We start from the raw sequence: 72,089 nt of genomic DNA on the forward strand, positions 1-72,089 counted from the left end.
CTATGTGCTACTCTAGTGATGTTATTAAAGTAGTTCTATTCCTCCTGCACGTGTGTAAAGGTGACTAGTGTGTGCACCGTGTGGTTCTTGTCGTAGGCTATGATCATGATCTCTTGTAGATTGTGGAGTTAATTATCATTATGATGGTATTGATGTGATCTATCTGGTTATGTTGATCTATCTTACACTATAAGGTTACTTAAATATGAACAAATTGTGGAGCTTGTTAACTCCGGCATTGAGGGTTCGTGTAATCCTACGCAATGCGTTCATCATCCAACAAGAGTGTAGAGTATGCATTTATCTATTCTGTTATGTGATCAATGTTGAGAGTGTCCACTAGTGAAAGTATAATCCCTAGGCCTTGTTCCTAAATACTGCTGAGTTACTACTGCTTGTTTCTTGTTTCTTTGCGTTACTACTGCTGCAATACTACCACCATCAACTACACGCCAGCAAGCTATTTTCTGGCACCGTTGCTACTGCTCATATATATTCATACCACCTGTATTTCACTATCTCTTCGCCAAACTAGTGCACCTATTAGGTGTGTTGGGGACACAAGAGACTTCTTGCTTTGTGGTTGCAGGGTTGCATAAGAGGGATATCTTTGACCTCTTCCTCCCTGAGTTCGATAAACCTTGGGTGATCCACTTAAGGGAAAACTTGCTGCTGTTCTACAAACCTCTGCTCTTGGAGGCCCAACTGTTATCACCATATTTTGGACAAATCCAGAGGTGGGCCGTAAGAGAGATGGGCTTAGAGGACTACACGTGGAAGATCTTGGAAGCGGCCTTGCACGGAGAATTTGGGCTAGTTTGCCCGTGTATCTTTAATTATAGTAGGTTATATCTTAGATCAAGATTTAGAATTTGTATCGCACACGGTGGGATATTCCCACGTTAGAAAGTCCGCTGGACTATAAATATGTATCTAGGGTTTATGGAATAAACAACAACACAACGTTCACCCCAAAACAAACCAATCTCGGCGCATCGCCAACTCCTTCGTCTCGAGGGTTTCAATCAGGTAAGCGACATGCTGCCTAGATCGCATCTTGCGATCTAGGCAGCACAAGCCCCACGTTGTTCATGCGTTGCCCGTACTGAAGCGTCTTTGATGGCGGGCAACGTAGTTATCATAGATGTGTTAGGGTTAGCATAGCTCTTCGTATAAACATGCTTACGTAGTGCAACCCTCGCATGTCTAGCCGCCCTCACGCCTATCTCAGGCGTGGGGGCGGCACCCTGCTTGTTCATCATCTAGTAGATCTGATCCGTTACGATTGCTCCTTGCTCTGCAAGGATTAGTTTAATATCTGCAATAGTTAGGCCTTACGAAGGGGGGGAGGATCCAGCGGCACGTAGGGTGGCGTTCGCAAGTCCTAAACAGGATGTTCCGATGATCAACGTCACGTTGGTTGTGTGGCCTTGTTTAGGATCGGCTTACGAGCACCGTGCGTGGCCGCGAGGCCCAACCTGGAGTAGGATGATCCGATTATGCGGTGAAAACCCTAAATCGTCGTAGATCTCATTAGCTTTATCTTGATCAAGCAGGATCACCAAGTATTCGTGCACCCCGTACGGATCATGGGTGGATCGGCTCTTTGAGCCGATTCACAGGATAACCTGAGAGCCGATCGAGGCTCTGATTTAATGTTTACGTGTATGCCATGCAGGAACTAAGCGAGGCATCCCCATCACCTTCCGACCAGGTATAGGTCAGGTGGCACGCCCTTGCACTTCGCATCGCCGCGTGTGACCAGAAGAGCATTGCGGGCCGTCGCTCGGAGGGTCTCGGCCCAGCCGCAGCTCTAGGCTCTTCCCGGCTCTACCGTGTTGACAGGCCGCTGCCCGCCGGTGGGTTTTGGCGATCAACACATTCTGGCACGCCCGGTGGGACGATCATCTACATCAACCACATCGCCATCTACATCTAAGATGGCGGCGGACGGCACGCCAGTCACCTACGAGGAGCTGCCTGCTGAGCTCAAGAAGAAACATGACGAGATCAAGGCCACCCTCGAAGCCGACCTCATCGGCTCTTTTCAGAGAACCCGTACCCATGGCATCAGATGGAAGGGGTTCTCACCACAAGGTGCACTCGATGGGATAGATCTCTCGCCCCCGTCGGAGGAACGCACCGGGGCCCTACGGCAGGAGATCAACTACTTGGTGGCTCACTCGCTACACCGCCACTCGAAAACTTGGTCAACGTGTTGGAGCGTCTCGCTGCGCGTGATCCAGGAGATCATGAGCCACCAGTACTCGCCGTCAGGACCAGCTCTCGGGACGCACCAAGGAGAGTTGCCACTCCAGTCCCGTCCACCGCTGCCATATGCGTTGGCAGCACCAGCTGAAGTGCCGGCTACACTGGCATTCGTCGTCTACAAGATCGGTGGTGACCCTAGTGGCTACCAGTTCTTGGCTGAGGCGCCCAAGGAGATCCCTCAAGGATACGCGTGCACGTATGTGCCAGATTGTGGCAACTGGCCACTCTCAAACCAGGCCACAACGTCAGGGACTCCGGCGCAAACAGGAGGAACGTCAGCAACAGAGCTTGAGAAGCAGACGTGGCTAACTAAGTACGCCACCCCGACGAAACTCCCGAGCCCAGCTCCTGCGGTTGGCTCGTAGCTGGAAAAGCAAACATGGCTGGCTAAGTACGCCACCCCGGCGAATCTTCGAGAATGCATCTCCACTGCAGCCAAAGACGGTGGATCAGATCGGTACCATACTTGAGAGACCAGTTCGGCATTATGCCGAAAAGGAGGGCAATCGGCTATTCCAAGCCGTACCCGACGAGTACGAGATGATCCCGCTGCCACCTAAATATCGGCTCCCGACTTCTCCAAATTCAGTGGATCGGATGGCTCCAGCTCCATCGAGCACATCGGCCGATATTTGGCGCAACTAGGACCGGCTTCAGTGTCGGATCAGCTACGCGTGAGGCTCTTTTCACAGTCCCTCACAGGATCGGCTTTTGGATGGTATACCTCTTTGCCGGCAAACTCCATCCAGTCTTGGAAGCAATTGGAAGAACAGTTCCATACGCAATACCATTCAGAAGCTTCCGAGTCTAGCATTGCCGATCTAGCACAACTACGTCAGAAGCGCGGAGAAACGGTGACAGAGTACATCCAGCGCTTCAGAATCTTAGGAACCGATGTTATTCGGTTCGTATAACTGAAAAGGAAGCGATCGAATTGGCGTAGCTGGCCTTGCAACACAGCTCAAGGACATGGCCTCCCAAGCAGATTATCCCTCGCTGGCGCACATGGTTCAGAAACTATCAGCATATGAACAGCGCCACCCAGACCTGTACCAAGACAAGTTCAAGCGTGCAGTAGTCATGGTCGATACAGAGGAAGGTGAAGTGCCTGCGGGAGACCAAGAAATAGCAGTGGCTGAGTGGACTCGGGGAGGAACCCCCGTATCCTGCAAATGGGTAAAGCCACCAGGGCCGCCCAGGGGATTTGATTTTGACGTGACCAAGACTGAACAAATCTTCGACCTCCTGCTTAAGGAGAAACAGTTGACGATTCCTGAAGGTCTCAAGTTCCCTACGGCGCAAGAGCTAAACGGAAAGCCGTACTGCAAATTCCACAACTCGCTTTCCCATGCCACCAACGACTGCAGGGTGTGGCGTCAGCACATCCAAGCGGCGATAGAGAAGGGGCGTTTAATTTTCAACCAATACGCCATGAAGGTAGACACCCAGCCCTTCCCCGCCGTTAACATGGTAGAAGTCATCTACCCCGAGGGCTGCCAGCCAGGTCCCACGTTCAGCATCAACATGGTAGGGCCTGGGAACCACTCTGGCAAAGATGGAGATGAGGGCAGCTGCTCTCATAGCAAGGACACAGAAGAGGCCGCTCCACGCGATCGGCTCCATCATGATGGCAAGCGCTACGTCACAGAGGGAGAAGTGAAGAACATAAGATATCAGCGACCTCTCTCTGATCACCTCCTCAACAAATATGTGAGTCAGTATGACCAACGCCGACGGTCCAACTGTGATGATGAAGGAGATCGTCTGGCTAGAGAAGCCAGAAGACATCGTCGGCAGGATCGCGATGAGGAGGAGCACGAGCGCCGTGCCACGGACAGGCCAAGGGAGCAAGATGACAACGCCAGACACTGGGACTGCCCTTTCTTCAGACACTGCTGGGATTCAGGAATGAGCCGATTGCCCACAATCGGCAATTGCCCAGAATGCAACAAGAAGAAGAAGGAGGCAGCCAACGTGTCTGTGTTTGAGCGCTTAGGGCCTCTCCCACCACCAAGCAAACGCACTGAGTCACCTCGTTGGGCAGATCTTGAGGATTCAGAAGACGAGGGACTAGAAGAAGAAGAAGACAGGTACCACCGTCCAAGGTGGTGCCCTGACGGACTCAGCCGTTCACAGAAACGCAGGGTTCAGCGGTTGCGCGGCCTGGAGGAAGCCGAAAGGTTATACTTACATACGCTAAGGAAGGCACGGCCTGATCTGGCTGCGAAGGTTCAGCGAGCCCTGGATGAAGAGGGTCGTCCACGGAGAATGGAGTGGCGTCCCAAGCAAAAGAAAGCCGATGATGAAACATCGGCTGGCACAAACATGGTGTTTGTCTTGCCGACAGAGTTTAGTGCTCCACGATTATACGATGCACTCAAGGTGGACGACAGTAGGCGCATCAAGTCAGAGGTTGGGTTGGTTTTATCCAGCCTAACCGAGTAGCAAGATTAAACCAATGAGCGAAACGTGCGAGGCTGATCCTTGTGATCGGCCCCAAAAATTTTATGGAGGAACATTACAAAACCTTCATCGAACAAGCAATGTGGAGGCCGATTCCAGCAACCGGCCAAAATTATCTTCTGCACATATTCTGTTTATGGTCAGCAACGATCTACTGGGCAGCGGCCACGTCGGCAGATGATAGTCAGCATGAATCTTTGCGAAGTCGACGTGCAAGTGCAGTGCCCTGACTTACCAAGAAAGCCGATATCTGCAATCATTTGGCAGATTCGGCTCGGGGGGCATGTAGTCAGATGAACGTGTGCAGATAAACATGTGCAGACTTGCGTGCAGTGGAACATTGGGGGCCGATTAAGGAGAAAAATCGGCCAAATAAAAAAAAATTTCGCACGAAGCAAAGCCGATGCGCGGCCATCGACTCTAGTACAGTTGCACGGGACCAAGACCTACTGGCTATGTGTTCAAGGGTTTACAGTGACGTCGATGTTCAGTAGAAGAAAGCTGATCAACGACTTATGCATCCTCGCCGGTATTCTTGCCTTGATGAAGGCTCGGGGGGCAGCTCGCCCTAGAGGTTCTTTAGAGAGCCGATTTTGATGGAATCGGCTGGCATTACGATTCGGAGGCTGATGGTGACACATGTGGTTAGCTCACGACTGTCCTCGCCTTGATGAAGACTCGGGGGGCAACGGACTACATCGATTGATCCTGCGTTGTGATCCTCTCTGGAAGCAGTTCTGTTCGCGAAAGAAGATTGCTGAAGCTATGGAGAGGAATCAGGAAGGGAGGCCGTCGGCTTGTACAGGTTTTGAACTGTCCTGTCGCTGCACAGGGATTGGATTCTCAAAATAGCCGATGAATAGTCATCGGCTAAGGGATTGGGATTGCGAAAAAATATGGTCAGATACCAAATCGCAGCCTGAAATTGAGAAGTTCTTGGCCTTCGAGCTAATCGACATAAGAATCCAGCTTCATGGGCGGCCAAAAGAAGGAAAAAAATCGATACATTGCTATCGGTCTTGACATGGCAGGAGGAAGGAATGAAATTGGGGCAGTTGAAAGATGAATCAAAAGAACAATTTCATTAAGTCAGAGGAGCGGCTTTACAAGAAAGAGCCGATAGCTCTCAAAAGAGGGATCTAGTGCCTAGCGCACTGCTACTGCTAGTCCTATTTCTACTAATCCTCGCTGTCCTCGTCGTCACCGCCGTCGATGTCGTCGGCGCTGCTCCCGGGGAACTCCTCGTCGCTGCTACCCCAGCCTGTGGCCGGAGCCTCTTCCTCCTCGTCATCATCATCGTCCTCGCTGTCCGCCCAGGAGCGGAAGCGCTTGGTTGGCGGGTACCCGGCGGAAGAGGAAGATTCATCTTCTTCCTCCTCTTCTTCTTCTTCGTCGTCATCCTCGCTGTCCGCCCACATGCGGGAGCGCTTCTTCGGCGGGAGCTTGATGGAGGGGAAGGCCTTGGCCTTCGCTGCTTCTCCTTCTTTCTTCTCATCATCGGAGGGGAGGGGGTTCACTTCGGAAGAAGGTTTGTCCTCATTCTTCTTCGGCGAGAATGGGGGGAAAAGGTTTGAGAAGGAGGAGGAAGAGGAAGACATTGCTGAGGGAGAAGAGGGTTTTTTTGGGTGCCGATGGCTGGAACAGAGGAAGGAGATGAAGAAAGCTAATCGATCGGCACAGTTAAATAATGAGGAGCCTGGTGGAAATTTACTGTCATTATAGTTTCCAAGGAGATGACGCCAGAGCTATCGAATTTTGCAGAGAAGCTGAGAAGACAGGGCATAATGATAACGGATACTGCAACAGCTCTGCTCTGCCACGACATGACCCTTCGAAAGGAAAGCTTAATGATTTTGGAAAAATTATTTCCAAAACCAGGGGGGCATGTGTTATCACCATATTTTGGACAAATCCAGAGGTGGGCCGTAAGAGAGATGGGCTTAGAGGACTACACGTGGAAGATCTTGGAAGCGGCCTTGCACGGAGAATTTGGGCTAGTTTGCCCGTGTATCTTTAATTATAGTAGGTTATATCTTAGATCAAGATTTAGAATTTGTATCGCACACGGTGGGATATTCCCACGTTAGAAAGTCCGCTGGACTATAAATATGTATCTAGGGTTTATGGAATAAACAACAACACAACGTTCACCCCAAAACAAACCAATCTCGGCGCATCGCCAACTCCTTCGTCTCGAGGGTTTCAATCAGGTAAGCGACATGCTGCCTAGATCGCATCTTGCGATCTAGGCAGCACAAGCCCCACGTTGTTCATGCGTTGCCCGTACTGAAGCGTCTTTGATGGCGGGCAACGTAGTTATCATAGATGTGTTAGGGTTAGCATAGCTCTTCGTATAAACATGCTTACGTAGTGCAACCCTCGCATGTCTAGCCGCCCTCACGCCTATCTCAGGCGTGGGGGCGGCACCCTGCTTGTTCATCATCTAGTAGATCTGATCCGTTACGATTGCTCCTTGCTCTGCAAGGATTAGTTTAATATCTGCAATAGTTAGGCCTTACGAAGGGGGGGAGGATCCAGCGGCACGTAGGGTGGCGTTCGCAAGTCCTAAACAGGATGTTCCGATGATCAACGTCACGTTGGTTGTGTGGCCTTGTTTAGGATCGGCTTACGAGCACCGTGCGTGGCCGCGAGGCCCAACCTGGAGTAGGATGATCCGATTATGCGGTGAAAACCCTAAATCGTCGTAGATCTCATTAGCTTTATCTTGATCAAGCAGGATCACCAAGTATTCGTGCACCCCGTACGGATCATGGGTGGATCGGCTCTTTGAGCCGATTCACAGGATAACCTGAGAGCCGATCGAGGCTCTGATTTAATGTTTACGTGTATGCCATGCAGGAACTAAGCGAGGCATCCCCATCACCTTCCTGACCAGGTATAGGTCAGGTGGCACGCCCTTGCACTTCGCATCGCCGCGTGTGACCAGAAGAGCATTGCGGGCCGTCGCTCGGAGGGGTCTCAGCCAGCCGCAGCTCTAGGCTCTTCCCGGCTCTACCGTGTTGACAGGCCGCTGCCCGCCGGTGGGTTTTGGCGATCAACACCAACACTGTCTACAGGAAAAGGAGGGGGAAGTAGACATCAAGCACTTTTCTGGCGCCGTTGCCGGGGAGGAAAGGTAAAAGGTACTCACACTCCGGACCTCGGCTACCAAGCTATTTTCCGCCATTGTAAGTACTCGAAGCTATTTCCTTTAGATCCTGCAATTGCAACTTTTTGTTTCTTGTTTACACTAGTTAGGCATAATGGAAAACAACAAAAAAATTGGTGAGCTTTTTTAGTCTTTTTCCTGATTTAGAATTGTTTGATTCGAAAATTAAAAAACCCATGGAACCTTATTTGCATGCTAGTAGCGATGTTATTAGTATGAATGCAATTACTGCTAATGCTATGAAGAAGTCTAAGCTTGGGGAAGCTAGTTTTTGTGGTCTTTTTAGCTTCCCATCTTTAGGGGAGAAAATTTGTTCTGATAATGCTTTATCTCCCATATGCGATACCGCTAATGATGCTCCTGATATTTTGAATCCACCTGCTGAAAGTATTCCGTATAAAATACCTATGAAAATTATTGAACGTGTTATGGACAATCACTATAAAGGGGATGGAACTGTCCATCCTAGAGATCATTTACTGTTTTTGCACGAATTATGTGGGTTATTCAAGTGTGCAGGTATCTCTATGGATGAAGTGAGGAAGAAGCTATTCTCTGTTTCGCTGTCTGGTAAAGCGGCGCATTGGTATAAATTATTGGAGAATAGACATTCTCTTGGTTGGGAGGAAATTGCATCTCTCTTTTATTCTAAATTTTATCCTCCGCATGAAGTGCATATTGATAGGAATTATATTTATAACTTTTATCCTCGTGATGGAGAGAGTGTTTCTCAAGCGTGGGGGAGATTGAAATCTCTAATGCTCAAATGTCCCATTCATGAGCTCCCCCGTAATGTTATTGTTAACAATTTTTATGCGAGACTTTCAGGACAACACAAGGACTATCTGGACGCGTGTTCGGAGGGATCTTTCACAAGCAAGGAGGTTGAAGCTAGGTGGGATCTTCTTGATCGGATTGAGGACAACGCCTGAAGGATGGGAGAACGACAAAGGTAAAGAGTCAGGTATAAATTATGATTATGAATGCATTGAAGCTTTTATGGATACCGATAAATTTCGAAATATGAGTGCTACTTATGGTCTTGACTCTCAAGTTGTTGCAAATCTTTATAAATCCTTTGCTTCTCATTTTGAACTGCCTAAGAAGAATTTTGATAAGTATCATGAACCTTTTAAAGAGGCTTGCATGAAGAATGAAAGTGTTGTTAATTATTGCCATAAGCATGCTCAAACTCCTAAGAGTGCTATTTCCTATAAGCATGTTAATTTTTGTGGAATACATAGACCATGTGGAATTAATCAAATCAAAGATGAATATTGTATCCATCATGCTAATGAAAAAACTAGAAAGTGGTTTAGGGCTCTAGATGATCTTGGTAAAAAGTTTGTGCCCTCTATCCTTTTATTTGTGAAGTTTGCCATGAAGTGGGTCATTTTAATTTTCAATGCTCCTCCAATGATAATTTGAACCCAATGAGTGCTGCAAATTTGTATTGTGATGATGAAATTTCTCCTAATCAGCATGATGAACTTACTTTATTTTTGGGGTGTGAAGAACTATCGAGAAAAATCTCTTTGTTACATATGAGTGATCTTGATATTGATGATGTCCTGCATGGGTGTTTTTCTTATTGCATTGATAATAGCCATACAAATACTTACATACAAAATATTTTAGAAGATGACACCTTGCCAAAATATGATAGGACCGCTGTGTGTTTTCAACTAATTAATCAAAAGGAGGGATCCTCCCAAGTTTCTTCTATTGTTTCGAAAGTAAATCAGGTTATGCGGACAAGCCACCCTTCAAGCCTCTTCCTCCTGAAGAAGGGAACGAGGAGAAGGAAGAGAAGAAGAAGAAGAAGGGAAAGAAGAAGAAGAAGAAGAAGAAGAAGAAGGAGAATAAAAAGAAAGAGGTAACGGCGTATCCCCGCGTGAATGAGATAACGCTAGGTAACCGTAAGTATGTTGCTCCTAATGATTATTGTGATAATGAATCTGAATATGATGATCTTCCTATGCCCTTTACATACATTAGCAATCATGATTTGAATGAGCACACTACTTTTGATATTGCAAATCTCTGGGAAATTAATTCTGAAAATGATGACAATGTGCCTCCGATCTTTGATGATTATTATAAAGAATGCTATGATATAGGTTCTAACTATCCTTATGAAACTTGTCATAGTCATGATTGGGTTACCAAAAACAATTCTCTTAATATGCAACTTGTTTACCATGTTCAAATTCTTGATAATAATCTTGCTCCAATTACTATTAATGAGAATAACTCCTCTTATGCCAAATTTAATGATACTTCTATGCATATGAACCATGATAAGAATGTTTTAAGTGATGGGTATATTGTGGATTTCATCAATGATGCTACTGAAAGTTACTATGAGAGAGGGAAATATGGTCGTATGCATCTTAATAATATTAAGTTTCCCCTCTTTATGTTGAGAATCTTGAAGTTACTCGTGTTTTATCCTCTTATGCTTGTCACTTTGTTCTTCATAAATTCATTTGTGTACAAGATTCCTCTTCATAGGAAGCATGTTAGACTTAAATTTGTTTTGAATTTGCCTCTTGAAGCTCTCTTTTGCCTCAAATACTATTTCCCGTGAATGGTTTATTAAAACTGCTGAGCCCATCTTAATGGCTATAAAGAAAGAACTTCTTGGGAGATAACCCATGTGTTATTTTGCTACAGTAATTTGTTTTATATTTGTGTCTTGGAAGTTGTTTACTACTGTAACAACCTCTCCTTATCTTAGTTTTGTGTTTTGTTGTGCCAAGTAAAGCCGTTGATAGAAAAGTAAGTACTAGATTTGGATTACTGCGCAGTTCCAGATTTCTTTGCTGGCACGAATCTGGGTCCACCTCCCTGTAGGTAGCTCAGAAAATTAAGCCAATTTACGTGCATGATCCTCAGATATGTACGCAACTTTCATTCAATTTGAGCATTTTCATTTGAGCAAGTCTGGTGCCATTTTAAAATTCGTCAATACGAACTGTTCTGTTTTGACAGATTCTGCCTTTTATTTCGCATTGCCTCTTTTGCTATGTTGGATGAATTTCTTTGATCCATTAATGTCCAGTAGCATTATGCAATGTACAGAAGTGTTAAGAATGATTGTGTCACCTCTGAATATGTTAATTTTTATTGTGCACTAACCCTCTAATGAGTTGTTTCGAGTTTGGTGTGGAGGAAGTTTTCAAGGATCAAGAGAGGAGTATGATGCAACATGATCAAGGAGAGTGAAAGCTCTAAGCTTGGGGATGCCCCGGTGGTTCACCCCTGCATATATCAAGAAGACTCAAGCGTCTAAGCTTGGGGATGCCCAAGGCATCCCCTTCTTTATCGACAACATTATCAGGTTCCTCCCGAAACTATATTTTTATTCCATCACATCTTATGTGCTTTGCTTGGAGCGTCGGTTTGTTTTTGTTTTTGTTTGTGTTTGAATAAATTGGATTACATCATGCTTGTGTGGGAGAGAGACACGCTCCGCTGGTTCGTATGAACACATGTGTTCTTAGCTCATAATATTCATGGCGAAATTTCTTCTTCGTTAAATTGTTATATGGTTGGAATTGGAAAATGCTACATGTAGTAATTGGTATGATGCCTTGAATAACTTGATACTTGGCAATTGTTGTGCTCTTGTTTAAGCTCTTGCATCATATACCTTGCACCCATTAGTGAAGAAATACATAGAGCTTGTTAAAATTTGGTTTGCATGAGTGGTTTCTCTAGAGTCTAGATATTTTCTAGTAAGATGTTTGAACAACAAGGAAGACGATGTATAGTTTTATAATGCTTGTAATATGTGTTTTATGTGAGTTTTGCTGTACTAGTTCGTGCTTGTGTTTGCTTCAAACAACCTTGCTAGCCTAAACCTTGTATCGAGAGGGAATACTTCTCATGCATCCAAATCTTTGAGCCAAACAACACTATGCCATTTGTGTCCACCATACCTACCTACTACATGGTATTTTCCGCCATTCCAAAGTAAATTGCTTGAGTGCTACCTTTAAAATTCCATCATTTACCTTTGCAATATATAGCTCATGGGACAAATAGCTTAAAAACTATTGTGGTATTGAATATGTAATTATGCACTTTATCTCTTATTAAGTTGCTTGTTGTGCGATAACCATGTTCACTGGGGATGCCATCAACTACTCCTTGTTGAATTTCATGTGAGTTGCTATGCATGTTCGTCTTGTCTGAAGTAAGAGAGATCTACCACCTTATGGTTAAGCATGCATATTGTTAGAGAAGAACATTGGGCCGCTAACTAAAGCCATGATCCATGGTGGAAGTTTCAGTTTTGGACATATATCCTCAATCTCAAATGAGAAATTTATTAATTGTTGTTACATGCTTATGCATAAAAGAGGAGTCCATTATCTGTTGTCTATGTTGTCCCGGTATGGATGTCTAAGTTGAGAATAATCAATAGCGAGAAATCCAATGCGAGCTTTCTCCTTAGACCTTTGTACAAAGCGGCATAGAGGTACCCCTTTGTGACACTTGGTTAAAACATGTGCATTGTGATGATCTGGTAGTCCAAGCTAATTAGGACAAGGTGCGGGCACTATTAGTATACTATGCATGAGGCTTGCAACTTGTAAGATATAATTTACATGATACATATGCTTTATTACTACCGTTGACAAAATTGTTTCATGTTTTCAAAATAAAAGCTCTAGCACAAGTATAGCAATCGATGCTTTCCTCTATGGAGGACCATTCTTTTACTTTTATTGTTGAGTCAGTTCACCTATTTCTCTCCACCTCAAGAAGCAAACATTTGTGTGAACTGTGCATTGATTCTTATATACTTGCTTATTGCACTTGTTATATTGCTTTGCATTGACAACTATCCATGAGATATACATTTTACAAGTTGAAAGCAACCGCTGAAACTTAATCTTCCATTGTGTTGCTTCAATACCTTTACTAAGAATTTATTGCTTTATGAGTAACTCTTATGCAAGACTTATTGATTCTTGTCTTGAAAGTACTATTCATGAAAAGTCTTTGCTATATGATTCAATTGTTTACTCATTGCATTTACATTGTTTCGAATCGCTGCATTCATCTCATATGCTTTACAATGGTATGATTAAGATTATGTTGGTAGCATGTCACCTCAGAAATTATCTTTTATCGTTTACCTACTCGAGGACGAGTAGGAACTAAGCTTGGGGATGCTGATACGTCTCCAACGTATCTATAATTTCCGATGTTCCATGCTTGTTTTATGACAATACCAACATGTTTTGTTCACACTTTATATCATTTTTATGCGTTTTCCGGAACTAACCTATTGACGAGATGCCGAGAGGCCGCTTCTGTTTTCTGCTGTTTTTGGTTTCAGAAATCCTAGTAACGAAATATTCTCGGAATCGGACGAAATCAACGCCCAAGTTCCTATTTTCATCGGAAGCATCCAGAACACCCGGGAAGGACCAGAGGGGAGCCCTGGGGGCCCCACACCACACCCCAGCGCGGTCAGGGGGGGGCGCGCCCCCCTATAGTGTGGGCCCCCCAGAGACCCTCCGACTCCGTTTCTTCGCCTATTTAAGCCGTCGTGACCTAAAACTTTGATACCAATTGACGAAACTCCAGAAAGACTCCAGGGGCGCCGCCACCGTCGCGAAACTCCAATTCGGGGGACAGAACTCTGTTCCGGCACCCTGCCGGGACGGGGAAGTGCCCCCGGAAGGCTTCTCCATCGACACCGCTACCATCTCCACCGCCATCTTCATCACCGCTGCTACTCCCATGAGGAGGGAGTAGTTCTCCATCGAGGCTCGGGGCTGTACCGGTAGCTATGTGGTTAATCTCTCTCCATGTACTTCAATACAATGATCTCATGAGCTGCTTTACATGATTGAGATTCATATGAGTTTTGTATCACAATTCATCTATGTGCTACTCTAGTGATGTTATTAAAGTAGTTCTATTCCTCCTGCACGTGTGTAAAGGTGACTAGTGTGTGCACCGTGTGGTTCTTGTCGTAGGCTATGATCATGATCTCTTGTAGATTGTGGAGTTAATTATCATTATGATGGTATTGATGTGATCTATCTGGTTATGTTGATCTATCTTACACTATAAGGTTACTTAAATATGAACAAATTGTGGAACTTGTTAACTCCGGCATTGAGGGTTCGTGTAATCCTACGCAATGCATTCATCATCCAACAAGAGTGTAGAGTATGCATTTATCTATTCTGTTATGTGATCAATGTTGAGAGTGTCCACTAGTGAAAGTATAATCCCTAGGCCTTGTTCCTAAATACTGCTGAGTTACTACTGCTTGTTTCATCGTTTCTTTATCGTTACTCTGCTGCAATACTACCACCATCAACTACACGCCAAAGCAAGCTATTTTTACGGCACCGTTGCTACTGCTCATATATATTCATACCACCTGTATTTCACTATCTCTTCGCCGAACTAGTGCACCTATTAGGTGTGTTGGGGACACAAGAGACTTCTTGCTTTGTGGTTGCAGGGTTGCATAAGAGGGATATCTTTGACCTCTTCCTCCCTGAGTTCGATAAACCTTGGGTGATCCACTTAAGGGAAACCTTGCTGCTGTTCTACAAACCTCTGCTCTTGGAGGCCCAACACTGTCTACAGGAAAAGGAGGGGGAAGTAGACATCAGGCAGCCGGGCCTCAAGGGAAACTACTGGAAATTAAGGTACTCCTTTTAATAAAGTACCGGAGCAAAGCATTTACACTCCATGAAAACATGTGATCCTCACATCACTACCATCCCCTCCGGTTGTCCCGATTTCTGTCACTTCGGGGCCTTTGGTTCCGGACAGTGACATGTGCATACAACTTGTAGATACAATCTAAGCAATAAGTATAGAGCTCAAATCTAAGATCATGCCACTCGGGCCCTAGTGACAAGCATTAAGAATAACAAGATTGCAGCAACAATAACTTCACAAACTTTATAGATAGACTAATCATAATGTATCATCCATCGGATCCCAACAAACACAACACCGATTACATCAGATGAATCTCAATCATGTAAGGCAGCTCATGAGACCATTGTATTGAGGTACATGGGGGAGAGAATACCAACTAGCTACAGCTAGAACCCGTAGTCCATGGGGGAACTACTCACGGAGCATGATGGAGGTGGTGGCGTTGATGGAGATGGCTTCCGGGGGCACTTCCCTGTCCCGGCAGGGTGCCGGGACAGAGACTTCTGTCCCCCGAATTGGAGTTTCGCGATGGCGGCGGCGCCATAGTAACTTTTCTGGAGTTTCGTCAATTGGTACTGCGTTTTTAGGTCGAAAGGGATTTTATAGGCGAAGAGGCAGCGCAGGGGGGCACCTGGGGGCGCCACACCCTAGGCCGGCGCGGCCAGGGTCTGGCCCGCGCCGCCATGTGGTGTGGTGGCCCCCTGGCTCCTCTCCGACTCTTCTTCGGTGTTCTGGAGCCTTCCGGGAAAAATAGGAGGTTTGGCGTTGATTTCGTCCAATTCCGAGAATATTGCCCGAACAGCCTTTCTGGAACCAAAAACAGCAGAAAACAGGAACTGGCACTGTGGCATCTCGTTAATAGGTTAGTTCCGGAAAATGCATGAAAACATCATAAAGTGCAAGCAAAACATGTAAGTATTGTCATAAAACAAGCATGGAACAACAGAAATTATGGATACGTCGGGGACGTATCACCCATGCGTTAGGTCCCACACTTCAGTGAGCACAAGTGACGTGATGTACGTAGGAAAACTCCCAGCGATCTTCTTTGTCAAGAGAAGACGCATCAAGATTCAAGACCCGATCGCATTTCTTGCTTTCAGCCTGGGGTCCTCCATGTAAAAGTTAGGGATTTAGATGTAATTTCATGTTTATTTTGTGTGCTGTTGTAAATAGTTGATTTTTTATGTCCATTTGAATCTTGGTCAAATCCTAGGTTTGACCTAGATTTAAACAAGATTAAAACATGAAAATGAAAAAGTAAGCCTGGATCCTCCTTAGTCAATCCAAAATGAAGCTTTTGGGAGGTTTTTGAAATTTTCATGTTTGAAACCCAAAACCACTTCTTTTCATGCTAGACTTCATAAGACATAGTTTAGGGATAGGGGTAGATACATGATTTGTCTGGTTTCAATATGTCTAGACCTTGTTTATCAACTTGAATGCTTACTATATATATGACATAAGAGGACTATGTGCATTGGTATTTAATTTTTTTGATTTTTATGCCCATTTGAATCTTGGTAAAATCCTATGTTTGAGCAAGATTTAAACAAGTTTAACATGTGAAAATGAAAATGTAATTAAGTCTGGATCCTTCTTAATTAACCAGTCAGTCTAATTAAAATGAAGCTTTTGGGAGGTTTTTTATTTTTCTGATTTTAATTTTATGCCCATTTAAATCTTGGTCAAATCCTAGGCTTGACAATGATTTAAACAAGTTTAAAATATGAAAATGAAAAGGTAAGCATGGATCCTTCTTAGTCAGTCACTCTAAAATGAAGCTTTTGATAGGTTTTTGAAATTTCCATATTTGAAACCCAAAACCACTACTCTTCATGCTTGACTACATAAGACAAAGTTTAGGGTTAGGGGGTACATACATGATTTTTCTTGTTTGAATATGTCTAGACCTTGTTTATCAACTTTAATGCTTACTATATGACATAAGAAGACTATGTGCTTTGGTTTTTCATTTTTCTGTTTTTTTTTTAATTTTATGCCCATTTGAATCTTGGTCAAATCCCAGGTTTGACCAGGATTTAAACAAGTTTAAAACATGAAAATGAAAAGGTGTAAGCATGGATCCTTCGTCGTAGTCACTCTAAAATGAAGCTTTTGGGAGGTTCTTGAAATTTCCATGCATGTTTGAAACCCAAAACCACTTTTCTTCATGCTTGACTTCATAAGACAGAGTTTAGGGTTAGGGGTACATAGATACATGATTTTTCTGGTTTGAATATGTCTAGACCTTGTTTATCAACTTGAATGTTTACTATATGACATAATTAAGAAGGCTATGTGCTTTGGTTTTTCATTCTTTAGATTTTTTGTCTGAATTTTTATGCACATTTGAATCTTGGTCAAATCCTAGGTTTGAACAAGATTTAAATAAGTTTAAAACATGAAAATGAAAAGATAAGCAACGATCCTTTAGTCGCTCTAAAATGAAGCTTTTGGGAGGTTTTTGAAATTTCCATGTTTGAAACCCAAAACCACTTCTCTTCATCCTTGACTTCATATATAAGACGAAGTTTAGGGTCGATAGTGGGTAGATACATGATTTGTCTGGTTTGAATATGTCTTGACCTTGTTTATCAACTTGAATGCTTACTATATGACATAAGAGGACTACGTGCATTGGTATTTCATTTTTTTATTTCTATGCCCATTTGAATCTTGGTAAATCCTAGGTTTGAGCAAGATTTAAACAAGTTTAACATATGAAAATGAAAAGGTAAGTCTGGATCCTTCAATTAGAAACTCTAAAATGAAGCTTTTGGGAGGTTCTTGAATTTACCATGTTTGAAACCCAAAACCACTTCTATTCATGCTTGACTTCATAAGACAGAGTTTAGGGTTAGGGGTAGATACATGATTTTTCTGGTTTGAATATGTCTAGACCATGTTTATCAATTTGAATAATTACTATATGACATAAGAAGGCTATGTGCTTTGGTTTTTATGCCCATTTGAATCTTGGTCAAATCCTAGGTTTGACCAAGATTTAAATAAGTTTAAACATGACAATGAAAAGGTAATTAATCATGGATCCTTCTTAATTAACCAGTCAGTCTAATTAAAATGAAGCTTTTGGGAGGTTTTAGAAATTTCCATGTTTGAAACCCAAAACCACACTTCTCTGCTTCATGCTTGACTTCATATATAATTAAGACAGAGTTTAGGGTTAGGGGGTACATGATTTGTCTGGTTTGAATATGTCTAGATCTTCTTTATGAACTTGAATGTTTACTATATGACATAAGAAGACTATGTGCTTTGGTTTTTAATTTTATTTATTTTATTTATTTTATGCCCATTTGAATATTGGTCAAATCCTAGGTTTGACCAAGATTTAAACAAGTTTAAAACATGAACATGAAAAGGTAAGGCTGGATCCTTCTTAGTCACTCTAAAATGAAGCTTTTGGGAGGTTTTTAAAATTTCCATGTTTGAAAACAAAAACCACTTCTCTTCATGCTTGACTTCATAAGACAGAGTTTAGGGTTAGGGGTAGATACATGATTTGTCTTATTTGAATATGTCTAGACCTTGTTTATCAACTTTAATGCTTATTATATGACATAAGAAAACTATGTGCTTTGGTTTTTCATTTTTCTTATTTTTTTTAAATTTTGATGCACATTTGAATCTTGGTCAAATCCTAGGTTTGACCAAGATTTAAACTAGTATAGAACATGAAAATGAAAAGGGAAGCCTGAATCCTTCTTAGTCACCCTAAAATGAAGTTTTTGGGAGGTTTTTGAAATTTCCATGTTTGAAACCCAAAACCACTTCTCTCTTCATGCTTGACTTCATAAGACAGAGTTTAGGGGTTAGGGGGTAGATACATGATTTGTCTAGTTTGAATATGTCTAGACCTTGTTTAATTACCAACTTTAATGCTTACTATATATATGACATAAGAAGACTATGTGCGCTTTGGTTTTTCATTTTTTTTATTTTTTTATGTTATGCCCATTTGAATCTTGGTCAAGTCCTAGATTTGACCAAGATTTAAACAAGTTTAAAACATGAAAATGGAAAGGTAAGCCTGTATCCTTCTTAGTCGCTCTAAAATGAAGCTTTTGGGATGTTCTTGAAATTTCTATGTTTTAAACCCAAAACGACATTTGTTCATGCTAGACTTCATAAGATCGATAGGGGGTAGATCGATACATGATTTGTCTGGTTTGGATATACCTATACCTTGTTTATCAACTTAAATGCTTACGATATGACATAAGAAAACCATGTGCTTTGGTTTTTCATTTTTCTGAATTTTTTGGAATTTTGATGCACATTTGAATCTTGGTCAAATCCTAGGTTTGACCAAGATTTAAACAAGTATAGAACATGAAAATGAAAAGCGAAGCATGTATCCTTCTTAGTCGCTCTAAAATGAAGGTTTTGGGATGTTCTTGAAATTTTCATGTTTGCAACCCAAAATGACCTTTCTTCATGCTAGACTTCATAAGATCAACAGGGGGTAGATTGATACATGATTTGTCTGGTTTGGATATATCTAGACCTTGTTTATCAACTTGAATGCTTACGATATAACATAAGAAGACTATGTGCTTTTGTTTTTTATTTTTTTTTATTTTTTTTGCAGCCATTTGTATCTTGGTCAAATCGTAGGTTTGACCAAGATTTAAACAAGTTTAAAACATGAAAATGAAAAGGGAAGCATGTATCCTTCTTAGTCACTCTAAAATGAAGTTTTTGGGAGGTTTTTGAAATTTCCATGTTTGAAACCCAAAACCACTACTCTTCATGCTTGACTACATAAGACAAAGTTTAGGGTTAGGGGGTACATACATGATTTTTCTTGTTTGAATATGTCTAGACCTTGTTTATCAACTTTAATGCTTACTATATGACATATAAGACTATGTGCTTTGGTTTTTCATTTTTCTGTTTTTCTTTTGAATTTTCTGCCAATTTGGTTTGACCAAGATTTAGACAAGTTTTACACGTGAAAACGAATAAGTAAGCATGGATCCTTCTTAGTCACTCCAAAATGTACCAATTGATAGGTGTGTTAACTTTGCTTCATGGAAAAAATAATGTCATGTAAATGAGTTAACTTGGATTTCCTACCCTTGAATCCATAGGAAACTTTGTTCTAATGCACTATAATAATCAACCGAGTTTTTACACCAACAGGTCTGTCACTTACGTGTGGTGCCCATGCATGAGGTCCCACACGTCAGTGAGCACAAGTCACGTGCAATAGGTACGCAAACTCCCAGCCATTTTCTTTGTCAAGAGAAGACGCATCAGGAATCAGGATGCGTATTGGGAGTCTGTGGGTCCTTCTGGATCCTTCGGTTGTCCCTCTCACACAAAAAAAAATCTCTCTCATTCTCGGCCTCGCTCGACTCGCTTGCTCGCTCGTTCGCTCGCACCTCCTGCTCACTTACAAACCCTGCACAACAGTCAACATCATCACCCGAAAAAGGGGAGTCACCATAATTCTCTCCCTTCTTCTCTCCTTCCGAGTGATCCCTCTTCCTCCGAGTTTCACTCGACGGGCAAACACACATGTGCTGCATAGTAATAATAAAAAGGTAGAAAATCGACCTACGAATCTATAATTAAATAGGTTAAACTAGGGTTTTGCCGAGTTCTACAAATCAAGGTTCAAAAAAATCCAACTACGGGGTTCGAACAACCCCATTTCTAATCCAAGAATTTTTTCGACCTCATCCAATGGCCTCAAACTATAGGGTTAGCGTCCAGTGCAGTATGTGTGAACATGTATGCACTATGTGTGCTATAACTTGTATGTCTTTCAAATTTGAACCAAATTTGAATAAGTTTGAAATATTTGAAATGGGGCTTTTGGCTTAAACGTTTGAAACCCAAAACAACTTCTCTTCATGCTAGACTTCATAAGACCGAGTTTAGGGTTAGGGGTAGATACATGATTTGTCTGGCTTGAATATGTCTAAACCTTGTTTATCAACTTGAATGCTTACTATATGACATAAGAAGGCTATGTGGTTTGGTTTTTCCTTCTTTAGATTTTTTGTCTGAACTTTTGTGCCCATTTGAATCTTGGTCAAATCCTAGGTTTGTGCAAGATTTAAACAAGTTTAACATGTGAAAATGAAAAGGTAATTAAGTTTGGATCCTTCTTAATTAACCAGTCAGTCTAATTAAAATGAAGCTTTTGGGAGGTTTTTCATTTTTCTGATTTTTTTAATTTTATGCCCATTTAAATCTTGGTCAAATCCTAGGCTTGACCAAGATTTAAACAAGTTTAAAATATGAAAATGAAAAGGTAAGCATGGATCCTTGTTAGTCAGTCACTCTAAAATGAAGCTTTTGATAGGTTTTTGAAATTACCATATTTGAAACCCAAAACCACTTCTCTTCATGCTTGACTACATAAGACAAAGTTTAGGGTTAGGGGTAGATACATTATTTTTCTTGTTTGAATATGTCTAGACCTTGTTTATCAACTTTAATGCTTACTATATGACATAAGAAAACCATGTGCTTTGGTTTTTCATTTTTCTGATTTTTTTTGGAATTTTGATGCACATTTGAATCTTGGTCAAATCCTAGGTTTGACCAAGATTTAAACAAGTATAGAACATGAAAATGAAAAGGGAAGCCCGTATCCTTCTTAGTCGCTCTAAAATGAATCTTTTGGGATGTTCATCTTGAAATTTCCATGTTTGAAACCCAAAACGACCTTTCTTCATGCTAGACTTCATAAGATCGACAGGGGTATAGATCCATACATGATTTGTTTGGTTTGGATATATATATCTAGACCATGTTTATCAACTTGAATGCTTACGATATGACATAAGAAGACTATGTGCTTTTATTTTTTATTTTTTTTGTGCCCATTTGTATCTTGGTCAAATCCTAGGTTTGATCAAGATTTAAACAAGTTTAAAACATGAAAATGAAAAGGGAAGCATGTATCCTTCTTAGTCACTCTAAAATGAAGTTTTTGGGAGGTTTTTGAAATTTCCATGTTTGAAACCCAAAACCACTTCTCTTCATGCTTGACTACATAAGACAAAGTTTAGGGTTAGGGGGTAGATACATGATTTTTCTTGTTTGAATATGTCTAGACCTTGTTTATCAACTTTAATGCTTACTATATGACATAAGAAGACTATGTGCGCTTTGGTATTTCATTTTTTTTATTTTTTTTATTTTATGCACATTTGAATCTTGGTCAAATCCTAGGTTTGACCAAGATTTAAACAAGTATATATAGAACATGAAAATGAAAAGGGAAGCCTGTATCCTTCTTAGTCGCTCTAAAATGAATCTTTTGGGATGTTCATCTTGAAATTTCCATGTTTGAAACCCAAAACGACCTTTCTTCATGCTAGACTTCATAAGATCGACAGGGGTATAGATCCATACATGATTTGTTTGGTTTGGATATATATATCTAGACCATGTTTATCAACTTGAATGCTTACGATATGACATAAGAACACTATGTGCTTTTATTTTTTATTTTTTTGTGCCCATTTGTATCTTGGTCAAATCCTAGGTTTGACCAAGATTTAAACAAGTTTAAAACATGAAAATGAAAAGGGAAGCATGTATCCTTCTTAGTCACTCTAAAATGAAGTTTTTGGGAGGTTTTTGAAATTTCAATGTTTGAAACCCAAAACCACTTCTCTTCATGCTTGACTACATAAGACAAAGTTTAGGGTTAGGGGGTAGATACATGATTTTTCTTGTTTGAATATGTCTAGACCTTGTTTATCAACATTAATGCTTACTATACGACATAAGAAGACTATGTGCGCTTTGGTTTTTCATTTTTTTATTTTTTTTATTTTATGCACATTTGAATCTTGGTCAAATCCTAGGTTTGACCAAGATTTAAAAAAGTATAGAACATGAAAATGGAAAGGGAAGCCTGTATCCTTCTTAGTCGCTCTAAAATGAAGCTTTTGGGATGTTCTTGAAATTTCCATGTTTGAAACCCAAAACGACCTTTCTTCATGCTAGACTTCATAAGATCGACAGGGGGTAGATCGATACATGATTTGTCTGGTTTGGATATATCTAGACCTTGTTTATCAACTTGAATGATTACGATATGACATAAGAAAACCATGTGCTTTGGTTTTTCATTTTTCTGATTTTTTTTGGAATTTTGATGCACATTTGAATCTTTGGTCAAATCCTAGGTTTGACCAAGATTTAAACAAGTATAGAACATGAAAATGAAAAGCGAAGCATGTATCCTTCTTAGTCGCTCTAAAATGAAGCTTTTGGGATGTTCTTGAAATTTCCATGTTTGAAACCCAAAATGACCTTTCTTCATGCTAGACTTCATAAGATCGACAGGGGGTAGATCGATACATGATTTGTCTGATTTGGATATATCTAGACCTTGTTTATCAACTTGAATGCTTACGATATAACATAAGAAGACTATGTGCTTTTGTTTTTAATTTTTTGCGGCCATTTGTATCTTGATCAAATCCTAGGTTTGACCAAGATTTAAACAAGTTTAAAACATGAAAATGAAAAGGGAAGCATGTATCCTTCTTAGTCACTCTAAAATGAAGTTTTTGGGAGGTTTTTGAAATTTCCATGTTTGAAACCCAAACCCACTTCTCTTCATGCTTGACTTCATAAGACACAGTTTAGGGGTTAGGGGGTAGATACATGATTTGTATGGTTTGAATATGTCTAGACATTGTTTATCAACTTTAATGCTTACTATATGACATATAAGACTATGTGCTTTGGTTTTTCATTTTTCTATTTTTCTTTTGAATTTTCTGCCAATTTGGTTTGACCAAGATTTAGACAAGTTTTACACGTGAAAACGAATAAGTAAGCATGGATCCTTCTTAGTCACTCCAAAATGTACCAATTGATAGGTGTGTTAACTTTGCTTCATGGAAAAAATAATGTCATGTAAATGAGTTAACTTGGATTTCCTACCCTTGAATCCATAGGAAACTTTGTTCTAATGCACTATAATAATCAACCGAGTTTTTACACCAACAGGTCTGTCACTTACGTGTGGTGCCCATGCATGAGGTCCCACACGTCAGTGAGCACAAGTCACGTGCAATAGGTACGCAAACTCCCAGCCATTTTCTTTGTCAAGAGAAGACGCATCAGGAATCAGGATGCGTATTGGGAGTCTGTGGGTCCTTCTGGATCCTTCGGTTGTCCCTCTCACACAAAAAAAAATCTCTCTCATTCTCGGCCTCGCTCGACTCGCTCGACTCGCTCGCTCGCTCGTTCGCTCGCACCTCCTGCTCACTTACAAACCCTGCACAACAGTCAACATCATCACCCGAAAAAGGGGAGTCACCATAATTCTCTCCCTTCTTCTCTCCTTCCGAGTGATCCCTCTTCCTCCGAGTTTCACTCGACGGGCAAACACACATGTGCTGCATAGTAATAATAAAAAGGTAGAAAATCGACCTACGAATCTATAATTAAATAGGTTAAACTAGGGTTTTGCCCAGTTCTACAAATCAAGGTTCAAAAAAATCCAACTACGGGGTTCGAACAACCCCATTTCTAATCCAAGAATTTTTTCGACCTCATCCAATGGCCTCAAACTATAGGGTTAGCGTCTAGTGCAGTATGTGTGAACATGTATGCACTATGTGTGCTATAACTTGTATGTCTTTCAAATTTGAACCAAATTTGAATAAGTTTGAAATATTTGAAATGGGGCTTTTGGCTTAAACGTTTGAAACCCAAAACAACTTCTCTTCATGCTAGACTTCATAAGACCGAGTTTAGGGTTAGGGGTAGATACATGATTTGTCTGGCTTGAATATGTCTAAACCTTGTTTATCAACTTGAATGCTTACTATATGACATAAGAAGGCTATGTGGTTTGGTTTTTCCTTCTTTAGATTTTTTGTCTGAACTTTTGTGCCCATTTGAATCTTGGTCAAATCCTAGGTTTGTGCAAGATTTAAACAAGTTTAACATGTGAAAATGAAAAGGTAATTAAGTTTGGATCCTTCTTAATTAACCAGTCAGTCTAATTAAAATGAAGCTTTTGGGAGGTTTTTCATTTTTCTGATTTTTTTAATTTTATGCCCATTTAAATCTTGGTCAAATCCTAAGCTTGACCAAGATTTAAACAAGTTTAAAATATGAAAATGAAAAGGTAAGCATGGATCCTTGTTAGTCAGTCACTCTAAAATGAAGCTTTTGATAGGTTTTTGAAATTACCATATTTGAAACCCAAAACCACTTCTCTTCATGCTTGACTACATAGGACAAAGTTTAGGGTTAGGGGTAGATACATTATTTTTCTTGTTTGAATATGTCTAGACCTTGTTTATCAACTTTAATGCTTACTATATGACATAAGAAAACCATGTGCTTTGGTTTTTCATTTTTCTGATTTTTTTTGGAATTTTGATGCACATTTGAATCTTGGTCAAATCCTAGGTTTGACCAAGATTTAAACAAGTATAGAACATGAAAATGAAAAGGGAAGCCCGTATCCTTCTTAGTCGCTCTAAAATGAATCTTTTGGGATGTTCATCTTGAAATTTCCATGTTTGAAACCCAAAACGACCTTTCTTCATGCTAGACTTCATAAGATCGACAGGGGTATAGATCCATACATGATTTGTTTGGTTTGGATATATATATCTAGACCATGTTTATCAACTTGAATGCTTACGATATGACATAAGAAGACTATGTGCTTTTATTTTTTATTTTTTTTGTGCCCATTTGTATCTTGGTCAAATCCTAGGTTTGACCAAGATTTAAACAAGTTTAAAACATGAAAATGAAAAGGGAAGCATGTATCCTTCTTAGTCACTCTAAAATGAAGTTTTTGGGAGGTTTTTGAAATTTCCATGTTTGAAACCCAAAACCACTTCTCTTCATGCTTGACTACATAAGACAAAGTTTAGGGTTAGGGGGTAGATACATGATTTTTCTTGTTTGAATATGTCTAGACCTTGTTTATCAACTTTAATGCTTACTATATGACATAAGAAGACTATGTGCGCTTTGGTTTTTCATTTTTTTTTATTTTTTTTATTTTATGCACATTTGAATCTTGGTCAAATCCTAGGTTTGACCAAGATTTAAACAAGTATATATAGAACATGAAAATGAAAAGGGAAGCCTGTATCCTTCTTAGTCGCTCTAAAATGAATCTTTTGGGATGTTCATCTTGAAATTTCCATGTTTGAAACCCAAAACGACCTTTCTTCATGCTAGACTTCATAAGATCGACAGGGGTATAGATCCATACATGATTTGTTTGGTTTGGATATATATATCTAGACCATGTTTATCAACTTGAATGCTTACGATATGACATAAGAACACTATGTGCTTTTATTTTTTATTTTTTTGTGCCCATTTGTATCTTGGTCAAATCCTAGGTTTGACCAAGATTTAAACAAGTTTAAAACATGAAAATGAAAAGGGAAGCATGTATCCTTCTTAGTCACTCTAAAATGAAGTTTTTGGGAGGTTTTTGAAATTTCCATGTTTGAAACCCAAAACCACTTCTCTTCATGCTTGACTACATAAGACAAAGTTTAGGGTTAGGGGGTAGATACATGATTTTTCTTGTTTGAATATGTCTAGACCTTGTTTATCAACATTAATGCTTACTATACGACATAAGAAGACTATGTGCGCTTTGGTTTTTCATTTTTTTATTTTTTTTATTTTACGCACATTTGAATCTTGGTCAAATCCTAGGTTTGACCAAGATTTAAACAAGTATAGAACATGAAAATGGAAAGGGAAGCCTGTATCCTTCTTAGTCGCTCTAAAATGAAGCTTTTGGGATGTTCTTGAAATTTCCATGTTTGAAACCCAAAACGACCTTTCTTCATGCTAGACTTCATAAGATCGACAGGGGGTAGATCGATACATGATTTGTCTGGTTTGGATATATCTAGACCTTGTTTATCAACTTGAATGATTATGATATGACATAAGAAAACCATGTGCTTTGGTTTTTCATTTTTCTGATTTTTTTTTGGAATTTTGATGCACATTTGAATCTTTGGTCAAATCCTAGGTTTGACCAAGATTTAAACAAGTATAGAACATGAAAATGAAAAGCGAAGCATGTATCCTTCTTAGTCGCTCTAAAATGAAGCTTTTGGGATGTTCTTGAAATTTCCATGTTTGAAACCCAAAATGACCTTTCTTCATGCTAGACTTCATAAGATCGACAGGGGGTAGATCGATACATGATTTGTCTGGTTTGGATATATCTAGACCTTGTTTATCAACTTGAATGCTTACGATATAACATAAGAAGACTATGTGCTTTTGTTTTTAATTTTTTTTAATTTTTTGCGGCCATTTGTATCTTGATCAAATCCTAGGTTTGACCAAGATTTAAACAAGTTTAAAACATGAAAATGAAAAGGGAAGCATGTATCCTTCTTAGTCACTCTAAAATGAAGTTTTTGGGAGGTTTTTGAAATTTCCATGTTTGAAACCCGAAACCACTTCTCTTCATGCTTGACTTCATAAGACACAGTTTAGGGGTTAGGGGGTAGATACATGATTTGTATGGTTTGAATATGTCTAGACATTGTTTATCAACTTTAATGCTTACTATATGACATATAAGACTATGTGCTTTGGTTTTTCATTTTTCTGTTTTTCTTTTGAATTTTCTGCCAATTTGGTTTGACCAAGATTTAGACAAGTTTTACACGTGAAAACGAATAAGTAAGCATGGATCCTTCTTAGTAACTCCAAAATGTACCAATTGATAGGTGTGTTAACTTTGCTTCATGGAAAAAATAATGTCATGTAAATGAGTTAACTTGGATTTCCTACCCTTGAATCCATAGGAAACTTTGTTCTAATGCACTATAATAATCAACCGAGTTTTTACACCAACAGGTCTGTCACTTACGTGTGGTGCCCATGCATGAGGTCCCACACATCAGTGAGCACAAGTCACGTGCAATAGGTACACAAACTCCCAGCCATTTTCTTTGTCAAGAGAAGACGCATCAGGAATCAGGATGCGTATTGGGAGTCTGTGGGTCCTTCTGGATCCTTCGGTTGTCCCTCTCACACAAAAAAAATCTCTCTCATTCTCGGCCTCGCTCGACTCGCTCGCTCGCTCGTTCGCTCGCACCTCCTGCTCACTGACAAACCCTGCACAACAATCAACATCATCACCCGAAAAAGGGGAGTCACCATAATTCTCTCCCTTCTTCTCTCCTTCCGAGTGATCCCTCTTCCTCCGAGTTTCACTCGACGGGCAAACACACATGTGCTGCATAGTAATAATAAAAAGGTAGAAAATCGACCTACGAATCTATAATTAAATAGGTTAAACTAGGGTTTTGCCCAGTTCTACAAATCAAGGTTCAAAAAAATCCAACTATGGGGTTCGAACAACCCCATTTCTAATCCAAGAATTTTTTCGACCTCATCCAATGGCCTCAAACTATAGGGTTAGCGTCTAGTGCAGTATGTGTGAACATGTATGCACTATGTGTGCTATAACTTGTATGTCTTTCAAATTTGAACCAAATTTGAATAAGTTTGAAATATTTGAAATGGGGCTTTTGGCTTAAACGTTTGAAACCCAAAACAACTTCTCTTCATGCTAGACTTCATAAGACCGAGTTTAGGGTTAGGGGTAGATACATGATTTGTCTGGCTTGAATATGTCTAAACCTTGTTTATCAACTTGAATGCTTACTATATGACATAAGAAGGCTATGTGGTTTGGTTTTTCCTTCTTTAGATTTTTTGTCTGAACTTTTGTGCCCATTTGAATCTTGGTCAAATCCTAGGTTTGTGCAAGATTTAAACAAGTTTAACATGTGAAAATGAAAAGGTAATTAAGTTTGGATCCTTCTTAATTAACCAAATCACCTAATTAAAATGAAGCTTTTGGGAGGTTTTTCATTTTTCTGATTTTTTTAATTTTATGCCCATTTAAATCTTGGTCAAATCCTAGGCTTGACCAAGATTTAAACAAGTTTAAAATATGAAAATGAAAAGGTAAGCATGGATCCTTGTTAGTCAGTCACTCTAAAATGAAGCTTTTGATAGGTTTTTGAAATTACCATATTTGAAACCCAAAACCACTTCTCTTCATGCTTGACTACATAGGACAAAGTTTAGGGTTAGGGGGTAGATACATTATTTTTCTTGTTTGAATATGTCTAGACCTTGTTTATCAACTTTAATGCTTACTATATGACATAAGAAAACCATGTGCTTTGGTTTTTCATTTTTCTGATTTTTTTTGGAATTTTGATGCACATTTGAATCTTGGTCAAATCCTAGGTTTGACCAAGATTTAAACAAGTATAGAACATGAAAATGAAAAGGGAAGCCCGTATCCTTCTTAGTCGCTCTAAAATGAATCTTTTGGGATGTTCATCTTGAAATTTCCATGTTTGAAACCCAAAACGACCTTTCTTCATGCTAGACTTCATAAGATCGACAGGGGTATAGATCCATACATGATTTGTTTGGTTTGGATATATATATCTAGACCATGTTTATCAACTTGAATGCTTACGATATGACATAAGAAGACTATGTGCTTTTATTTTTTATTTTTTTTGTGCCCATTTGTATCTTGGTCAAATCCTAGGTTTGACCAAGATTTAAACAAGTTTAAAACATGAAAATGAAAAGGGAAGCATGTATCCTTCTTAGTCACTCTAAAATAAAGTTTTTGGGAGGTTTTTGAAATTTCCATGTTTGAAACCCAAAACCACTTCTCTTCATGCTTGACTACATAAGACAAAGTTTAGGGTTAGGGGGTAGATACATGATTTTTCTTGTTTGAATATGTCTAGACCTTGTTTATCAACTTTAATGCTTACTATATGACATAAGAAGACTATGTGCGCTTTGGTTTTTCATTTTTTTTTTATTTTTTTTATTTTATGCACATTTGAATCTTGGTCAAATCCTAGGTTTGACCAAGATTGAAACAAGTATATATAGAACATGAAAATGAAAAGGGAAGCCTGTATCCTTCTTAGTCGCTCTAAAATGAATCTTTTGGGATGTTCATCTTGAAATTTCCATGTTTGAAACCCAAAACGACCTTTCTTCATGCTAGACTTCATAAGATCGACAGGGGTATAGATCCATACATGATTTGTTTGGTTTGGATATATATATCTAGACCATGTTTATCAACTTGAATGCTTACGATATGACATAAGAACACTATGTGCTTTTATTTTTTATTTTTTTGTGCCCATTTGTATCTTGGTCAAATCCTAGGTTTGACCAAGATTTAAACAAGTTTAAAACATGAAAATGAAAAGGGAAGCATGTATCCTTCTTAGTCACTCTAAAATGAAGTTTTTGGGAGGTTTTTGAAATTTCCATGTTTGAAACCCAAAACCACTTCTCTTCATGCTTGACTACATAAGACAAAGTTTAGGGTTAGGGGGTAGATACATGATTTTTCTTGTTTGAATATGTCTAGACCTTGTTTATCAACTTTAATGCTAACTATATGACATAAGAAGACTATGTGCGCTTTGGTTTTTCATTTTTCTATTTTTTTTATTTTATGCACATTTGAATCTTGGTCAAATCCTAGGTTTGACCAAGATTTAAACGAGTATAGAACATGAAAATGAAAAGGGAAGCCTGTATCCTTCTTAGTCGCTCTAAAATGAAGCTTTTGGGATGTTCTTGAAATTTCCATGTTTGAAACCCAAAACGACCTTTCTTCATGCTAGACTTCATAAGATCGACAAGCACTACAAGAAAAGTTTCCATGGCCGACGAAGTTGAAGTCGCGCCGTGGTTGCTGGTGCACCATGGCCGACGATTTTTGGTCCCTCCGTGGTGCATGTCAACTTTTTTTTTCTCGTTTTTGAGGCCACCTAGCCCGACGAAAGCGGCCAAAATGTCGCGTATGGTGGCCCGGGACGTGGTGCATCGCGAATTCTCGGGTTCGCCGGCCGAGTCAACGCAAATCCGCACCGCCCAGGGATGTAGGGCCCAGATGGCAGCCTCTCTAGCATTGTTTTTTTCTCGATCGCGCCATCTCGTTCAACGCTCTCCGATCGAGCCGTTTACGATGCAGGATCATGGGTCCCGCTTGTCATCCTCTATGAACCAAATTTCTTTCTTTTCTTGGATTTTTTTTGACCCCCTGATTTCTGGCTACTTCCTTTTTCTTTTGATCCCTTGCCGCCTTGGAAACGTTGAGACCGCTGCAGCTAAATGGGACCCGCATGTCATCCTCTATGAGCAATCAACTTTCTTTTCTTGGAGTTTTTTTGGCACCTCATATTTGGTCACTTGCCTTTTTCTTTCGATCCCCTGCCGCCTCTCAAACGGTGATACCGCTGCTGCTAAATGGGACCCACATGTCATCCTCTATGTACTATAAAACTTTCTTTTCTTGGATTTTTTTTGGCACCTCATCTTTGGTCACTTGCCTTTTTCTTTCGATCCCCTGCCGCCTCTCAAACGGTGATACCGCTGCTGCTAAATGGGACCCGCATGCCATCCTCTATGGACTATAAAACTTTCTTTTCTTGAATTATTTTTGGCTCCTGATATTTGGTCACTTGACTTTTTCTTTCGATCCCCTGCCGCCACTCAAACAGTGAGACCGCTGCAGCTAAATGGGACCCGCATGTCATCCTCTATGAGCAATCAACTTTCTTTTCTTGGAGTTTTTTTTGGCACCTCATATTTGGTCACTTGCCTTTTTCTTTCGATCTCATGCTACGTTTGAAACGTTGAGGAACCTGCTGGCTCATGGGACCCGCATGTCATCCTCTATGTGCTATAAAAGTTTCCTTTGTTGGATTTTTTTTCACCCTCTGATTTTTGGCTTGCCTTTTTCTTTTGATCCCCTGCCCCCTTTGAAACGTTGAGTAAGCTATTGGCTCAAGGGACCCGCATGTCATCCTCTATGTCCATCAACTATCTTTTCTTGGATTTTTTTCACCCCCTAATTACTAGCTACTTTCTTTTTCTTTTGATCTCAAGCCGCATTACAAACATTGAGACCGCTGCTGCAAAATGGGACCCACATGTCATCCTCTATGTACAATAAAGTTTCTTTTCTTGGATTATCTTTGGCTCCTGATATTTTGTCACTTGCCTTTTTCTTTCGATCTCATGCCGCCTTTGAAACGTTGAGTAAGTTGCTGGCTCATGGGTCCCGCATGTCATCCTCTCCGAACAATAAAAGTTTCCTTTCTTGGAGTTATTTTTGACCCCTAATTTCTGGCTATTTGCCTTTTTCTTTTGATCTCCTGCCCCCTTTGAAACGATGAGGACGTTGTTGGCAGGTCGGTCCCACAAGTCATCCTCTATGAACAATAAAAGTTTCCTTTGATGGATTTTTTTTGAACCCCTAATTAATTTCTGGATATTTCCTTTTTTTTTCTTTGATCCCCTGCCGCCTTGGAATCGTTGAGGATGCTGCTGCCTCATGGGTCCCGCATGTCATCCTCTCAGAACGGTAAATGTTTCTTTTCTTGGATATTGTTTACCAAATGATTTTTGGCTTATTTTTTCTTTCGATATCCTGCCGCCTTTAAAACGTTGAGGACGCTGCTGGCTCACGGGTCCCACATGTCAGCCTCTATGAACAATAAACGCTGAGGATGCTGCTGCCTCATGGGTCCCGCATGTCATCCTCTCAGAACGAAAATGTTTCTTTTCTTGGATTTTTTACCAACAGATTTTTGGTTTATTTTTTCTTTCCATCCCCTGCCGCCTTTAAAACGACGCTGCTGGCTCATGGGTCCCCGATGTCAGCCTCCCCGTACAAGAAACATGTGATATCTTGATTATTTTGCAGACAATAAACAGTGTATTGCGCTCTGAGCTATTTCAACGGATAAATTAAATCTTTATTTTTACATAAACAAATTTATATGCTGAATCTCCTTGTTTTTTGTTTTTGCGAAGCATAGGACTTTCCTGTTTTTTTAGAAAAATCCGAACTATCCTGTTTTGGAGTGGGCTGAAATTGTACGAGTCAAAAGGCCCAGCAGGATAGTTCGAATGCCCAGATGTCCACATGCAGCCCAATTGAAATCGTTCTTTTTTTGGATTTTTTTCACCCCCTGATTTCTGGCTACTTCATTTTTCTTTTGGTCCTGTGCCGCCTTGGAAACGTTGAGACCACTGCTGCAAAATGGGACCCGCATGTCATCCTCTATGTACAGTAAAATTTCTTTTCTTAGATTATTTTTGGCTCCTGATATTTGGTCACTTGCCTTTTTCTTTCGATCCCGTGCAGCCTCTCAAACGGTAATACCGCTGCTGCTAAATGGGACCAGCATGTCATCCTCTATGTACAATCAAGTTTCTTTTCTTGAATTATTTTTGGCTCCTAATATTTGGTCACTTGCGTTTTTCTTTCGATCTCATGCCACGTTTGAAACGTTGAAAAACCTGCTGGCTCATGGGACCCGCATGTCATCCTCTATGTACAATAAAACTTTCTTTTCTTAGATTTTTTTGGCACCTCATATTTGGTCACTTGCCTTTTTCTTTCGATCCCCTGCCGCCTCTCAAACGGTGATACCGCTGCTAAATGGGACCCGCATGTCATACTCTATGTACAATCAAGTTTCTTTTCTTGAATTATTTTTGGATCCTGATATTTGGTCACTTGCCTTTTTCTTTCGATCTCATGCCACGTTTGAAACGTTGAAAAATCTGCTGGCTCATGGGACCCGCATGTCATCCTCTATGTACTATAAAAGTTCATTTTCTTGGTTTTTTTTTCACCCTCTGAATTTCAGCTATTTCCTTTTTCTTTTGATCCCTTGCCGCCTTTGAAACGTTGAGGACTCTGCTGGCTCATCGATAAAACTTTCCTTTCTTGGAGTTTTTTTTACCCCCTAATTTCTGGCTACTTTCTTTTTCTTTTGATCTCAAGCCGCATTTGAAACGTTGAGACCACTGCTGCTAAATGGGACCCGCATGTCATCCTCTATGTACAATAAAGTTTTCTTTTCTTGGATTATCTTTGTCTCCTGATATTTTGTCACTTGCCTTTTTCTTTCGATCTCATGCCGCCTTTGAAACGTTGAGTAAGCTGCTAGCTCATGGGTCCCGCATGTCATCCTCTACGAACAATAAAAGTTTCCTTTCTTGGAGTTATTTTTGAACCCTAATTTCTGGCTACTTCCTTTTTCTTTTGATCCCGTGCCGCCTTGGAAACGTTGAGACCGCTGCTGCTAAATGGGTCCCGCATGTCATCCTCTATGTACAACAAAATTTCTTTCTTCGATTATTTTCGGGTCCTAATATTTGGTCACTTGCCTTTTTCTTTCGATCTCATGCCACCTTTGAAACGTTGAGGAAGCTGCTGGAGCGTGGGTCCCGCATGTCATCCTCTATGAACAATAAAAGTTTCCTTTCTTGGAGTTATTTTTTACCACTAATTTCTGGCTACTTCCTTTTTCTTTTGATCCCCTGCCGCCTTTGAAACGTTGAAGACTTTGCTGGCTCATGGGTCCCACATGTCAGCTTCTATGAACAATAAACATTTCCTTTCTTGGAGTTATTTTGTACCCCTAATTTCTGGCTATTTGCCTTTTTTCTTTTGATCCCCAGTCGCCTTCGAAACGTAGAGGACGATGCTGGCTCGTGGGTCCCAGATGTCAGCCTCCATGAACAATAAACCTTTCCTTTGTTGGATTTATGTTTCACCCTCTGATTTTGGCTATTTCCTTTTTCTTTTGATCCACTGCCGCCTTGGAAACGTTGAGTAAGCTGCTGACACATGGGCCCCGCATGTCATCCTCTATGTACAATCAACTTGCAAGATCTTGGAGCAAAAGAGCTTGTATTAGTGGGACCCATATGTCAACCTCTATGTACAATAAAAGTTTCCTTTCTTGGATTATTTGTAGCTCCTGATATTTGGTCACTTTCCTTTTTCTTTCGATCTCAAGCCGCCTCTGAAACGTTGAGTAAGGTGCTGGCTCATGGGACCCACATGTCATCCTCTATGTACAATAAAGTTTCTTTTCTTGGATTTTTTTTACCCCTGATTTTTGGTCACTTGCCTTGACGCTGCTGGCTCATGGGTCCCACATGTCAGCATCTATGAACAATAAACCTTTCCTTTGTTGGATTTATTTTTTACCCCTAATTTACGGCTATTTGCCTTTTTCTTTTGATCCCCAATGCCTTTGAAAACGTTGAGGAACCTGCTGGCTCATGGGACCCGCATGTCATCCTCTATGTACTATAAAATTTCTTTTCTTGGATTTTTTTTCACCCTCTGATTTTTGGCTGTTTCCTTTTTCTTTTGATCCCCTGCCGCCTTGGAAACGTTGAGTAAGCTGCTGACTCATGGGACCCGCATGTCATCCTCTATGTACAATAAACTTTCTTTTTTTGGAGTTTTTTACCCCCTAATTTCTGGCTACTTTCTTTTTCTTTTGATCTCAAACCGCATTTGAAACGCTGAAACCGCTGCTGCAAAATGGGACCCGCATGTCATCCTCTATGTACAATAAGTTTCATTTCTTGGATTATTTTTGGCTCCTGATATTTGGTCACTTGCCTTTTTCTTTCGATCTCATGCCGCCTTTGAAACGTTGAGTAAGCTGCTGGCTCATGGGTCCCGCATGTCATCCTCTACGAACAATAAAAGTTTCATTTCTTGGAGTTATTTTTTACCCCTAATTTCTGGCTACTTCCTTTTTTCTTTTGATCCACTGCCGCCTTTGAAACGTTGAGGATTCTGTAGACTAATACAAGCTCTTTGGCTCCAAGATCTTGCAAGTTGATAGATTAAATCATGGAATTATTAGGATATGTTTTAAATTTCAAATCCACTTTATGAATTATTAAAAATACCGTTATCCATGTGGGTATGGAGCGATCAAGGATTTTCATATTGGGCATGAGCAGTTTCAAAAATTGGAACCCAATAATTCAAAATAAATAAAACAACTTTTATGTAGAATCTCTGCGTTTTTTTTGCCATTCATAGGATCTGTGTTTCATTAGAAAAGGGCCGAAATTGCATGAGCAGAAAGGCCCATTTGTAGTTATTGGGCTTCGACAGCCGGAGCAAGTAGGCCGATAGCAATTACCATGTAGATGGCCGTTGGCAACCCAAAGTGAAATATTGGGCCCAACAGGGGAAGGCTGAACAGTACTATTTTCTAATTGGAAGGTGGTACATGGCGTAATCCTGCCAAAAAAAAGATGGACACGGGTTGCTGAAATTTGCCCATCTGCGCCTAATATCGCCGCCGCGGCTCCGCTTCCGCCGCCGCCATGCCTCGTCTCGCGTCGAGCTCGCGGTACTGCCGCGTCTCGGGCACGGGGTACCGCGGCGTCCGCGCGCGCCCCAAAGGTACGTATTACGTGGAGATACGTGACGGCGGCGAGCGCATCGGCCTCGGCAGCTACGAGACCGCACACGAGTCCGCGCGCGCGTACGACGCCGTGGCGTGGCGGCTCGGGCGCCCGCGATCGTCGATGAATTTCCATGACGTGTGGACGCGCCAGCAGGCCGAGGATCTCGCGCCGTCGCCGTACATCGTTAGACAGGAGGAACAGCGCCGCCGCCGCGAGACGGAGCGCCGTTTGCGCATTGCCGAGCGGGACGAGCGCGCGGCGCGCGAGTGGGCGGCCCGCTTCCCCGAGGACGTAGCCGCCGAGAACGAGCACTTCCGCAGACGGAGGGCGGAGTAGGCTACGAGGCGGGCTGCGAAGAAGGAGGACCGCGCACGACGGAGGGCGGAGAAGGCGACGAAGCGGGCCTTCATCGAAGCGCAGCTCGCCGGGCCGACCACCATTGGCGAGGACGACCCCCGTTGGATTGACCTCTTCTCGTCGGATCCGGTGTCGGGCACGACACCTGACTCGTCAGATGTCGAGTTTTAGTTTAGTTTTATCGCACTACTTTGTAAAAATATGAACTACGGAGTATCTATCAAGCTAATTTTCTCCTATTTTATGTCTATTTCTAGTCTTTATTTGATCTTCTGTTTTACTGCACTCTATTTTTCATTATATTCTGTTTTTGGCGCTGCATTATAGCGCCTCTGAAAATACGCTGTTTCAGCCCTGCATTTGGCCGCCACAGTTTGCAGCTTCCGGTGAAGCTATTGCCGGCTCCATGCGCAGCATCAGCCCACAACGCCAAAATATAGAGCCACTGCTGGAGTTGCTGTAATATGTTTGTCAGCAGGAGCTTACCTAATTAGTGAAAAAGATGTTCAGCGTGGGACTCGAAATAAGGATCTTCATGTTTTTTTTCCTAGCGATCCTAGTTCGGACTTTTGATTGTGTTGGCTAGTGCATGAAGCTTGACACATGTATTATGTGATCCTGATATGAGGATAAGAACACCTTCAGGTTGCATTGCTAATGGTGTCTACTGCAGCAGTGGCGTACCTTCAATGGAGACTGATGCAAGAGAGTTGGTACTGGTGAACCTGCACCTGACATCATCGTGCCACCTGAAGTAGGTTGTGTATTGGGATTAGACTGATAAGCATAGCACCTTGCAAAGAACAAGATGCTGCTAGTGTTGGTTAACGTGATTTTACGCCAAAAGTCATGTATGCTCAACAGGTGCCGTACCTAATTTGGATATTGTGTTGTTACCCTTTTGTGGTTTGGTGTTTGTCCAACAGAGAAAGCTACTCTTTTCCCGTGTAAGTGTTATTATGTGAACAAAAGTTGTATGTACATATATATCGGTCAGAGAACCAATATTGCATATTCTTGCCAGGTTATAACACATAAGTCATAATAACAATTAAAGAGAAAAGGAACATTTGCCTTTGCAATGTGATTGTGCCAAGTAGATTAGACAACCAACCACAAACATTACAGGTCAACAGCCAAACGCACGCGAAAGTCCTAAGGTAAGCTCCATAATACATGTTGAAACCAAAAGCCTAGAAACCATAAGAAAGGTAGCTCCACATCACAGTTCCACGACAGCAGCATACTGATCATAAAACATATATCAAGTCAGGACAGCTGCACCACTGGGTAAGCATCCATGGGGTCTGGCTCAAGAGCGAAGACTGTGTGAATGCTGCAAAATGTGGCTCTTGCCTCACCCCACCCATACATCTTATCATGGAACCTTACCAAATCAGCATGAATCATCTTGACATAAACATAGCTCCTCTCTCCATGCTGATGGGATTGAACAATGCGCCGATTGCGGTGCTTCAAAGATGTCAAACAAAGATGCAGGAGATAACGAAGCATGCTGGCTGGTCTTTTGTAGTGACAATGGCTTGGAGTAGCTGGTCCTGTGAACCACCCAACTGGATCTTTAGAGCTTGAAGGACAGTCCGTGCCATATAAGCTACCGTTGCTGACTTCAGCTCGGGTTCAGGTGAATGACAGCTGACATCTTGTCCTCGAGATGCAGATCCTTCTTGATCAGATTTAGCGGAATCATCACCACTACTTACAGTGCATCGGGTTCTGCTGAAGGCACATCAGGTACATGCTCCAGTTCATAGGAGTTGGGTGGGACAGCACTGTTTGCTGAAATCTCTACAATACCAGCTCCAGGTAGACCACCAGTATCTACAGAGGGTAAACCACCAATATCCACTTCAGAGGATTCTCGTGGCACGACACCTTTCGCTAGAGGCTCTACCCTACCAGCTCCAGTCCACCACCAACAAGATCTGGGCATAGTCATGACGGGTTCTACCAATACAAAACCTCCTTCGGGTGCAGGATCATCAGTAGCAACTCCAGCATCAGCACCAGTTACATCGGTCTTGACAATAGGTAAACCGTCTTGCTCTAGTTCAGAGAATTCCCGTGGCACGACACCGTTCACTAGAGGCTCTACACTAGCAGCTCCAGCTGCACCACCAGTTTCTACAGCAGGGGGTAAACCCAATCCACAACCTTCTTCATGTGGCACGATGATGCCACGTATAGGCTCATCAGTACCAGGTCCACTCGCATCGGTCTCCATAGACAAGAAACAAGGTGGCGTCGGAGGTTTAAAAGATCGGCATGCCATTTCACCTTTGTCATCAGACAATATAGAGTTTTCTTCAACTCTATGTTTCTGCAATAATAAGCACATGAACAGAAATTAGACCAGAGCATCTAGCCATCTAACGGGGGCAGCAGCAAAACAAGCGTCGGTCCATATGTTTACCTTGTCATCTGGGATATCAGAACACACAGATTTAGAAGTCATTTCACATAGCATCCGCTTTTTCGTTCCTTCCCCTACGTCCATCTGGAATAAGTAATACTATTGATCACATAAAACTAATTAATCAAATAAATGCATATGTTGAGAAGTTTGCACGGCAAATTGTGGATTCTGCTTTCATCACCTACGAATCATCGTTCTATATATTTACCTTGTCATCTAGGATATCAGAAGTCACAGAATGAGAAGTCATTTCACTAAGTATCGGTTTTTTCGCTCTTTCCCCTCCATCCATCTGCAATAAGAAGTAATATTGATCACATAAAGCCAATTCAACGAATATAAGCATATGTTGAGAAGTTTGCACAACAAATTGTGGATTCTACTTCCAATCACCAAGTAATCTCGTGAGAAATGCATGATCAAGATATGTTTCTCCCTCTTGATCGACATCTGCATCTCCATTAAGACTAATCATCGTGCGATGGTGCTCTTCAGAAGAGCGCATACAATTCCAATCACCAGACAAGCAAAAAATTGTTGATTCTAGTAATGATTAATCAGCAGTGGCCATGGAACGACCACAGATCGACCAAGCAAAAAAAAATCATCAGCCTACTGACCACCAAGCAAAGGAAACAAACTAGGCCCATACATGGCCTCACAAATCATCATCAAACATCGATCAAACTAGCAAGTTTGAACATGGATTCCTAATTTATTTTCTGATAAAGTGAGTATATTAATATCGAAAGATATTGATTAGACTGAGCCTCTGCAACAACGCAATACCTTACTGGTATTACGGATGCACATGGATTCCTAATACTCCCTCTGTTTGGTTTTAATTAGTCGACACGAGGGAGAGAAGAAAATGAACTGTCGATGCTTTCAACTAGAGTCAATTAAATACGAACGGAGGAAGTACGTAGTAGTATTGACAAATATCCGGATCTAGTATGAAAACTAATTGGCATGTAAATCCTAGTAGTCTACTAAACTAGGATCAATACCCTAGATTAGGGTTGCAAGCGGCGTCCGCGAATCGTCCCGCAAAGCAGAAAATTAGAGCAAATAGTGGTTGAGATTAGAGCAGATTTAAAGCACTCGCACTGAAACTAGCTAGCCCGCTACCCACCCCGCTTGACACCCTGCCCTAGATGTGAATCTACACCAAATATTCAAACAAGGATGAGCAACCGCCAATAAAATTTTATCCGCATCATCATCTCTACGACTCTACCATACACAAGGGTATGGTGATTTCACATACAGCCATTGTTGCCGCGGGACGAGGATGAGTGATGCGCCGCGGAGAAGGTGCCTCACGCCTCTGTCGCCGCCGCCGTCGAAGAGGAAGTCGAAGCCGCGCGATTGTGGTTCGTCGCCGATATGGAGGTGGAGCTACTAGGGAAGAGGTGGAGGTGGAGGTGGAGAGGGAGTGATGGTTTGTACTAGTGGCGGCCGGTGAGGTAGTTATAAATACAACCTCTCTCTCTCTCTTTTTTGGCAAGGAATGCAGCTTCTCTTGGAAGGCAACGAGGCAATGCACTCCAGATTTCCTATATTACTATAATAATATGGGCGGAGAAATTTGGACGCATCTGTGTTGTCTTGTCAAATGAATCACCAGGATTTGGTTTTAGTACTCCAGATTTGGGCGACCCAAGGAAGTAGAGATAGTAATGTACGCCATCTAAATGCATGCTATCAAATCAAATAAATGGTCATGCCATTTACTTTTAAGATGGTGCAGTAGTTATGTTGACCAAAGAAACATTCACATCTCCTGATTATTTTGATAGTACTACTAGTAGTACTAATATTTCTGATGGGTATACATTTACTGTCCGCTAGCAAAGATTGTTTGGCACATTGTTCTTATGGCTTTCAACATCACACCCCTTAATAATATTATTAAACATTTTTTGGGCAATTAGTTGAGCTGTGTTAATAAAAAATTAAAACCCACAAATCCAACTGCATTTATTTTAAGGGCCATATGAAGGACAAGGAATGATTTTAAATGCCATATGGAGTACCTCCAAGCTCCAACCATGTGAAATCTGGTTCTTTCATGCAGGTGATACCCATGGCTTCGCATTGGATCCGTGTGTTGTCCTACAGACAGTCAACTAGTAGTATGAAGTACCACGATATGGTTTTTGGGTGCAACCGGCTAGAGAATGATGCACGGGTTTGTACAGCCAGTACAATTCAATTTAAGATTTTCTGATAGCATGTTGATGTGTATATGTAAGAATCATACACCAGAATGTCTTCAATGTTTAGATGGTTGATCTACGTTTATACTTTCTGTGAACCATGAGGTTAAGACCTTTGTACTGTGATAAAGATAGCTAAATAACAGTATATATATGTATGCCTCTAGGGACACTAAAACAGCCAAACAACCATGCATGTGTATAGACCGTATTTGATCAAATTACAAGAAGCACCTGGGTTCATGCAAATAGCATCAATTTATCACCTAAGTACATTAGCTATAAATAGTTAAATAGGAGTCAAGACCAACTGAGCTAGCTAGTAGTATGATCCTACTATTACATAAATATCCCTAACTCTGCTTGTCTTTGTTCCAGTCCAGCGCGTTGGTGTAGCTTGGGATGAACCAAAACCCCGTCTGCAAGTCGGCCCCTGGACCGCTGCTTGAGAAAGAGATGCTTTGGTGGTCTTCGCCATTCAGACTGAAGCGGAAAATTTCATGACGTGCTGTGTTAAACTGAAGGCCAATGGCCTGGGGCGTGGTGTAGATGCAGTTTCTTCTTGTCAAATATCCTGGGGGAAATGTTGCACCACCCACTCGCATGAAAATCGGATAGTTCAACCCAAGGAACATAGAATAGTCTCCAAGATTAGTAACCCTTTCCCACGGGTTGGCTGGAAGTAACCGACTAGTGTCATTCGAGAATACAATGCAGGTATACCCCAAATAGCTGTGAACAGCGCGACCGCAATGGACAGAAGGGGTACTATCATAATAATAAGTTGGAGCACCGTCAGCGTCAAAATCCATTACGCCACGTGCATAGACCAGGATAAGTCTAGAACGATCTTGAGATCTTGCCAGCCACCACGTACGACTATTAGAGTCAAAATCATCATAGCCATCAAATCCAGCCGTCCACGGAATGAATGGAGCAGGGAGCACTATAGGACCTTGAAAAAGGAAAGAGCACGTCACATGAAAATATATTTCATGATTTATCTACTAGTGATATTGATTTGATATTGTAGATGCCAATACTAGTACTTTATAAAATCATGGTCGAACATAAGATGATTTGAAATATATTTCGAACATCTTGGTAAAATTCATATGGATTTAAAACATGTTCCCCAAAATATTGGTCCAAATTTTAGATGGTTTGACTATAGTACTCCTTATTCTCTAGAACCGGGGGAATATACACAAATGAAAGTCTTTATCAATATTGCATGGCACCTTTATTGATTCTATTTCTACTCTACCTTAAATTTTCCAGGGAGTAATAATAAAGAAACTTAATTACTAGGGGGCCTTTTTCCTACGGAACAACATGCACATTAGACCATAATAAAATTCCTATAGATGTTAAATTCTATAAGTATATATGTCCATACCACAAGAGGGTTATGGTGTGCGCCTATGGAATTCCTTTAAGCCAAAAGATGCCAAGACAGTTCAGCAAATAAGAGGTGAAATGCTATATAAGTTACGTATAAAAAAGATAGGGAGGAAATGTTACCAAATTGATGAGGATCCCATGCATAAACATTTCCAAGCTCAGTAACGGCGAACACAAGTCTGTTATGTATAATTGCATCGCAGTATCTGGAGTCGTTCTCAAACTGGTTTTCAAGAATTATCCATGTACCAGGATATTCGGCATGGAGGTAGGCAATTGCAAAGTCGAAGATTGCGACAAGGGAGAAATCTTCATACCGCCGAGCAGCTGTAGGAACTTGGCAAATAGCTATCTTCTGCAGTTGAATAACATAACCCTTATACCCAAATATAAGTGGATTGCCTGTGGTTTCAAACTTCTTCCTCAAAGATGGAAGTTTGATCTTGCGATGAGTGTAGACATTGAGGAGGTTCCACTTGCATTCGGGGCCAACCATGGCGATCCAATCTCCATTGGCACTTGCCCGCTCCTCATCCTTACCGTGTGGCACTAGGCCATCATAGGAGAACCTGTCCAGCGGCACTAGTTTGCACTTGCTGTGCACCGGCAAATCCTCCTTGAACACACATGGTTTATCCGCCGGGTCACAATAGAGAACACACGGAAGGCCAAAAGACTGAGAAGCAGGCAGAGTGGCACTGTATTTGGCTGACTGAAGAATACCTTTGGAGGAACTGACTAGGGACGCGGCGGTGATGGCGTCGCACTGGCTGATGAGCACTTCAAGGGGGCCTTCCGTAAACACCTTGTGAAACAGCCCAGATCCACAGACCCTGCTCGATTTCGCCATCGCAATGAGGCAGGTGGTACAATGGGGTTGGTATTTTCTTGGGAGATTTACTGATTCGAACTTTGGGAGAGAGATGGCGATCAATGGCGGCAGGTGGGGGTTTGAGTTGGAGAACAGAGGCTCTCAACCGGGGCACCGTTGGATAGGATGCGAAAGCGCCATGTCGGAGACGCAGCGCGTGCTATGGAAGCTGGGCGGAGTGGGGATAGACGATGGAGGTGAACCGAGACGCTCCTCCTCTTATGCATATACCGCCATCGCAGTTTCGAGGAGAGTGTGAATGTGTTCAAAAAAAGAGGAGAGTGTGAATGTGTTCAAAAAAAGAGGAGAGTGTGACTGTGACCCGACACCCGAGTAGGAGCCGAGCAGACGAACTATAGGAGTAGCCCCATCATTACAGTCCATTAATCGTGCTTCCTACAATAAATAAGTGAAACGTCCCAGGCTTGTGTTGTCTAATAAAATACACCAACCTTGTTCTTTTTGCAACGTACACCAACCTAGCAAGGCATCAACCTTCTCGCCATCAACTAGGACTCCGTGGCTCCGTCCCACCAAATTTATCTCAACTTTGTCAAAAAAAAAATAGATGGATACATCTATCCATCAACATTTTAACAAAGTTGAGACACTTTTGGTGGGACCGAGGGAGTACCAAAAAAATTACTACTCCATGCTAGTATCGGGCACTTTCGAAAAGTAATTCAAATTTCAACTGAAGGCGTGCTATTTTATGGTCCTGAAAATTGCCAAAAAATACAACCAAAAAATGCAACAGATCCATGTTAAGGGGGTACACCCTACGCAATATACATTAAGAAACTTCGAAACTTCAGCGACCTTGTAAGAATGCCCATGACAGTGCAGTTTTGCCAAATTAGGAAGAGACGAAATATGAATTCAACCTAAGAAATCTAAACGAAGCCTTAGACAATAGCATAGTTAACACATTCAGAAAAAAATGATGACTCCAAGAGAACAACATTAGCAAGAAATACTCCATTTTAGTTTGAACTTGCAGTCACATATATATACTAGTAGACTAGTAATAGTACTGCCAAAATACTAATACTCCGAGCTGCATTCTAGCACTCCAACTAGCTAGCTAATAGTTCTGGAGTAGTAGTACTACTATACAAGTCCAAAATACATCCGAACGAACCCTATTTCGAACTAAACTACTCCCTCCGATCTTCGAGTAACTACATTGCAGTATGACTAAACGAAGATTATTATACAACCTTCTTGTTGATGCAAACGCAGATAGGCAACACACGCTGCCCTCCATTCTGCTTCGCGTAACGGGGCGGCACCGCCAGGAAAGAAGTGAGCTGCTGCAACATGATCGAGCTAGGCGTCGGGGAGCTCGTCGGCTCGATTACCGCCATCAAGGTGTCCATCGAGAGGTCACTGGTCCCAGCCGGCGCCGGCGCCGGCGGACCAATCACCAGCAGCTGCGCCTTGTACATCGGAAACAAGCACGCGGCCGACCTGATGCACACACAGGACACAATGGTGGTCGGGCCGAGCGTGCCAACTGTAATGGCGAACACGGTACCGTCTTCTTCCCCGTTGCCGATGAACATGTGTCCCTGCGGTTGTACCGGAACACGAACTATGCACCAGGCGGGTATGCCATACTGGAACGTAAACACTGGGATGCAGTGGGATGCTTGGAGGTGTACCAGGAGCTCCCGCGGCGGGCCGGTGAAGCTGCAGCCGGTAATGATGGCCTCTGTGCAGCCGCACGGACCATGCGGGCACGCGATACAGTGGTTGTAGGACTCCCTGGAGGCGACCAAGCTCTGGCAGCCGATGCACTTGACCATTGCCCCAGATCGATTCGACGGCGGCAACCTCGCCGGCTGCTCGCACTTCTTGCACGGGTTCGGCGCAAGCTCGCCGACGCAGCGCCGACAGCCCATATGACCGCCCTTGCACTGCACGGAACAACGTAAGTGACATCAGTTGTCATTGACATTTCTCACAAGTGAACCTAAGAATGAAATCGGAAGGGAGCGACCTTGGATATGGGGGGTTTGAAGGGCAGCATGCAGAGGGGGCACAAGAAGAGGGCCTCCTCCATCTTCAGAGAAGAGTGATCGGGAACACGAGAACGGGATGGGTTCTTCTTTTTATATACATGCCTTGGAGTGGAGTATGAATACTACTTATTGGAAGAACTTGCTTGCTAAGAATCGGCGTCGGCGTCTACCTTTTTGGGGTGGGGGGGGGGGGGGGAACCGGCAACGTCAGCGGCTCTGCAGTTTGTCAAAATAAAAGGACAGAGCTGCAGTGACTTGAAGCCTCCAAGTCTCGTTGGGACTTGGTGCCACCATCTACCATTCATTTGAGATCGAACGTTCCAACTATCTCTTATTTCGAACCTAAAAACAAAAACTATTCAGAAAATTTTGAAAAAATTCCAGTAAAATGTAGATCACTTGTTCTAAAATCTGTGAATATTTCATCCCACTCGGACGACTAGCTTGTGATTAAAGAGCTTTTTACGTATACGAGCACTAGTTTAAACTAAATATATATTTGCTCACAAACCTTTGATTCAAATCGAATGAAACTTCACCAAAATATAAATCTAAATATTCATGATTTACTCGAAGTTCTTCAAATATGTTTGAGCAATTATAATTATTTAGTTTAAATTTTGAGTCGATCGCATACGTTGGATCTGAGATGGATGGTGGATGGTGGCACCAAGTCACTGTGAGACTTGGAAGTATCAAGTCGGTGAAGCTCTATCCCAAAATAAAAGCTTCGTGAAGGGGGCAGTTTGGTTCAAAAAAAAGACATGACTCAACTTTGTATTTTGCATGTTAAAGGTTTTTCGTAAAACTTGGTCAATCTTAACATAGTTTGCCTTTCTAAAAATAAATATAAGCCCTAAGGCTCCTTTGATTCATAGGATATGATGGGAAAACCATAGAAATATGAAAAACATAGGATTGAGATTTAATGGCTAGTTGAATCATATAGGAAGATGAGTTGTGTTTGATTGTGCCAAAGGAAATTTCCCATGAGGTATGACCTAATGTTTTATTCTTATAGGATTTGCACTGCAAGATTCCTATAGGATATGTTCCTATGAATCAAACAACTAGTGCGGGAAAAATTCACATGTGATCTAAATCCGACATAATTCCTATACAAATCGATCCTATATATGAATCAAATAAGCCCTTAATCTTTGGGGTGGAGGTTGTGCTACTACCTCCATTTCGATGAATAATGCACACACGTGTATTCCAAGATGAAGTTTCACCAAGAAAAAGCGCAACAAAATCTTCATTGTATTGTAGGTAATTAGTATCTTTGGATTCGTTTTGAAAAACTCTTTCTAATGATGCTAATCCGTACCACTAAATATTGTACAAATAACTTTGAATATCAATTGTTGGACATATAGATAGGCAAATCCCAAGATTGATGATTGAAAAACACCATATCTGCAACATGGCCCACATGTGCATTCGACGGGCATCTTTTCCTAGAAAAAGGCAAGCGATGGTGTTCTAGACGTTTAGAGGCACCTAGACAATTGCGATCATGCAGAGCCCTGGCGAGTCCCTCTAAAGTTAGTCGTTCGAGATTCTGGAACCCATAAGGTAGGATTGATGCTCTAATGCACAGTTAAAAACTACCATATTATATTGTATTTATATTAAAAATGGGTGTATATGGAACTGAACCTTAGCACTAAGATGGGACCCACAAATGATATTGGTGTACCCTCATGCTTGAGAGAGGAAGGAGAGAGAATTTATTTTCTATTGCTTATCGACAACCCACACAAGCTGCTTGTAAGTCACCCAATAAGAATTTTTCCTGGCAACCTCCACTAATGTACAATATATATATATATAACCTACCTACTACGTTTTCCTTTGTGGTGGATAGGTCTAGTGGACAACATATATAGTGTGGATGGCCTTAGGGCATCACCTATAGTGTGAACTTTTGCCATAAGATATATCCCGCCACACTTATCTTAATTATGATGTCTCCCGCTATAGGAAGTCAAGGTTAGCATTAAGATGGGACGCCCCACACACACAAACTCACGTGCTTTGCACGTTAAAAATAAATCATTACTTCACGAATACTCCACCAATTTATACTCAAAAATAACATTACAGAGAATCAAATTTGAGATGATTATGTCTTAATGAAACATTGGCGAGTTCAGAAAAAAAAAGATGACTCCAAGAGAACAACATTAGCAAGAAATACTCCATTTTAGTTTGAACTTGCAGTCACATATATATACTAGTAGAAGTGTAAATTGATGCCATGTATGTGCACTTGGATATACCGGTTGAACTTTGCACGACTTTTTTCTAACTACCTGCAAAAGCTCCAATCTTCCTTAGATTTCTTCTCCATACATGCCACTAATGGGGCATGGCACTGTATGTATGGCCCCAAGCGCACGCCAACAAATTGCATGCATAGAACAAACTCGTTTACCTCTGCCCAATGATGCCGCCACGCTACCCCATACGTCTTATATTGATGGAAAATGCCCTGATCAAACATTGAATTTGTAGGTGCTAGATAAATTGGATCCTGAACTTAGATCCTCGAAATTGGCATCCCATACGTATCAATCTGGATCGAACCCGGACCCTAACCTGTTTGTAAGGGCATCTCCAGCGGCGCGACGCAAACGGACGCTGAGCGACCGTTTGCGTCCGCGCGACCGGAAATGCGTCTGCACCCTGCTCCAGCGACGCACCGACGCAAATATGCGGCACGTTTGCGTCTCCACGGACGCTGCACGGTCGCGCCAAGCGTCCGCTCGCTTCCCCACGGGCCCGCCTGGCAGCGACCCTGGTCCTATTGGCGTCGAGTTAGACCACAGGAAGCGCGCGAATGGCACCCGCCGGAGTGGCAACCGCCGGCGTGGAGCGCCGAACCGCCTAAAATGCAACCGCCGGTCTCTTCCGGACATTAATTTCCGCAGAATGTAACCCTGTGTCCATTGTAATTCACGTCCAACCGCGTCCTTCTTACGCTTCTTCCTCTTCTCCAACACCGGCGAGCCATGAGCGACTACACCCTGCCGTCCGACTCCGATAGTGAGGGCAAGCCGCCGGGATGGAAGCATTGGTTCGAAACTGAAGCGACGCCAAGCGACCCGGGCTCCACGCCAAGTGACCCAACCTCCACGCCAAGTGAGGAGGAGGAGGACGGAGCCGGCAATGCCAGCGACGGCCAGGAGGTGGACGGAGGCGCCGCTGGAAGCGACGCCGAGGACGAGGAGGAGGACGGGCAGGAGGAGGAGGACGGAGCCGGCAATGCCAGCGACGGCCAGGAGGTGGACGGAGGCGCCGCTGGAAGCGACGCCGAGGACGAGGAGGAGGAGGAGGGGCAGGAGGAGAACTCCGACACCAGGTTCTCCCTGCTGGAGGCGCAGGAGCCAAGGTCGCTGGCGCGGGCGGCGCGGCATCGTCGTCGTCGTCGTCCGTTCAATGACGACAGTGACTCCGACTCCAACTCCTCCACGGACGCGTCGTCCTCCAGTTCCTCTTCCGAGGAGGAGGTGACAAGCAAGAGGCGCAGGAATGAGGACGACGAGGCAGGGCCTTCTAACAAGAAGGCCAAAAATTAGTTTTATATGTTTTTAAATTTTTTATTTGTAGGCCAAAATCGGATACCGTAGTTGGATTTTTTTTGCAACTTGATCTGTAGTACTGGGGAAAACCCTAGTTTAACCTATTTAATAATAGATTCATAGTCGATTCTTAATTTTACTTTTTTATTAGTACTATGCAGCACATGTGTGTTTGTCCGTCGAGTGAAACTCGGAGGAAGAGGAATCACACGGAAGGAGAAGAAGGGAGAGCAGTCACGGGGCCCCTCTTATTGATGGTGTATATTCTTTTTCTGGTGATGTTGACTGTTGTGCAGGGTTTGTCAGTGCGCAGGACGTGCGAGCGAGCGAGCGAGCAAGTCGAACGAGGAGATGAGAGAGATTTTTTTTGTGTGTGTGAGGGACAACCGAAGGATCCTGAAGGACCCAGAGACTTTCCGATACGCATGCTGATGCGTCTTCTCTTGACAAAGAAGATGGCTGGGAGTTTGCGTACCTACCGCACGTGACTTATGCTCACTGAAATGTGGGACCTCACGCATGGGCACCACACGTAAGTGACAGACCTGTTGGTGTAAAAACTCGGGTGATTATTATATTGCATTAGTACAAAGTTTCCTACGGATTGAAGGGTAGGAAAGCCAAGTTAACTCATTTTCATGACTAAGAAGGATCCAGGCTTACTTTTTCATTTCATGTTTTTAAACTTGTTTAAATCCTGGTCAAACAAAGGACTTGACCAGGATTCAAATGGGCATAAAAATTCAAAAAAGAAATAAAAAAATCAATAACCAAAGCACATAAGCTTCTTATGTCATATAGTAAGCATTCAAGTTGATCAATGAAGTCTAGACATATTCAAGCCAGAAAAATCATGTATATACCCCCTAACCCTAAACTATGTCTTATGAAGTCAAGCATGAAGAGAAGTGGTTTTGGGTTTCAAACATGGAAATTTCAAAAACATCCCAAAAGCTTCATTTTGGAGTGACTAAGAAGGATTCAGGCTTACTTTTTCATTTTCATGTTTTAAAATGGTTTAAATCTTTGTCAAACCTAGGATTTGACCAAGATTCAAATGGGCATAACAAATTCAAAAAAAATAAGAACCAAACACATAGTCTTCTGATGTCATATAGCAAGCATTCAAGTTGATAAAAAAAGGTCTAGATATATTCAAACCAGAAAAATCATGTATCTACACCCCCTAACCCTAAACTCTATCTTATGAAGTCAAGCACGAAGAGAAGTCGTTTTGGGTTTCAAACATGGAAATTTCAAAAACCCTCCCAAAAGCTTCATTTTGGAGTGAATAAGAAGGATCCAGGCTTACTTTTCATTTTCATGTTCTATACTTGTTTAAATCTTGGTCAAACCTGCTAGGATTTGACCAGGATTCAAATGGGCATAAAAATTCAAAAAAGAAATAAAAAATGAAACCGAAAACCACACTTCTCTTCGTGCTTGACTTCATTAGACAGAGTTTAGGGTTTGGGGGTATATATATACATGATTTTTATTGTTTAAATATATATAGACTTTGTTGATCAACATGAATGCTTAATTATATGCCATAAGAAGTTTATGTGCTTTGGTGTTTCATTTTTTTGATTTCTTTTTTGAATTTTTATGCCCATTTGAATCTTGGTCAAATCCTAGGTTTGACAAAGATTTAAACAAGTTTGAAACATAAAAATGAAAAAGTAAGCTTGGATCCTTCTTAGTCACTCCAAAATGAAGCTTTTGGGTGGGTTTTTGAAATTTCCATGTTTGAAACCCAAAACCACTTCTTCTCTTCATGCTTGACTTCATAAGACAACATTTGGGGTTAGGGGGTAGATACATGATTTTTCTGGTTTGAATATGTCTAGACTTTGTTGATCAACTTGAATGCTTACTATATTACATAAGAAGACTATGTGGTTTGGTTTTTGATTTTCTTGATTTTGTTTGATTTTTTATGACCATTTGAATCTTGGTCAAATCCTAGGTTTGACCAAGATTTAAACAAGCTTAAAATATGAAAATGAAAAAGTAAGCATGGATCCTTCTTAGTCATGACAATGAGTTAACTTGGCTTTACTACCCTTGATGAATCCATAGGAAACTTTTTGTACTAATGCAGTATAATATTCTGGTTTGAATATGTCTAGACCTTGTTTATCAACTTAATTGAATGCTTACTTTATGACATAAGAACGGGAATAAAAATAGAAAATGAAAAACCAAAAGCATGTACGTACTCTCCTTAATTATGTCATATAAATAGTAAGCATTCAAGTTGATAAACAAGGTCTAGACATATTCAAACCAGAAAATTCATGTGTCTAGCTACCCCTAACCCTAAACTCTGCATGAAGAGAAGTGGTTTTGGGTTTCAAACATGGATATTTCAAAAGCCCTCCCAAAAACCTTCATTTTGGAGTTAATAAGAAGGATCAAGGATTACTTTTTCATTTTCATGTTTTAATCTTGTTTAAATCTTTGTCAAACCTAGGTTTTGACCAAGATTCAAAAGGGCATAAAATTTCAAAAGAGAAATCCAAAAAAACCAAAGCCCTTGGTCTTCTTATGTCATATAGTAAAAGCATTCAAGTTGATAAACCAAGGTCTAGACATATTCAAACCAGAAAAAGCATGTATCTACCCCTAACCCTAAACTCTATATATATATCTTATGAAGTCAAGCACGAAGAGATCGAAGGGGTTTTGGGTTTCAAACACATGCAAATTTCAAAAACCCTCCCAAAAGCTTCATTTGGAGTGAATAAGAGAAGGATCATCCATGCTTAGTTTTTCATTTTCATGTTTTAAACTTGTTTAAATATCCTGGTCAAAACAGATATAGGATTTGACCAAGATGCAAATGGGCATAAAAATTCAAAAAAGAAATCAAAAAATGAAACCCAAAACCACTTCTTTTCGTGCTTGATGACTTCATAAGACAGAGTTTAGGGTTAGGGGTATATATATACATGATTTTTCTTGTTTAAATATGTATGGACTTTGTTGATCAACTTGAATGCTTACTAACTATATGACATAAGAAGCTTATGTGCTTTGGTTTTTCATTTTTTTATTTCATTTTTGAATTTTTATGCCCAATTGAATCTTGGTCAAATCCTAGGTTTAACCAAGATTTAAACAAGTTTAAAACATGAAAATGAAAAAGTAAGCCTTGATCCTTCTTATTCACTCCAAAATGAAGCTAATTTTTTGAGGGTTTCTGAAATTTCCATGTTTGAAACCCAAAACCACTTCTCTTCATATGCTTGACTTCATATGACAGAGTTTAGCGTTAGGGGGTAGATACATGATTTTTTGGTTTGAATATGTCCAGACCTTGTTTATCAACTTGAATGCGTAATATATATATGACATAAGAAGACTGCATGCTTTGGTTTTTCATTTTTTTATTTTTTTGAAATTTTAAGCCCATTTGATTCTTTGTCAAATAATAGGTTTGACCAATATTTAAACATGTTTAAAACATGAAAATGAAAAAGGTAAGCCTCCATCCTTCTTAGTCACTCCAAAATGAAGCTTTTTGGAGGGTTTTTGAAAATTCCATGTTTGAAACCCAAAACGACTTCTCTTCGTGCTTGACTTCATAAGACAGAGTTTTGGGTTAGGGGTAGATACATGATTTTTCCGGTTTGAATATGTCTAGACCTTGTTTATCAACTTAAATGCTAACTATATGACATCAGAATGGGCATAAAAATTTAAAAAATTTAAAAATGTAAAACCAAAATTTAATTGGGAGGAAGGGTGCATGAATTACAATTAAAAAACAAGGTAACTTAAATACTTGGATGCCCCAAGATGTGTGGAAGCCCAAAACAATGGCAAAACATATCATGTGCGCATGCTGCATCCAATTCAAGTAGAACACATAGTAGGCACCGATAGTTTGGCCTAAATTTGAAATCAAAGAGAAGGTGGTTAGAAAAAATCAAAATTGGCAAAGCAAAGCATGAAATCAAAAAATTGTGATGCACTCTAGCTATGAAAATTATCAAACAATGCAAACCAAAATGATTTTTTAGAGGAATACTAGTTCAACTTATTTAATTTTTTATTTGTAGGCCAAAATCAAACCCCGTAGTTGGATTTTTTTTCCAACTTGATCTGTAGTACTGGGGAAAACCCTAGTTTAACCTATTTAATAATAGATTCGTAGTCGATTCTTTTACTTTTTTATTATTACTATGCAGCACATGTGTGTTTGCCCGTCGAGTGAAACTCGGAGGAAGAGGAATCACTCGGAAGGAGAAGAAGGGAGAGCAGTCACGGGGCCCCTCTTATTGATGGTGTATATTCTTTTTCTGGTGATGTTGACTGTTGTGCAGGGTTTGTCAGTGCGCAGGACGTGCGAGCGAGCGAGTCGAGCGAGGCCGAGAATGAGAGAGATTTGTTTTTTTTTGTGAGAGGGACAACCGAAGGATCCAGAAGGACCCACAGACTTCCAATACGCATCCTGATGCGTCTTCTCTTGACAAAGAAGATGGCTGGGAGTTGGCGTACCTATTGCACGTGACTTGTGCTCACTGAAGTGTGGGACCACACGCGTGGGCACCACACGTAAGTGACAGACCTGTTGGTGTAAAAACTCGGTTGATTATTATAGTGCATTAGAACAAAGTTTCCTATGGATTCAAGGGTAGGAAATCCAAGTTAACTCATTTACATGACATTATTTTTTCCATGAAGCAAAGTTAACACTATCAATTGGTACATTTTGGAGTGACTAAGAAGGATCAAGGCTTACTTATTCGTTTAATTTCACGTGTTAAACTTGTCTAAATCTTGTTCAAACCTAGGATTTGACCAAGATTCAAATGGGCAGAAAAATAATTAAAAAACAGAAAAATGAAAAACCAAATCACATAGTCTTCTTATGTCATATAGTAAGCATTCAAGTTGATAAACAAGGTCTAGACATATTCAAACCAGACAAATCATGTATCTATACCCCTAACCCCTAAACTCTGTCTTATGAAGTCAAGCATGTGAAGAGAAGTGGTTTTGGGTTTGGGGGTATATATATACATGATTTTTATTGTTTAAATATATATAGACTTGGTTGATCAACATGAATGCTTAATTACTATATGACATAAGAAGTTTATGTGCTTTGGTGTTTCATTTTTTTGATTTGTTTTTTGAATTTTTATGCCCATTTGAATCTTGGTCAAATCCTAGGTTTGACAAAGATTTAAACAAGTTTGAAACATGAAAATGAAAAAGTAAGCTTGGATCCTTCTTAGTCACTCCAAAATGAAGCTTTTGGGTGGGTTTTTGAAATTTCCATGTTTGAAACCCAAAACCACTTCTTCTCTTCATGCTTGACTTCATAAGACAGCGTTTAGGGTTAGGGGTAGATACATGATTTTTCTGGTTTGAATATGTCTAGACTTCGTTGATCAACTTGAATGCTTACTATATTATATAAGAAGACTATGTGGTTTGGTTTTTGATTTTCTTGATTTTGTTTGATTTTTTATGACCATTTGAATCTTGGTCAAATCATAGGTTTGACCAAGATTTAAACAAGTTTAAAACATGAAAATGAAAAAGTACGCATGGATCCTTCTTAGTCATGACAATGAGTTAACTTGGCTTTACTACCCTTGATGAATCCATAGGAAACTTTTTGTACCAATGCAGTATAATATTCTGGTTTGAATATGTCTAGACCTTGTTTATCAACTTAATTGAATGCTTACTTTATGACATAAGAACGGGAATAAAAATAGAAAATGAAAAAAAATGAAAAACCAAAAGCATGTACGTACTCTCCTTAATTATGTCATATAAATAGTAAGCATTCAAGTTGATAAACATGGTCTAGACATATTCAAACCAGAAAATTCATGTGTCTAGCTACCCCCTAACCCTAAACTCTGCACGAAGAGAAGTGGTTTTGGGTTTCAAACATGGATATTTCAAAAGCCCTCCCAAAAACCTTCATTTTGGAGTTAATAAGAAGGATCAAGGCTTACTTTTTCATTTTCATGTTTTAATCTTGTTTAAATCTTTGTCAAACCTAGGTTTTGACCAAGATTCAAATGGGCATAACAAATTCAAAAAAAATAAGAACCAAACACATAGTCTTCTGATGTCATATAGCAAGCATTCAAGTTGATAAAAAAAGGTCTAGATATATTCAAACCAGAAAAATCATGTATCTACACCCCCTAACCCTAAACTCTATCTTATGAAGTCAAGCACGAAGAGAAGTCGTTTTGGGTTTCAAACATGGAAATTTCAAAAACCCTCCCAAAAGCTTCATTTTGGAGTGAATAAGAAGGATCCAGGCTTACTTTTCATTTTCATGTTCTATACTTGTTTAAATCTTGGTCAAACCTGCTAGGATTTGACCAGGATTCAAATGGGCATAAAAATTCAAAAAAGAAATAAAAAATGAAACCGAAAACCACACTTCTCTTCGTGCTTGACTTCATTAGACAGAGTTTAGGGTTTGGGGGTATATATATACATGATTTTTATTGTTTAAATATATATAGACTTTGTTGATCAACATGAATGCTTAATTATATGCCATAAGAAGTTTATGTGCTTTGGTGTTTCATTTTTTTGATTTCTTTTTTGAATTTTTATGCCCATTTGAATCTTGGTCAAATCCTAGGTTTGACAAAGATTTAAACAAGTTTGAAACATAAAAATGAAAAAGTAAGCTTGGATCCTTCTTAGTCACTCCAAAATGAAGCTTTTGGGTGGGTTTTTGAAATTTCCATGTTTGAAACCCAAAACCACTTCTTCTCTTCATGCTTGACTTCATAAGACAACATTTGGGGTTAGGGGGTAGATACATGATTTTTCTGGTTTGAATATGTCTAGACTTTGTTGATCAACTTGAATGCTTACTATATTACATAAGAAGACTATGTGGTTTGGTTTTTGATTTTCTTGATTTTGTTTGATTTTTTATGACCATTTGAATCTTGGTCAAATCCTAGGTTTGACCAAGATTTAAACAAGCTTAAAATATGAAAATGAAAAAGTAAGCATGGATCCTTCTTAGTCATGACAATGAGTTAACTTGGCTTTACTACCCTTGATGAATCCATAGGAAACTTTTTGTACTAATGCAGTATAATATTCTGGTTTGAATATGTCTAGACCTTGTTTATCAACTTAATTGAATGCTTACTTTATGACATAAGAACGGGAATAAAAATAGAAAATGAAAAACCAAAAGCATGTACGTACTCTCCTTAATTATGTCATATAAATAGTAAGCATTCAAGTTGATAAACAAGGTCTAGACATATTCAAACCAGAAAATTCATGTGTCTAGCTACCCCTAACCCTAAACTCTGCATGAAGAGAAGTGGTTTTGGGTTTCAAACATGGATATTTCAAAAGCCCTCCCAAAAACCTTCATTTTGGAGTTAATAAGAAGGATCAAGGATTACTTTTTCATTTTCATGTTTTAATCTTGTTTAAATCTTTGTCAAACCTAGGTTTTGACCAAGATTCAAAAGGGCATAAAATTTCAAAAGAGAAATCCAAAAAAAAAACCAAAGCACATGGTCTTCTTATGTCATATAGTAAAAGCATTCAAGTTGATAAACCAAGGTCTAGACATATTCAAACCAGAAAAAGCATGTATCTACCCCTAACCCTAAACTCTATATATATATCTTATGAAGTCAAGCACGAAGAGATCGAAGGGGTTTTGGGTTTCAAACACATGCAAATTTCAAAAACCCTCCCAAAAGCTTCATTTGGAGTGAATAAGAGAAGGATCATCCATGCTTAGTTTTTCATTTTCATGTTTTAAACTTGTTTAAATATCCTGGTCAAAACAGATATAGGATTTGACCAAGATGCAAATGGGCATAAAAATTCAAAAAAGAAATCAAAAAATGAAACCCAAAACCACTTCTTTTCGTGCTTGATGACTTCATAAGACAGAGTTTAGGGTTAGGGGTATATATATACATGATTTTTCTTGTTTAAATATGTATGGACTTTGTTGATCAACTTGAATGCTTACTAACTATATGACATAAGAAGCTTATGTGCTTTGGTTTTTCATTTTTTTATTTCATTTTTGAATTTTTATGCCCAATTGAATCTTGGTCAAATCCTAGGTTTAACCAAGATTTAAACAAGTTTAAAACATGAAAATGAAAAGTAAGCCTTGATCCTTCTTATTCACTCCAAAATGAAGCTAATTTTTTGAGGGTTTCTGAAATTTCCATGTTTGAAACCCAAAACCACTTCTCTTCATATGCTTGACTTCATATGACAGAGTTTAGCGTTAGGGGGTAGATACATGATTTTTTGGTTTGAATATGTCCAGACCTTGTTTATCAACTTGAATGCGTAATATATATATGACATAAGAAGACTGCATGCTTTGGTTTTTCATTTTTTTATTTTTTTGAAATTTTAAGCCCATTTGATTCTTTGTCAAATAATAGGTTTGACCAATATTTAAACATGTTTAAAACATGAAAATGAAAAAGGTAAGCCTCCATCCTTCTTAGTCACTCCAAAATGAAGCTTTTTGGAGGGTTTTTGAAAATTCCATGTTTGAAACCCAAAACGACTTCTCTTCGTGCTTGACTTCATAAGACAGAGTTTTGGGTTAGGGGTAGATACATGATTTTTCCGGTTTGAATATGTCTAGACCTTGTTTATCAACTTAAATGCTAACTATATGACATCAGAATGGGCATAAAAATTTAAAAAATTTAAAAATGTAAAACCAAAATTTAATTGGGAGGAAGGGTGCATGAATTACAATTAAAAAACAAGGTAACTTAAATACTTGGATGCCCCAAGATGTGTGGAAGCCCAAAACAATGGCAAAACATATCATGTGCGCATGCTGCATCCAATTCAAGTAGAACACATAGTAGGCACCGATAGTTTGGCCTAAATTTGAAATCAAAGAGAAGGTGGTTAGAAAAAATCAAAATTGGCAAAGCAAAGCATGAAATCAAAAAATTGTGATGCACTCTAGCTATGAAAATTATCAAACAATGCAAACCAAAATGATTTTTTAGAGGAATACTAGTTCAACTTATTTAATTTTTTATTTGTAGGCCAAAATCAAACCCCGTAGTTGGATTTTTTTCCAACTTGATCTGTAGTACTGGGGAAAACCCTAGTTTAACCTATTTAATAATAGATTCGTAGTCGATTCTTTTACTTTTTTATTATTACTATGCAGCACATGTGTGTTTGCCCGTCGAGTGAAACTCGGAGGAAGAGGAATCACTCGGAAGGAGAAGAAGGGAGAGCAGTCACGGGGCCCCTCTTATTGATGGTGTATATTCTTTTTCTGGTGATGTTGACTGTTGTGCAGGGTTTGTCAGTGCGCAGGACGTGCGAGCGAGCGAGTCGAGCGAGGCCGAGAATGAGAGAGATTTGTTTTTTTTTGTGAGAGGGACAACCGAAGGATCCAGAAGGACCCACAGACTTCCAATACGCATCCTGATGCGTCTTCTCTTGACAAAGAAGATGGCTGGGAGTTGGCGTACCTATTGCACGTGACTTGTGCTCACTGAAGTGTGGGACCACACGCGTGGGCACCACACGTAAGTGACAGACCTGTTGGTGTAAAAACTCGGTTGATTATTATAGTGCATTAGAACAAAGTTTCCTATGGATTCAAGGGTAGGAAATCCAAGTTAACTCATTTACATGACATTATTTTTTCCATGAAGCAAAGTTAACACTATCAATTGGTACATTTTGGAGTGACTAAGAAGGATCAAGGCTTACTTATTCGTTTAATTTCACGTGTTAAACTTGTCTAAATCTTGTTCAAACCTAGGATTTGACCAAGATTCAAATGGGCAGAAAAATAATTAAAAAACAGAAAAATGAAAAACCAAATCACATAGTCTTCTTATGTCATATAGTAAGCATTCAAGTTGATAAACAAGGTCTAGACATATTCAAACCAGACAAATCATGTATCTATACCCCTAACCCCTAAACTCTGTCTTATGAAGTCAAGCATGTGAAGAGAAGTGGTTTTGGGTTTGGGGGTATATATATACATGATTTTTATTGTTTAAATATATATAGACTTTGTTGATCAACATGAATGCTTAATTACTATATGACATAAGAAGTTTATGTGCTTTGGTGTTTCATTTTCTTGATTTGTTTTTTGAATTTTTATGCCCATTTGAATCTTGGTCAAATCCTAGGTTTGACAAAGATTTAAACAAGTTTGAAACATGAAAATGAAAAAGTAAGCTTGGATCCTTCTTAGTCACTCCAAAATGAAGCTTTTGGGTGGGTTTTTGAAATTTCCATGTTTGAAACCCAAAACCACTTCTTCTCTTCATGCTTGACTTCATAAGACAGCATTTAGGGTTAGGGGTAGATACATGATTTTTCTGGTTTGAATATGTCTAGACTTCGTTGATCAACTTGAATGCTTACTATATTACATAAGAAGACTATGTGGTTTGGTTTTTGATTTTCTTGATTTTGTTTGATTTTTTATGACCATTTGAATCTTGGTCAAATCATAGGTTTGACCAAGATTTAAACAAGTTTAAAACATGAAAATGAAAAAGTACGCATGGATCCTTCTTAGTCATGACAATGAGTTAACTTGGCTTTACTACCCTTGATGAATCCATAGGAAACTTTTTGTACCAATGCAGTATAATATTCTGGTTTGAATATGTCTAGACCTTGTTTATCAACTTAATTGAATGCTTACTTTATGACATAAGAACGGGAATAAAAATAGAAAATGAAAAAAAATGAAAAACCAAAAGCATGTACGTACTCTCCTTAATTATGTCATATAAATAGTAAGCATTCAAGTTGATAAACATGGTCTAGACATATTCAAACCAGAAAATTCATGTGTCTAGCTACCCCCTAACCCTAAACTCTGCACGAAGAGAAGTGGTTTTGGGTTTCAAACATGGATATTTCAAAAGCCCTCCCAAAAACCTTCATTTTGGAGTTAATAAGAAGGATCAAGGCTTACTTTTTCATTTTCATGTTTTAATCTTGTTTAAATCTTTGTCAAACCTAGGTTTTGACCAAGATTCAAAAGGGCATAAAATTTCAAAAGAGAAATCCAAAAAAAAAAAACCAAAGCACATGGTCTTCTTATGTCATATAGTAAAAGCATTCAAGTTGATAAACCAAGGTCTAGACATATTCAAACCAGAAAAAGCATGTATCTACCCCTAACCCTAAACTCTATATATATATCTTATGAAGTCAAGCACGAAGAGATCGAAGGGGTTTTGGGTTTCAAACACATGCAAATTTCAAAAACCCTCCCAAAAGCTTCATTTGGAGTGAATAAGAGAAGGATCATCCATGCTTAGTTTTTCATTTTCATGTTTTAAACTTGTTTAAATATCCTGGTCAAAACAGATATAGGATTTGACCAAGATTCAAATGGGCATAAAAATTCAAAAAAGAAATCAAAAAATGAAACCCAAAACCATTTCTTTTCGTGCTTGATGACTTCATAAGACAGAGTTTAGGGTTAGGGGTATATATATACATGATTTTTCTTGTTTAAATATGTATGGACTTCGTTGATCAACTTGAATGCTTACTAGCTATATGACATAAGAAGCTTATGTGCTTTGGTTTTTCATTTTTTTATTTCTTTTTTGAATTTTTATGCTCAATTGAATCTTGGTCAAATCCTAGGTTTAACCAAGATTTAAACAAGTTTAAAACATGAAAATGAAAAAGTAAGCCTTGATCCTTCTTATTCACTCCAAAATGAAGCTAATTTTGTGAGGGTTTCTGAAATTTCCATGTTTGAAACCCAAAACCACTTCTCTTCATATGCTTGACTTCATATGACAGAGTTTAGCGTTAGGGGGTAGATACATGATTTTTTGGTTTGAATATGTCCAGACCTTGTTTATCAACTTGAATGCGTAATATATATATGACATAAGAAGACTGCATGCTTTGGTTTTTCATTTTTTGATTTTTTTGAAATTTTAAGCCCATTTGATTCTTTGTCAAATAATAGGTTTGACCAAGATTTAAACATGTTTAAAACATGAAAATGAAAAAGGTAAGCCTCCATCCTTCTTAGTCACTCCAAAATGAAGCTTTTTGGAGGGTTTTTGAAAATTCCATGTTTGAAACCCAAAACGACTTCTCTTCGTGCTTGACTTCATAAGACAGAGTTTTGGGTTAGGGGTAGATACATGATTTTTCCGGTTTGAATATGTCTAGACCTTGTTTATCAACTTAAATGCTAACTATATGACATCAGAATGGGCATAAAAATTTAAAAAATTTAAAAATGTAAAACCAAAATTTAATTGGGAGGAAGGGTAGATGAATTACAATTAAAAAACAAGGTAACTTAAATACTTGGATGCCCCAAGATGTGTGGAAGCCCAAAACAATGGCAAAACATATCATGTGCGCATGCTGCATCCAATTCAAGTAGAACACATAGTAGGCACCGATAGTTTGACCTAAATTTGAAATCAAAGAGAAGGTGGTTAGAAAAAATCAAAATTAGCAAAGCAAAGCATGAAATCAAAAAATTGTGATGCACTCTAGCTATGAAAATTATCAAACAATGCAAACCAAAATGATTTTTTAGAGGAATACTAGTTCAACTTATTTAATTTTTTATTTGTAGGCCAAAATCAAACCCCGTAGTTGGATTTTTTTTTCAACTTGATCTGTAGTACTGGGCAAAACCCTAGTTTAACCTATTTAATAATAGATTCGTAGTCGATTCTTTTACTTTTTTATTATTACTATGCAGCACATGTGTGTTTGCCCGTCGAGTGAAACTCGGAGGAAGAGGAATCACTCGGAAGGAGAAGAAGGGAGAGCAGTCACGGGGCCCCTCTTATTGATGGTGTATATTCTTTTTCTGGTGATGTTGAATGTTGTGCAGGGTTTGTCAGTGCGCAGGAGGTGCGAGCGAGCGAGCAAGTCGAGCGAGGAGATGAGAGAGATTTTTTTGTGTGTGTGAGAGGGACAACCGAAGGATCCTGAAGGACCCAGAGACTTTCCGATACGCATGTTGATGCGTCTTCTTTTGACAAAGAAGATGGCTGGGAGTTTGCGTACCTACCGCACGTGACTTATGCTCACTGAAGTGTGGGACCTATATATTCAAACCAGAAAAATCATGTATATATCTACCCCTAAAACCCTAATTAAACTCTGTCTTATGAAGTCAATCATGAAGAGAAGTGGTTTTGGGTTTCAAACATGGAAATTTCAAAAACGTCCCAAAAGCTTCATTTCAGAGTGACTAAGAAGGATCCATGTTTATCTTTTCATTTCATGTTTTAAACTTGTTTAAATCCTGGTCAAACCTAGGAGTTGACCAAGATTTATGGGCATAAAATTCAAAAAATCAGAAAAATGAAAAACCAAAGCACATAAGCATATTCAAGTTGATAAACAAGGTTTGGACATATTCAAACGATACAAATCATGTATCTACCCCCTAACCCTAAACTCTGTCTTATGAAGTCAAGCATGAAGAGAAGTGGTTTCGGGTTTCAAACATGGAAATTTCAAAAACCTCCCAAAAACTTCATTTTAGAGTGACTGAGAAGGTTACGTGCTTCCCTTTTCATTTTCATGTTTTAAACTTGTTTAAATCTTGGTCAAACCTAGGATTTGACAAGATTCAAATGGACATCAAAATTCAAAAAAAATCAGAAAAAAGAAAAACCAAAGAAATAGTTTTCTTATGTCATATAGTAAGCATTAAAGTTTGATAAACAAGGTCTAGACATATTCAAACAAGACAAATCATGTATCTATACCCCCTAACCCTAAACATTGTCTTATGAAGTCAAGCATGAAGAGAAGTGGTTTTGGGTTTCAAAGATGGAAATTTCAAAAACCTCCCAAAAACTTCATTTTAGAGTGACTGAGAAGTTAGCATTAAAGTTGATAAACAAGGTTTAGACATATTCAAACCAGACAAATCATGTATCTACCCCTAACCCTAAACTCGGTCTTATGAAGTCTAGCATGAAGAGAAGTCGTTTTGAGTTTCAAACGTTTAAGCCAAAAGCCCCATTTCAAATATTTCAAACTTATTCAAATTTGGTTCAAATTTGAAAGACATACAAGTTATAGCACACATAGTGCATACATTTTCACACATACTGCACTAGATGCTAACCCTATAGTTTGAGGCCATTTGGATGAGGTCGAAAAAATTCTTGGATTAGAATCGTGTTGTTCAAACCCCGTAGTTGGATTTTTTGAACCCTTGATCTGTAGAACTGGGCAAAACCCAAGTTTAACCATGCAAGATTCAAATGGCCCTAAAAATTCAGAAAAAACAAAAGAATGAAAAACCAAAGCACATAGCATTCTTATGTCATATGTATAGTAAGCATTCAAGTTGATAAACAAGGTCTAGACATATATATTCAAACCAGAAAAATCATGTATATATCTACCCCTAAAACTCTAATTAAACTATGTCTTATGAAGTCAATCATGAAGAGAAGTGGTTTTGGGTTTCAAATATGGAAATTTCAAGAACCTCCCAAAAGCTTCATTTTAGAGTGACTAAGAAGGATCCTGGCTTATCTTTTCATTTCATGTTTTAAACTTGTTTAAATCCTGGTCAAACCTAGGATTTGACCAAGATTTATGGGCATAAAATTCAAAAAAATCAGAAAAATAAAAAACCAAAGCACATAAGCATATTCAAGTTGATAAACAAGGTTTGGACATATTCAAACCATACAAATCATGTATCTATACCCCTAACCCTAAACTCTGTCTTATGAAGTCAAGCATGAAGAGAAGTGGTTTCGGGTTTCAAACATGGAAATATCAAAAACCTCCCAAAAACTTCATTTTAGAGTGACTGAGAAGGTTACATGCTTCCCTTTTCATTTTCATGTTTTAAACTTGTTTAAATCTTGGTCAAACCTAGGATTTGACAAGATTCAAATGGGCAACAAAATTCAAAAAAAATCAGAAAAAGAAAAACCAAAGCAATAGTTTTCTTATGTCATATAGTAAGCATTAAAGTTGATAAACAAGGTCTAGACATATTCAACCAGACAAATCATGTATCTATACCCCTAACCCCTAAACTCTGTCTTATGAAGTCAAGCATGTGAAGAAAAGTGGTTTTGGGTTTCAAACATGGAAATTTCAAAAACCTCCCAAAAGCTTCATTTTAGAGTAACTAAGAAGGATACATGCTTCCCTTTTCATTTTCATGTTTTAAACTTGTTTACATTATCTTGGTCAAACCTAGGATTTGACATGATTCAAATGGGCATCAAAATTAAAAAAAAATCAGAAAAAGGAAAAACCTAAGCAATAGTTTTCTTATATATGTCATATAGTAAGCATTAAAGTTGATAAACAAGGTCTAGATATATCCAAACCAAACAAATCATGTATCTACCCCCTGTCGATCTTATGAAGCTAGTCTAGCATGAAGGGAAGTCGTTTTCGGTTTCAAACATAGAAATTTCAAGAACATCCCAAAAGCTTCTCCATTTTAGAGTGACTAAGAAGGATACAGACTTCCCTTTTCATTTTCATGTTTTAAACTTGTTTAAATCTTGGTCAAACCAAGGATTTGACCAAGATTCAAATGGGCCTAAATTTTTTGAAAAAATTCAAAAAGAGAATGAAAAACCAAAGCACATAGCATTCTTATGTCATATGTATAGTAAGCATTCAAGTTGATAAACAAGGTCTAGACATATTCAAACCAAAAAATCATGTATATATCTACCCCTAACCCTAAACTGATCTGTCGATCTTATGGAAGTCAATCATGAAGAGAAGTGGTTTTGGGTTTCAAACATGGAAATTTCAAGAACCTCCCAAAAGCTTCATTTTAGAGTGACTAAGAAGGATCCATGCTTACTTACTCGTTTTCACGTGTTAAACTTGTCTAAATCTTGGTCAAACCTAGGATTTGACCAAGATATGATTCAAATGCGCAGAAAATTAAAAAAATCAGAAAAATTAAAAACCAAAGTACATAGTCTTCTTATGTCATATAGTAAGCATATTCAAGTTGATAAACAAGGTTTGGACATATTCGAACCATACAAATCATGTATCTATACCCCCTAACCCTAAACTTTGTCTTATGAAGTCAAGCATGAAGAGAAGTGGTTTTGGGTTTCAAAGATGGAAATTTCAAAAACCTCCCAAAAACTTCATTTTAGAGCGACTGAGAAGTTAGCATTAAAGTTGATAAACAAGGTTTAGACATATTCAAACCAGACAAATCATGTATCTACCCCTAACCCTAAACCCGGTCTTATGAAGTCTAGCATGAAGAGAATCGTTTTGAGTTTCAAACGTTTAAGCAAAAAGCCCCATTTCAAATATTTCAAACTTATTCAAATTTGGTTCAAATTTGAAAGACATACAAGTTATAGCACACATAGTGCATACATTTTCACACATACTGCACTAGATGCTAACCCTATAGTTTGAGGCCACTTGGATGAGGTCGAAAAAGTTCTTGGATTAGAATCATGTTGTTCGAACCCCGTAGTTGGATTTTTTTGAACCTTGATCTGTAGTACAGGGCAAAACCCTAGTTTAACCTATTTAATTATAGATTCGTATATCGATTTTTCTACCTTTTTATTATTACTATGCAGCAGATGTGCGTTTGCCCGTCGAGTGAAACTCGGGGGAAGAGGGATCACTCGGAAGGAGAGAAAAAAGGCTGAGCATTATGGTGTCTCCCCTTTTTCGGGTGATGATGATGATGTTGACTGTTGTGCAGGGTTTGTCAGTGCGCAGGACGTGCGAGCGAGCGAGCGAGCGACTCGAGCGAGGCCGAGAATGAGAGAGATTTGTTTTTTTTTTGTGAGAGGGACAACCGAAGGATCCAGAAGGACCCACGGACTTCCAATACGCATCCTGATGCGTCTTCTCTTGACAAAGAAGATGGATGGGAGTTGGCGTACCTATTGCACGTGACTTGTGCTCACTGAAGTGTGGGGCCACACGCGTGGGCACCACACGTAAGTGACAGACCTGTTGGTGTAAAAACTCGGTTGATTATTATAGTGCATTAGAACAAAGTTTTCTATGGATTCAAGGGTAGGAAATCCAAGTTAACTCATTTACATGACATTATTTTTTCCATGAAGCAAAGTTAACACTATCAATTGGTACATTTTGGAGTGACTAAGAAGGATCAAGGCTTACTTATTCGTTTAATTTCACGTGTTAAACTTGTCTAAATCTTGTTCAAACCTAGGATTTGACCAAGATTCAAATGGGCAGAAAAATAAATAAAAAACAGAAAAATGAAAAACCAAATCACATAGTCTTCTTATGTCATATAGTAAGCATTCAAGTTGATAAACAAGGTCTAGACATATTCAAACCAGACAAATCATGTATCTATACCCCTAACCCCTAAACTCTGTCTTATGAAGTCAAGCATGTGAAGAGAAGTGGTTTTGGGTTTCAAACATGGAAATTTCAAAAACCTCCCAAAAGCTTCATTTTAGAGTGACTAAGAAAGATACATGCTTCCCTTTACATTTTCATGTTTTAAACTTGTTTAAATTATCTTGGTCAAACCTAGGATTTGACGAAGATACAAATGGGTGGGCACAAAATTCAAAAAAATCAGAAAAATAAAATACCAAATCACATAGTCTTCTTATGTCATATCGTAAGCAATCAAGTTGATAAACAAGGTCTAGATATATCCAAACCAGACAAATCATGTATCTACCCCCTGTCGATCTTATGAAGTCTAGCATGAAGGGAAGTCGTTTTGGGTTTCAAACATTGAAATTTCAAGAACATCCCAAAAGCTTCATTTTAGAGTGACTAAGAAGGATACAGACTTCCCTTTTCATTTTCATGTTTTAAACTTGTTTAAATCTTGGTGAAACCAAGGATTTGACCAAGATTCAAATGGCCCTAAAAATTCAGAAAAAAATCAAAAGAATGAAAAACCAAAGCACATAGCATTCTTATGTCATATGTATAGTAAGCATTCAAGTTGATATACAAGGTCTAGACATATATATTCAAACCTAGGATTTGACTAAGATTCAAATGGGCATAACAAATTCAAAAAACAAAAACCAAACACATAGTCTTCTGATGTCATATAGCAAGCATTCAAGTTGATAAACAAGGTCTAGACATATTCAAACCAGAAAAATCCGGTATCTACCCCTAACCCTAAACTCTGTCTTATGAAGTCAATCACGAAGAGAAGTCGTTTTGGGTTTCGAACATGGAAATTTCAAAAACCCTCCCAAAAGCTTCATTTTGGAGTGAATAAGAAGGATCCAGGCTTACTTTTCATTTTCATGTTTTATACTTATTTAAATCTTGGTCAAACCTAGGATTTGACCAGGATTCAAATGGGCATAACAAATTCAAAAAAATAAAAACCAAACACATAGTCTTCTGATGTCATATAGCAAGCATTCAAGTTGATAAACAAGGTCTAGACATATTCAAACCAGAAAATTCATGTATCTGCCCCCTAACCCTAAACTCTATCTTATGAAGTCAAGCACGAAGAGATGTCGTTTTGGGTTTCAAACATGGAAATTTCAAAAACCCTTCCAAACGCTTCATTTTGGAGTGAATAAGAAGTCAAGCATGAAGAGAAGTCGTTTTCATGTTTTAAACTTGTTTAAATCCTGGTCAAACCTAGGTTTTGACCAAGATTCAAATGGGCATAAAATATAAAAAAACAGAAAAATGAAAAACCAAAGCACATAGTCTTCTTATGTCATATAGTAAGCATTAAAGTTGATAAACAAGGTCTAGACATATTCAAACAAGAAAAATCATGTATCTACCCCTAACCCTAAACTCTATCTTATGTAGTCAAACATGAAGAGAAGAAGTGGTTTTGGGTTTCAAACTTGGAAATTTCAAGAACCTCCCAAAAGCTTCATTTTAGAGTGTCTAAGAAGGATCCATGCTTACCTTTTCATTTTTCATGTGTTAAACTTGTTTAAATCTTGGTCAAATCTACAAATGGGCATGAAAATTCAAAAAAGAAATCAAAAAATGGAAATAAATGGGCATAAAAATACATTTTTTGCCAACATTGTGAATAAGTAAAATGGTACACTGATATCATTTTGCATATATAGGAGTAAAAAACTTGAGTATTCAAAGTTGATGGCCGTGAGAAGATTCACATACAGTATGTGCCAAAATATGTCTTCACAAGAAAGTTCGCTACAGATCCTGCATGAACCCTTCCCAAGTGGGTACAAAAACAAGCAAACTCATACAGTTTAATTTTGAATTCATTAGGATAAAGCTCAATTATAAAACCATATGTAGATGTGGATTGAGATAAAACACTGCAACTTGATTTGGACATCTTTCAGGGTCTAGCGTACATGTGAAAATTGAAGTGGTTGTAGATTGGTAGAGACACTTCACAAAAGACCACTCGTTTTGCCCTCCTTGTGCACAGATGAAATGGCGAATCCATTTTTTATTGCCAACACATGACCCAAAAAATCTACTACTACATCCCCGTTTGAAAATATATAGGTGTCTCACTTATGTCTTGATACATGCATTTTAGTCAGAGATACATATGTATCCATACAAATTTGAGATGCATATTTTTAACCTAGGGGCATATATGAATCTTTAGCAGGTGCGTTTTTTTTACTAATCCATATGGAATATTTTGATAAAACCCTTTTAGAAGGCTTTGTTAAGGCCTCCAGGACAATGAGTTGGGAGGAGGCCAGGTAGACTGTAGATAGGCATTGATTCGGAATTTATGATGCTTGCGACTTGCTTGCGTGGCTTGTTGATTTCCCAGGTGACGCAGCTTTTTTTGATTGCCCAGCCATGGATAGGTCATAGGAGTGCAGAGCTGTAGGCGGTGCGGATAAGTACGCGGGGCATTGATGATGTAGGGTTATGCGAGTAGGCCTTTAAACTGGGAGGTGCCACAAGAAGATTTTAGTAAGGAATGGTTCCTTTCCAAAGGAATGGAATGGTTCCATCCCCGTGTTCGGTTTGGACAAAAAGGAGGTACAGAATGGTACAGTACTGTTTTTTGTTCGGTTGGAGGAATTGGAGAGCAGAACGGAATGTGGTTAAACTAAACTTTTGTCTAAGAATCGTAATTAACAATGGCAAATAGCCTTTTAAATCTTAAAATCGTAATTAACAACGCCTAATGGCCTTTTTAATCTTAAAATCGTAATTAATGTTATTTTTTGTATGGTCGGGGAATTTGGAGAGTAGAACGGAATGAAGTTAAAGTTTAATCTTTTGTCTAAAAATCGTAATTAATAGTGGCAAATGTCATTTTTAATCTCAAAATCATAATTAACAACAACTAATAATTTTTTGGTTGGATTAGTGAAGTGCTTTGTAATTAATAGAGGCTAGCCGTTCCACCACATTCCACCGATTCGGTGGAATGGGTGCATTCCGCATATGGGGAGAATATTCCCTTTCGAGGAACCACTCGGTTCCGTTCCATTCCACAACCGAACACAAGAATGGGCTCTAGGTGCGGAACGGTTCCATTCCATTCCACTTGGTTCTGGAACCGAACACACGCTAAATGCGCTGCAATGGAAAATGACAGTGTGTGGTGGCCTGATGGTGAAGAAGAAAGGTCGGGCGAAGAGTTGTTGGCTAGAGTCGGTTTTATACGAATCGACGAGGTGCGGGATAGTTTGATTTTAAGGGCTCCTTTCATTCACAGGATAGGGAAATCATAGGAGTAGGAATGTAGGATTGGGATTTGGGATGACATGTGTAGTTAAATCCTATAGTAAGATGAGTTGCGTTTGATTGCGCCAAATGAATTTTTCCATGAGGTAGGACCAAATATTTAATCCTATACTAGGATTTGCACTACTTGATGATTCCTATAAGATTATTTCCTATTGGATATGTTCATATGAATCAAACTACTAGTGTAGGAAATATTCCTATAAGATCTAAATCCTATTATCTTATACCAACCTAATATGAATCAAAGAAGCCCTAAAGGATTTTCGAAGGAATCATGTACGAAGTATGATTTTTCTAAGTCACCCAACATATATACTAGGAATAGAACTAAGTAGTACCATATACTTAGGCCCACATGCACAAATATTAAGTGTGGATTGAGGAAGTCGACAACTTGGGAAAAAACTTTCGCAACTGCACACCTATGTTACCACCCATGCGACGCTAATTGTCGTAGAGCTGACCTAGAACGAACTCTTGTCTCGGTTAACATGAGAGAGATAAGGGATAAATACAATTGTGATACACTTTCCTAATATTTTGTTGAATGAGATAATCTTGTGTTTCCCTAATAGGGTTAATTAAGTACACATTTGGCAGCTCGTGTGTTGCATACGTTGGTGAACTTTAGACCCCAACTATATATTATTATTTGAACTCACCTCTAACACTTAATTATGTATAATAAGGTCCCTAACTGACCTCAAACACAATTAGGTATAACAGCGGTCCATAACTAACCTCAAACACTTAATTAGGTCTAACATTGCCCCCTTAGACTACCCACAATGGGAGTATCATAGGTAGTACACTATCATGCATCTCATGCTTGCAAAAAAGCTGATGTGGCACTGCAATTAAAGATGAGAGAGAGGATTATAATATCATAGGTAGATACCGTATCATAGCACGTAGTACTAGAAAATTTAATGTTAAATAATCTTGTACATAGATCTGCATTGAGATTCTACAAATCAATTAATATAAGAAGATTATGATACTAGTACATGATACCATGCATCGTTGACATAGTAACATGTAGTATTAATTGTATCATACACACCATACTTTTATATATGATACTATGAATTGTGACTAGTATTACTGACCTCATATATACGCTTACTTAGGTCAAACAATGGTCTTTTAAGTAGTATCGGTTTAATGAAGGTTGACCTATTTTTAACTTCATTTGTGCACTAGTAGATATGATTTGGCCCATTTTTATCCATAGGCTCATCTGATGTGATGTCTGCTATATATATTGTCTTCGATGAGTATCACGCGCATTACATACTCATACCATAGAACGAAGATGAAACCCCTTACCCTCAGCGACGTACGCAACATGGTGTTTGGGTTGAATGGCCCACCCTATTTTAAAATGTTTTAGTTAGTTATTTATTTAAAAAATTATCACATATAAAGTGCAAAAAAGAAAATTAGTAAGGTGTGCCCACCTGGCCTACGGTTGTTTTGTGCGTCCTCCACTGCGTACTCCTCTTGATCTGTGACGATGAACATAGTTCTTTAGAACACATGCAACACTTAGAGTTGATAGGCCGTTGCAAAACTAATCAATGATAAAACCTGCTTTTATAATCCATTGTACTTTGATTTAATTAGTCCCTCTAATGGACCCCAACTATGTGTGCTTGAGATTTGGCAAAATGCTTTGCCGCCGTGCCACAGAACAAATAATAAATAGACCAATCAAGTTTTAATCATTGCTAGACCTAACTAAGTGTTCAAGTGCTCAATTTTGACCACATTAGAGTTGATGGGCCAAACATAATTCTTAAATACTTGAGGGACCGAACATATACTTCTAAACACCCGAGGGACAAGACAAATTTGAGTACTATTGTTATTATTAGACTAGTCACAATGGGGAGTATCATATAATAGTATCATGCATATGATACTAATGTACGATATTATTTTCACAATCCATAGTATCATCATGTAGTAGTATAATATGTTACATGTATTTAGTGATTTGTAGAATCTCAATACAAAAGTGTGTACAAGATTTGTTTGGCAGTAATTTTTCTAGTTCTACATGCTATGATACGATATCTACCTATGATACCACTATCGTCTCTTTCATCATTAACTGATATGACGCATCAACATTTTGCATGCATGTAGTGCATGATACTACTTATGATATTGCCATTGTGAGTAGTCTCCCTTTGTCCTAGAGTACAATGCCAATTTGTTTTCAGAGGCAAAATTAGACTAATACTTGGGCCCGCCAATTATGAGTTGCATGTCATTCAGAACTATATCATCGGATGCTTGTTTCGATGAACTTTCCAATGGTATATTTTGCGGATGTCATAAAATTAGGCTGGTCATACTATTTCTATAGTGGGTAGTATCATGGAGTAGTATCATAGTAATGCTACATTTATTATTTTTTAGAATCTCAATGCAAATTTGTGTACAAGATTTGTTTAGCATTAAGTTTTCTCGTTGTTTGCGCTATGATACAGTATCTACCTATGTTACACTAATCTCCTCTCTCCTAC

Source organism: Lolium perenne, chromosome 7 (assembly GCF_019359855.2).
Source record: "Lolium perenne isolate Kyuss_39 chromosome 7, Kyuss_2.0, whole genome shotgun sequence".
Taxonomy (NCBI): domain Eukaryota; kingdom Viridiplantae; phylum Streptophyta; class Magnoliopsida; order Poales; family Poaceae; genus Lolium; species Lolium perenne.